General features: G+C 46.3%; 3 protein-coding genes across 4 annotated transcripts; 1 reads left to right on the top strand and 2 right to left on the bottom strand.

Moving 5' to 3' along the window:
- Positions 1–3,174: 3,174 nt before the first annotated feature.
- Positions 3,175–23,888, bottom strand: LOC126530905 (uncharacterized). Of its 2 annotated transcripts, XM_055070844.2 has the most exons (4): positions 23,202–23,888; positions 22,334–22,616; positions 13,308–13,375; positions 3,175–3,421 (listed from the first exon to the last, which is right to left on the bottom strand). In XM_055070844.2, the coding sequence occupies exons 1-4, from the start codon at positions 23,292–23,294 to the stop codon at positions 3,383–3,385; spliced, it is 483 nt and encodes a 160-aa protein (XP_054926819.2). In that variant the 5' UTR covers positions 23,295–23,888; the 3' UTR covers positions 3,175–3,382. The 2 variants fall into 2 exon arrangements, with proteins under 2 accessions (XP_054926819.2, XP_072144194.1); XM_072288093.1 differs by lacking the exon at positions 13,308–13,375 and having other exon boundaries at positions 23,202–23,885.
- Positions 23,889–25,330: 1,442 nt separating this feature from the next.
- On the top strand, positions 25,331–48,962 carry Atu (Another transcription unit). Its single transcript, XM_050178214.3, has 12 exons — positions 25,331–25,523; positions 25,805–26,611; positions 28,379–28,468; positions 29,225–29,448; positions 30,725–30,849; positions 33,483–33,567; positions 33,700–33,794; positions 35,407–35,544; positions 37,751–37,886; positions 39,222–39,399; positions 41,709–41,824; positions 48,818–48,962. The coding sequence occupies exons 1-12, from the start codon at positions 25,475–25,477 to the stop codon at positions 48,887–48,889; spliced, it is 2,115 nt and encodes a 704-aa protein (XP_050034171.1). The 5' UTR covers positions 25,331–25,474; the 3' UTR covers positions 48,890–48,962.
- Positions 48,923–58,146, bottom strand: Spec2 (CDC42 small effector protein Spec2). Its single transcript, XM_050178215.3, has 4 exons — positions 58,048–58,146; positions 53,541–53,713; positions 52,561–52,653; positions 48,923–49,815 (listed from the first exon to the last, which is right to left on the bottom strand). Exons 1-4 carry the CDS (start codon positions 58,091–58,093, stop codon positions 49,720–49,722), a joined length of 408 nt encoding a protein of 135 aa, XP_050034172.1. The 5' UTR covers positions 58,094–58,146; the 3' UTR covers positions 48,923–49,719.
- Positions 58,147–65,770: the final 7,624 nt, after the last annotated feature.

Genomic DNA, 65,770 nt, shown 5'->3' with positions numbered 1-65,770 from the left:
ATTTCAAGTTTGCAAGTTATGGAACGCAAAACAATAAAGCGCACTCCAGAATACCATTTTTCCAGTCTACGTGGGCACTTTGGTTTTCCCAGGGCCATCATAAAGTTAAGGTAGGTCAATCCTCACAATGATATAGTCACAATTAAACCGACTGAACACCGCTGAATGGCTTCACTCAAACCCGACGCACGCAAAGCCAACTCTAAACCCTCTTACGAAAATGTGGGCAACCTTCATACTTAGTACGTGTCTTACGTCGTACGTGTGCACGCACGAGGAATAGCACGAGGCATTCTCTGCCGGCTCAGAAGGGTTTGGGTGCGAGCTAGTTGGTACGGATCATTCATATTTAAAACAGCGCAAAAAAAAAAAACGGACAAGGGAGGACACAGGATGAGCGCTGACTGCCAACAACACCTTTATGCGCAAATATATACAATTTGCAACTGGCGTAAAGAGAGTGAAAGAATACGTTCATTGATACAGCGTCCTGTTTGCCCTACGTAACTTACATAGGGCAAGCAGGACGCTGTATCAATGAACGTTTGCGTGAGCATGCGCACTGTGTCAAGATTAAGACTGGCAGTAATCTGGCCGTTCATTGTGCAAAGTGTGGCTGTTCACCACTCCTTGACGACACGCGTGTGTTGAAAAGGTACAGCAATCAGATGGCCAGAAAAATCTTTGAGGCATTTTCAATGTGTCAGTTAGGTTAGGTTAGGTTAGGTTAGGTTAGGTTAGGTTGTGTTAGTTCCCCTTCCATAGCACTTTGTGATAAAGAACTTAAGTTCCTTAGAACTTAATCAGTTTGGCCTGTGTCCACCAAGTTATGGTTACTCTTATATTGTTTCATGTCATTGACGCATGCGCAGCAGGAGTTGACCGACGATGACTCGCCTTTCGCTTCTTTCACTCTCTTTATGTCCATTGCAAATTGTATATATTTGCGCAGGCTCCAATAAAGGTGTTGTTGGCAGTCAGCGCTCGTCCTGTGTCCTCCCTTGTTCGTGTTTTTTTTTGGCGCTGTTTTAAATATGAATTCTCTGCCGGCTCGCAACCGTTGATAGTCCACAGCGTCACCTATTCAACAAAAAGGAGCGGGTCCATTGTGGCGTCCGTGGTGGTCCTGCCGTGCCCTCTGAAGCTGGCGATGTTGTGGCTGCTTATGTCACTAGAGATTGGCGGTGATGATGCTGCCTCTTGGACAACAATTTCAGTGGTGCTCCTCGAGTGTCCGTATCATAAAAATTGTTTATTGCACACGAATTGCGAGCTCAAACGACACCGGCGATATAAGAGAAGCCGTAGATGAAAACTGTGTGTTAATTCTGATCGCTTGGTAGGCACAGAAATAGGCAGTTTGGGAAATACGTACCGCAACCAAGCATGTTTGCGCACACAAAGCCCCGCGTCTTGCTTGCATTCTTCTGCGTACCTTTCTGCGTTTTTGGGGGCACGAGCACCGAGGGACACTTGTTTCTTGTGCAGCGCTTCCGGTTCACCTCTTGAGGCGACCGCGAGAAAATTCAAAATAAATCAAAAAAATTCAAAAAATACAGTACAGTATAAAATTCATCGGTTTCTTTATAGATATCCAGGCCTCACTCACCGAGCGTCATCGGAGCAACAGCCCCCGCGGGGTACTGCAAACGTCTGAGCTTGGGAGGATCGTATGACCAGGTTCCAAGACATTAGGACACATTTCCCCTTACAAAGACGCGTATACCCATTCCCTCACGCTAGGTTAGACAGGACGCAAGCAGTACACTTCGGACAATTACAAACGGATTCTTACAGAGACCCCCAGGCTCATGCATGCCATGTATCCAGACATGTACACTAGATGCACATCGTATGGCGAGGTTGCCACACTTAATCACATGATATGGGAATGTCAGCACTTAACAAACAAGTCGGGCAGTGCCGACCCCTCCGTCTCTTCCACTGCCAGACTCCACTCGCTCTGGAAGACCGCACTGCTCAGCTCGAACCTGACAGCACAACTCTGGGCCGTCCAGCGAGCCGAGGACGCGGTTCCGAGACAAGGTCTCAGAACCGCGTCCGCGGCGGGTGCCCAGACCTACTAAAAGGACGCCGGACTCAAATCTTATTGATTTGAAAATAAAGTTTACGCTCTCTCTCCTTATAGATATATCAGAGCCTAAGGTTAGCTACAAGTTCAGTTACTGAAGTATCTGCAACAATGATAGTTCATTAGAAATCACACATTACCGCACACCAAAGCACAGAATCGTAAACTTTAGACACTCGCCACGTGAGCCAAATTCTCTGGCGAAATTCCTGGAAATCCCGAAGTAGAAAGCGAAAGATTACGTCACTTGTCACTAATGACACACAAGAAGGTGGAATGATATTTAACCGGCTAATTAATACATTGTAAACAGTTGCCTCTGATTGAGGTTCGTGTGTTGCGTTCGCCTAAAATTGACCTAAAGAACACCTACCCCGATGTGCGAGTGCCACTAAGAGACAGCTAAGTCAAAGATTAGAGAAGCATACATTTTTTTTTTATTTTTGCGCATACCGTGGTTTGCGTCCCCCAATTTTGGGCTCGAAGAACCTGAAACTCCATAATATCATATGCGAGAATTGGACAGCGATACCCATTAATGTTTATTTCACGTGTCCCGTCTGTCGCACTTATATTATCTCGTTTACTTGCCACAAAAAGTCGCTAGAAAAGAAATGTTCATTTGTCGGCATCAACGATTCGTTCTTACCCCTTCAGAATGAGGATGCTATCAATTGAGCAACTCAAGCACACTTCAAAATGAATACTATGAATTAACTTACAGTTGAATTCTTTCTTGAACGGAGTTTGGCGCCTTGTGGTTCATAACCAAAATTTACGGCGAGTCCAGTTCAAAGCTCGCTTGAATATTAATGCGTACGAAGTCTGTTTATGCTGAAACCATGACAGCTTTGGGAGACCAGGGAATCCTGTTAGAGCAAAACAGGCGACTTGAACTAGAAAAGCTAAACCCCCTTAGGTCCGGCCCCTCCCAGCGCACTCCGGTTGCCTTTCCCCTGCGTCAGCCAAGTCCTCCTTCTGGTCCACCGTTGGCGGCTTCTGGACAACCATTCTCTTACACTAATTAACCCACTGTATACCCGTTCTCCGCGTACTGAATGCACTGCTATGGAGCCAACATGTCTGGCACACCACGTGATTTATTTTGAGAACGGGTAACAAACGGCGGGATTTGTTTTGCGTCGACGCAGAAGCTCAATGACACGGAAGCTGGCCGCTGTGTCGCCAAGGGTCGTCAGCGTGCATTAGGGCACGTTGCGCTTCGTGCCAGGAGTTGGATGACCGGAAGTAAGTAGCCTTTATCGTCACACCCGGGTGCAGCACAGCTCGTCACTTTCGGGTTTCCTCCGCCGGGGAGCCAGCTTTGTTCTGCAAAAAAAGTTTCATGCAGCGTTTTAACACGAAAAAAAAATTGTGCGGTTTAACGTTCCCCAACTGCACAGTTGGCAATGAGAAACGCCGTAGAGGAAATCTCAGGGATTCATTTTGACCACCTTTTATCGCAGCTTGAACCCACTGCGCGCAAGACGAGCGGTTTTTTTTTTTTTTTTTTTGCTTTCTGCCCCCATAGGAATGGGACCGCCGCAGTAGGCGTCGAAGCTGCGCGGCTTCGTGTTCAGGAGCGCAACGTCGTAGCCACTGCATTTTACAATGGCTCGCTTTGTTGTGAAGGAAGGAAGAGCGCTTCACATACAGCGGCAATGATCCACTGAGCTCGGTGGTCTCTTCAGCCTCTGGGGCACATCGAGACGCACTAGAATATTGCTCCTTGAAACACTCTTGGTAAACAGCGCAAAGGACAGGACAACGTTGCTTCTCGTCCTCACTTCTGTGCTGTTTAATACTGTTATAATGCATAAAATAGTCCGAGCAACAACCCTATAGTGCTTCTTGATGTGGTATACTAAGCAAGGCACAGAACCAGTACTGAACTCTTCTAAAAAAAATGGCAGTTACTTGAACATGCGCTAATGATGATTGATAAAAGCTAAAGTCTGCAGGCTCAAGGGACATTGATCAAATTACTGTCATTCTCATTCGAATGCGTTGTTACTTCCTATTATTTGTTTTCTCTTTAGGTGTTTTTCTTTTTACTAATTACTTTTTCCTTGTTCTCTTTCCATGTTTCCTAGACATCGCCACTGATTATGCGTGGTTAATGGCACATTAAAACGGCCGCCACAAGTCTATGGACACCACTAAGGCATGTGCTTTAGTGGTGTCCCAGGTTCAGTGAATCAATTTCTTTTTATTTGAATACTGTGCATATCCAGTAGACCTCATATTTCATCATTATACAAATTAACACCAAAGGTCGTGAGTTCGACTTTCAGCCTTCACGATGTCCATTGGAATACAGCTTGGAGATATGACCGGTTCGCCCGTATATGTGCCATAACGCTGGACATCGAAATTTTTGACCCGTGAAACTTCTAAGGCTTTCGCCTTTAGAAAAAAGAAGAAAAAAAGAAAAGCATCATTTTTGCGCGAATCGAAACTCAACCTGAATGATATCTTTCAGTCCGGAACCAAACATATAAAAGAAAAGGTATCGCATTAAATAAAAAGTGACAGTGGGACATCAACCCCAATCCGTCGTGTCACCGTGGCGGTCACCCAACTGTCGGTCAGGGCTGGGTTGAAGCTGAACCTTACTTGGCATTTTTTCTGCCAAGCACGTCTGGCCAGCGACAGCGCACCTGGATCCTGGTCACTTACGAGGCCGAGGACGCACACCGTCATCCCACCGGCTAGCGGATTCAAATTCCGGCAACGGCTTTGTGGGTGCGCTACCATCACGCACCCCCTACACCTAATGTGGCTCCGGAATTCAGACCCACCACCTGGCCAGAGCCGAGCACAGTGCTTCGAATCACACGGTCGCGGCTCTGGTTATTATACGACGAGTCATTAGACTATAAGTTTATGCCGTACACGTGCGATGTGAATGGGAATCGGTTTAAACAAACTTTAATTGGATTCTTCGAGGAACGCTGTTTTTTGTTTAGCGACCATGTGTAAGTATAGAGGGCACAAAGCCAAGTAGGTGGGCACAATTTTATGGAGAAATGTTTCGCTCAACGAAAGCCTGCCGCTCTCGAACATGCGAATTCAACGCATGACGACGACGGACAGACGACGGAACGACGACGACGGCATTGCAGCGAAAAGAGAGAGAAACGAAGAAGGAAAGGTAGGGAAGTTAACCGAGAAGTTGCCCCATTGATTATGCTACAGTCAAAGAAGGGGGAAAAAAAGATGAAGAAGCAGGTACGAAAAATAATAAAGGGCCTGTCAGTGTGAATCCATTCGTGAATTAATGTTCGCTGACAGTTAAAAGCGTTAGTTTTAGGGACACTATAAATACTTTTCCATTTTATAGCTGCAAACTACACAGACTTAAAACTCTCGCATTTATTTACTCAGCGAATAAATGCTTATTACTAGTGGAGAAAATGTCAGCTCGTTGTCCCGTCACTGATTCCGAACTGCCTTCTCGTATTAGGGTGGTTTTGGCGCCTCGAAGCTCGCTTAGTGAAGGCTTTCGGGTATTTTCCATAACGCGCCGTAGTCTTTCCTTATCGAGAAACAATTACCGGGTGTTGACATTGCCGTGAAGTTCCCTCACCGGCCCGCTGCGATGTCACGGATTATGACATGGTCCACTCGAGCCAAGTTAATTTCTTTATCGGTAAGCATGAACTACACCGCATTCCTAAAGAGCCCAAGACTGGGAAGCCTTAGCTCGTGGACTGCTATCTAAATACATGGGAAAATAGAACTCGATTTCGCCGGCGATCATTTTACACCGAAATTTATGAGGTTTGTTGCATTTAAAAGGAAGAGCTAGAATCTAGTGGCTGTTGGAAGCGGAATATTTATTTCGGCAGTCAACATCTTTTTAGAGATATTGTAAAAAATTGTGATATCTCAAACGATGAAATTTTCACCTTCATAACACTGGATTAATCGCCAAATTAGTCAATGAAATGCCAAGTGAAGCGATGTCAGAAATAAAAAAATACCTTGCCTTCAACAGAGATTCGCCGCCAGGGGGCCGAGCCGACAAGGCGGGATTCACATGGGCTCCGAAAGCTTTCCATGATTGTGGCGGAAAAAGGCAGTTCTCGAGTCTAGAACTACCACACCTAACACCGGAAGGCCGACGGACAACGAAGACATCGGGATTATCCCAGGTGGGCGATTTTCTGAGCCACAAAGGCAGTTTTAATACACTGCCACGCCGGCGGCCTGGCTAACCCTAACTAGCTGAGTCTGCGACGTCACTGTTCCCACCACTTCGGCGGGAACGACGCCTGTCTCGGGTGCGATCGGGCCCCCGCTTCGCCACGAGACGCGAGGATGGACGTCGTAGAAGTGGAAGGGGAGACAATTTCCCCGGAAGAATATGACGACCAGGGCTGGATTGCGGCTCACGAACGCCGTAGTAACGCCAAGAGACGCCCAGACCTCGATGAACGATCCAAGAACATCGGAGACGCGCCGGTTTCAACGGCGTGGAAAACCATGAACGCACGAATTCTACAACGACCAATGGCCCCGAGGCAACCGCAGCTACCGGAGGATGACTACAAGGTCGTGATCCGCCCGAGAGGTGGGCTCGACATGGCGCAACAACGCATTGCGTACATAAAGGATGGCGTTCTGCTGGCAGCCGCATTGACACCAGAAAATGCCGGAGAAGATACGCTACGAATCAATCCAAGACAAAACACCATGATCATGAGCACGCCGAAACTTGAGAATGCGAAACGCTACAGCCAGATACGGGAAATCCAACTTGGATCGAACATCTACAGTACGGCCGCTTACATTACTGCGCCGGAGAACACATCCAAGGGAGTCATACACGGTATTCCAGAATACGACACGCCTGAAGACGTTGAAAAAAGCATGGTGAACTGCAGAAACCCGACTATACTACACGCAAGACGCATGGGACGCACCGATTCGGTTGTGATAGTGTTTGAAGGTACATACGTACCACACTACGTGTACTACCGCGGAGCTGAATACCGATGCCTACTATATCGTAAGCAGTACGAAACATGTACCACCTGTGGCCGCCTCGGCCACCGAGCGGATGTCTGCCCGACACCGAACAGCAAGAAATGTCGCGGGTGCGGAACTCTCAATCCACCTGAAGATCATCAGTGCGAGCCAAGATGCTTCATGTGTGGGAAGGGACACCTCACAGGAGACAAAAAGTGCCGTGAACGATTCAAGACCCCATATATTCTCAGAAAGAGGCAGTGGAGACAACAACAACAACGGAATGAACAGCAACCGCAGAAAGCTATGGCGGACAATCGCCCGAGTCGGTCCAGGGAGCGGTCGGGCAGCATCGAATCGCACAAGGGATCGGCATGGACCAACAGCCACGGCAGCAGACGCCGCGACAGGAGCCGCTCTAGCTCCTTCCCAAGACTCCCCGGTGGAGGCGGTGGCGGCCGGTCCAACTCCAAGTCTCGGTCCAGCTCCCGGCCCAGGTCTGAATCGAGATCGAGAGGATCCCCACTACACGGAACCCCGGAGGGCTCTGGCGGGGACAACGGCAACAAAACGCAGGTGAGCTGGGCAGACACGGTCTCCGGCAATGCTTCTCCGTCTAATATAACACCTAAAATAGAAGGGCCCGCCCTGGAGCAAGAAATGATCCAAATTAGAAAATTACTAGCGCAAATTACTCGTGAAAATGCTAAGCAGAGGGAGGAAATCAAACAATTAAAGCAAGAAAACGCTAGGCTTCAGCAGAATAGGACACACGAGCCAAGTTCCACGCCTACCGCCAGTACGGCACAGACGCCTAGCTGCGAGTCAACGCCCGCTCTCGCGCAAATGACAGGGACGCCGCCCCACAAAAGAAAAGCTGGAGACGCGCCAGACGCGCAAAGCAGCGTCTCAACGCAGTTAGGAAAGCAAGTAGAGGGAATGTTTGTGGAGTTAACCAAGACGCTACAACAACAATTCGCCGGGTTACAGGTACAGTTTGCGGAAATGCTACAAAGAATAGAAGGCATTGAAACCCGACTAACAGTTGTTGAAAACGCGCAAAAAGACTTGAGGCCTGCGGGAGTGGGACCGGTAAAAGTGACCACCAAACCATATCATCGACCCGTAGTGACAGAAACCAGTAAAGTCACCGGGGAGAATCAAACAAATAAACATGGCTCCGCGTAATAAATACATAATATGGCAATGGAACTGTCGCGGGTATCGCCGGAAACGGGGACACCTACAGCAGTTCATAAGTAGCAAGGAGGCCCCAGACATCATCGCCCTGCAAGAAACGGGGGGACTGGCTAAATTATCCGGTTACAAAGCATACGGTGCTTCCGACGAGAAGGCGTCCGTTACAACTCTCGTACATAGAAACCTTACTGTCATAGAACACAGCACTGGCGTGACCGGTGTAGACCACGTCCTGATTGAAATCATTCCCACGCGCAAGGGAGAAGGAAGCCTTTTCATCTTAAATGTATACAGTAGCCCTCGACACAAGATAAGATTCGGCCCGCTCTTTCGTAAATCCTTAAATTTAGCAGAAAGACATGCAATGGTAATTGTAGGGGACTTTAATGCACCCCACGCGGCTTGGGGATACCGTTTGGAGAACGTCAAGGGTCGTAATCTATGGTTAGACGCTCAGCAGGAGGGTCTCACTCTCGTAACGGATCCACAGGCGCCCACTAGGATGGGTAACAGTGTGAGCAATGACACCACACCAGACCTAACTTTTACAAAGAACACACCTGATGCAAAATGGATAAACACACAAGAAAATCTGGGTAGTGATCACTTCATTGTAGCAACTGTACACGCAGGCCCATCAAGAAAGAAAGGCAGGAAAATAATGATTGTCGAATGGGACTCCTTCCGCAAAATCCGGGAGGAGGAAGCTGATGAAGTCATACATGACATCGAGATTTGGACTAAAAAACTTCATCAAAGTGTGATACGAGCCACTAAGACTATTCCGGAAAAAGCGGGGATAGAGGAGGCGGACAGCAAACTCCTACATATGTGGGAGGCAAAAAGCAGCATGCAGAAACGCTGGAGACAGCAAAAACTTAATAGAAACCTGAGAAGGAAAATCGCCATGCTCAATAAGGAAATAGAGGACTATGCGAATAGATTAAGCCGTCAAAATTGGGAGGCCACGTGCAACACCATGGAGAGACAGATAGGGCTACCTAAAACCTGGAATCTTCTGCGTTATCTTTTAGACCCGGAAAACAGCAAGTCCACACAACGACACTGCCTGCACAAAATAATTCACAGATACAAAGGCACGGAAGAAGAACTCTTACAGGAACTACAAAGGCTATACGTAGGAAATACAACCAAAGAACAACAACATCCATATACTGGTAAGGAAAACCCGTATCTTGACAGCCCCATAACCGAGGCTGAAGTTCGAGCGGAACTCATCAGGCTCAACACGAAATCCACGCCAGGCCCGGATGGAATCACCAACAAGATCCTGAGAAATCTCGATGATGAATCTATCTCGGCCCTCACCAAGTATATTAACAACTGCTGGGAACAGGGTAATATTCCACGTCAATGGAAAACCGCCCAGGTTATAATGATTCCAAAGCCGGGAAAGAAACTTCAACTTGAGAATCTCAGGCCTATATCGTTAACGTCGTGTGCTGGCAAGCTCATGGAGCACGTCATCCTCACACGTCTAACTAATTACATGGAAGACAACGGCCTTTTCCCGCACACCATGATTGGGTTTAGACCAAAACTGTCTACACAAGACATTATGTTGCAAATCAAACACCAAATAATAGACGCGGGACCTCAAACACTAGATACAAAAGCTATCCTTGGTCTTGATCTTACGAAGGCCTTTGATAATATCACCCACAGGGCTATTTTAGAAAACTTACAAGGCCTAGGAGTGGGGCAACGAACCCATGCGTATGTTAAAGACTTTCTCTCTGACCGTATTGCGCAAATCACAATCGGTGAAGTAAAATCCAAAGAGATAGAACTCGGAAGCCGGGGCACACCACAAGGATCAGTCTTATCTCCCTTTCTTTTCAATGTAGCTATGATTGGCCTGCCAGCAGAACTAGAAAATATAGAAGGATTACAGCATAGCCTGTACGCCGATGATATCACCCTTTGGGTAACAGGTGGAAGTGACGGGCAGATTGAGGAAATCCTCCAAACAGCCATACATAGGGTTGAGAAATATGTCGTGGATAAAGGATTGAGATGCTCGCCGCAAAAATCAGAATTACTTCTATACCGACCGACACGCAGGGGCCGTAAGAGTTCTACGGATAAACCAAACATCACGCTTTTTGTAAATGGCAACCAAATACCTATTGTCGACAGCATTAGAGTCCTCGGCCTCCACGTATCAGCGAATGGTCACAACGGGGAAACAATCAGAATACTAGAAAACAGCGCACAACAAACAATGAGACTAATTAAGAGAATTGCCAATCGCCATTATGGGATGAAAGAGAACAATCTGGTACGACTAGTCCAGGCTTTTGTCATCAGCCGCATAGTATATGTAACCCCTTACCTAAATCTCCAAGTAGCAGAAAAGACAAAAATCGAAGGCATCATTAGACGATCATTCAAACAAGCCATAGGTTTGCCGATAAACACATCGAATGACAGGCTCCTAGCCTTAGGTGTCCACAACACGCTCGAAGAACTCATAGAAGCCCATACGATAGCGCAATATGAAAGGCTCTCGCAAACACCTACTGGCAGACACATACTTAACAAGCTTAGAGTAACATACGCATCACAATATGGCACTAAAGTAGACATTCCCCACGACATAAGGAAGAAGCTCATTATCCCACCGCTACCCAAAAACATGCATCCCGAACACCACAGGGAAAGGCGGGAGGAAAGGGCAAGGGCTATACATAGGAGATTCCAACGCTCTCAGGACGTGGTGTACGTCGACGCGGCAGAGTACACGACTAATCAGAATATGTGTATCGTTGCAGTGAACTCGGAAGGTGAGCCTAAAGTCAGCGGATCTATTAAAACCAACAGAGCCGAGGTGGCTGAGGAATCGGCCATTGCTCTTGCAATGGCTTCCACACTGGCCACGATAATAGACAGTGATTCTAAAACCGCCATCTTAAATTACGCAAAGGGGCGCATTTCGCCGGAATCACAACGTATCCTGGCAAACTTCCGCGGTGAGCGAGTTGTCCATATCATCTGGGCACCGGCGCACTCCTCCCTCCCCGGCAATGAGGCGGCCGACGCCGTGGCTCGAGGACTCACAAGCCGAGCCACCGGGGCGCCGCGGCTGGGGCTGACAGGGGACCGGATGGTTGGCTACAGGGAGATAACTAATCATTACAGATTGGGGAGGGTGCGTTTTCCTCCCGCACACTCATCACTTAATAAGCAGCAGGCGGTGGCATGGCGCCTCCTTCAAACAAATACATATCCAAATCCGGTTACTTATAATCATTATTACCCAGACCAATATTCGGCGAATTGTAAATTTTGTCAAGAAAGGGCGGACCTGGATCACATTATCTGGGCCTGCCCTCGGGCGCCCCGACAGGGCCAAAAAATTCAGGATCGGAAGTAGTGGGAGACCGTGTTGCTCAGCTCGGCCCCCGAAGACCAACTTCTGGCTGTCCAGCAGGCCGAGGATGCCGCTAGAGCTCAAGGGCTTCTGGCCGCCATCTAGGCGGGGTTGGCCCCCACACCAATCTGCCGGCTATATAAATAAAAGTTATTTCTCTCTCTCTCTTGCCTTCAACAGTTCCACGTACTAAAAGATGAACTTGCGCCAAAGTTATTATTAGCATTGTCTCATTGTTTTGGCACGACGCTCCCTGAATTTATCAGAAGTGATCCCTCGAATTACGGGATCATTTGACCAAAATTCGAATTAAAAATAACGTTGTAACCGACTCCACGATTATAATGCAAGGTTTTAAATTGTATTTTCAAAGCGTGTTCCTTAAGGAGTGGGCAACCACAACTAGAATTTCAACTGAAAAATCCTGGTGAAGAATACTGACTATTTCTGTGAACGGTGTTCTGCCTATGCTGCGCAAACTCGAAGAAATCCGCTGGTCCCGATGGGCTTTCAAGTGCTTCTCTGAAACGTTCTGCAGCGTAGGCATCTCAGTTCTTAACCAGGATCTTTGGAATTTTCTTGCTTTTGAGTGACCAGCCGGGCTGCCAGTGTTATGGACTTACGGAACATAAACACTTGATTGGAGTACGGTCGTGCGGGGGCCCAGGGGCCTGCGTGCCCCGAACACCTTTGTTTGAATAAAGTTTTTAACAAGAACATACTGTACTTACTACACTGTTGCTTGCTCTGTAGCTTTAGGGCATATTTATCTATTTCCTAGATGTAGCAAAAGAATGTTGAGTTATTACTTTTAGTGTAATTTGCTATTGAAGATAGCCAAATATGGGAACTTCTCCTGCAAATAGCCCGACAACTGTACACTACAAGAAGCAAAATTTTTTAGAAATATAGTTTAAACGATTTTCATCTAGGACGGAAAATTTTGTTCATGTGCCTTTTGTTAGTTGTCCCATTGATGCGGCCGAAATCGAGCAATATTCAGAATACTGCTCCTACCTGTGCCCATTTTTGCATGGAAGGCACTAAAGCTACGAAACTGTCGAAGGAGAGGAGTACAGAACAATCAATGCTTCTCATTTCGTTTGCGCCAAACTCATCAAGGACATCATCATCATCATCATCATCATCATCAAATTCGTTTTCTTCATCCGCATCTTGCCCAATGCCCTATAGAGGGTACGAGCCAATAACTGAGGGCAAACAAACGAACACCCTCGAGCCAGCTTTGACACGAGCACTGCGGCTTCGCAGAATTCTGAGTATATCCGGTACAGCTTTTCCACCTATATTCGAATGTGGATTGGTCTGACGTCGCGAGCTCTCCCAACGGCTTCCTTGCTCTGCGTTGCTCTCCAATCCTATAGTTCACAATCCACAAATGGCACACAAGGATTGTGCAGCTTTTTGTTCACCTGTGCTCTTTATCCGACGTTCACTATACAATAGATCAAAATTGTGGTGTTCAGCGGGCCGATGTCGCACGGTGGCCTATGAAGGATGCCGTGGCGGAGGTCTCCGCAGACCACAACAAACGATATAAAGATAGCAGATGCGCCATCTGACAACCGTTGTTAAATTAGGCCCACGAGCAACCATGCCACGTACAACATGCCAGCAGGTGCTCACCTTGACGCCTTCTTGTATCACAGACGTAACGTTTCTTCTCACGCCATCCAGGAATTCGTTGATCCGGTCTGCAAGAAGCGAGTGGCGGAAACTTATATAGGAAAGCGTGACAATCTGACGGAATAAACTGCGTCCTTTCTTCGACAAAACATTATTCGCGCTGACGGCACGTATATATATATATACATATACATATATATATATATATATATATACATATATATATATATATACATATATATATATACACATATATATATAAACACATATATATATATACACATATATATATAAACACATATATATATATAAACACATATATATATATATATATATATATATATATATATATATATACGGGATGCTTTTTTGTTTCTTTGGGATCATAAAGAGTTTCTGTTTTTTTTTACATCGCCTGTGGCACAAAGTGTAAATGTTGTCCCTGAGCTGGATTACTCATTACTCGAAGCGGTGGACTTTGCTCGCAGGCGAAATGAAACTGCATAATTCACTAATTAACAAAATAATGCTAATCAAAGTTAAAAGCCATTACTTTACGACAGACATTGAAATTAATTACGAGTTGCAAGCCAAGGAGTTTGCAAGGGATATCCACTTGGAACGAACTTTAAGCATCGTACGCGTTTCGAGATATGCGCCGTAATACTTGCGATAAAAATGCACTGTTGTTCCGCTCACTTTTTAAACAAACCGTGGTTTTATGCATTGAAGAAAAAAAGTAACGAACGCCCATGTGTATTTCGTCGCACACTTTGGGAATCAATATTTCGAAACCACTGTCATCCTGAAAATTCGTTCCAAGTGAATACGCCTTGCGAACTCACAACCTGCACTTCGTAAATTGCAATATGTTCCGTAAGTTAACTAATATTAAGTAATGTCCGCCTCTTTGAGTTATCGAGCTCAACGAATAGAATTATGATATCTGCCACAAGCCCTTTTTTTTAATTCTGTTTGATCTTGAAAAAAGAAAGAGAAAACTAACCGGTATATGTGTTTTATGTCAGTGGGGAAAGCGGTTGTGCTTCGAAACGTACTCGACAGTCGGTTCGGGGGGAGCTTCCAGCATGCACTCTTCAATTCGTGTTCCGTTTGGCTTTAAAAATTAATTTTTGCACACACGTAGACTAATGAAGTACTCTTTCAAAACTCTAGTATTGTAAATTTCTAGTAGCTTTATAACCAAAATAGAAAATTAAAGTCAAAGTTTCATTTGTGAATTTCACGCCGTAACATCCGCGCCCAGACGTCAGTGTTAAGTCACGGAGTCCAAAGCGCTTCTACAAATTCAACACATTGTGACTCAGTAAATGCTCCTGAACCTTTTAATGGAAAGCTTTAGCTCGGGCCCAACTTTGATGCCGCCTATTCGAATACATGTAAAACGCAGGAACGCTTTTATGAAACAGCCCCTGGACCAATTTGAATCAAATTTGTTGTATTTCGAAAAGCAAGTTAAATTCGAGTGAATTTCGGAGGCAGATTCTTTACTAGGGGCCCGAAATTTATACATAAAAGCTGTGTACCTCTGCCCCCGAATGCATCTGTCGTGTCCGTGGGCAAAAATGTGGGCCGATTCCGGAGGCAGTGCCATACCGTGCAGATCGATCGACGGCAGAGGGGAAGCAGGCTTCAAGCACTCCACCCGTAATAATAACTATGTTAAGAAATGATAATAAATGAAATAGATAAATAAAGATGCAGTGTTTCAAGTCGATGGATATACTGGAATCGTTTAAAGGACGTGGACTCACGAGTAGGAGGCATTGCCATATACGCAAAGGCCAAGGTGTATGCATCCATACACCCTTGACTCGCAAGCGGACAATACCACCTACCGTACATGTACCCTTGCCTAACCCTGTGCGACGTGCTAGAGCTTCGCTAGTCATCCGCTTTCACAGAGAGGAATGGCTCCTCAATTCTTTTAGAAAGATTGCCGCAAACAGTCATGTTTTTAAAAAGAATATATGTAGAAGCACGATCTTTACAAATTTTGTAATTCTGCTTCAAAATCAGATACCACAGCTCTGTAAACTGCATCTCTTAGAGCGTCTAAAGTGGGTACATTAGACATGACAAATTAGTTTACGTGAATTGGTTACAATGTTTACGGGCGTTTTGCAAAAGTCCCACTCAAATAATATTGGTAAATTTCATAGCAGTGTATAATAAATCAATGTGGTCCGCTTTAGATTTATTATTAGCTGTATTTTACAGAACTGTGAAATCCTTTTTTCGTTGCTGAGTTAGAGTTATAAAGGTTACAGTTTCATTTTTCTAAAATAGTGATTTTAACAATATTTATAGAACAAGTTGATAGCCTAAATCAAAATTCTGCTTCCAGAAGTCACTAGATTTTAACATTAGCTTTCAAATGCAACAAACCTCATAACTTTCGGTGTAATGATTGCCGGAAAAAAACGATTTCCGTTTTCCCATGTATTTAGATAGGAGAGCACGAGCTAAAGCTTCCCACTCTTTGGCTCTTTAGGAATGCATTATAGTTCACGTTTACCGATAAAGAAATTAAGTACGCTCGAGTATACTCTGTCATAATCCGTGACGTAAAAGCGCGCCGGTGAGGGAATGTCAAGGCAGTGTCGCCACCCGGTAATTGTTTCTCGGTAAAGAAGGACTACGGCGCATTACGAAAAATACCCAAAGACTTCACTTAGCGAGCTGCGAGGCGCCAAAACTACCCTAATACGAGAAGACAGTTCGGAATTTGTGACGGGAGAATGAGGTGACATTTCCTACACTAATAATAAGCATTTTCCCGCTAAGGGGATAAATGCAAGAGTTTTAGAAGTCTGTATATTTTGCCGCTAAGGAACCGATGAAGTATTTCTAGTGTCCCTAAAACGAACGCTTTTTACTGTCAGCAAACATTATTTACGAATGTGTTCACACTGGCTGGCCCTTTAATATTTCTCTTATCTTTTTCATGGTGCAGCTTTAATAGCCTGTTCCTGCGGCGAGTGTCGACGGCGTCGGCGTAATCCAGTGAACGAGCACCGCGAAGAACGAAAGAGAACGCGGAAGAAAAACTATCGCGAAGACAGGAGGAGGAAAGCGCAGGAGGAGGGTGCAGCGGAACCATGACACTGCAAAGAGAAGTGGAGCCGAGGGGAGACGGCCCGCGCATGCGCTGAGTTGCCGGCGGCCACGGCTTGAGCAGCCGCGTGGGCCATCTCATCTGCGTTTCCGATGGGGAGCCAGAGTGCAGTGAGGTTGGGAGGGCTACGCTCGTCTGCAGCGTCTGCTTCTGAGGTCAGTTCGCGGTAGCTCATCTGCGCTTCCGATGGGGAGCCAGAGTGCCGTGAGGTTGAGAAGGCTACGCTCGTCCACGGCGTCTGCTGCTGAGATCAGTCCATGGTAGCTCATCTGCGCTTCCGATGGAGAGCCAGAGTGCCGTGAGGTTGGGAGGGCTACGCTCGTCCACGGCGTCTGCTGCTGAGATCAGTCCACGGTAGCTCATCTGCGCTTCCGATGGGGAGCCAGAGTGCCGTGAGGTTGGGAGGGCTACGCTCGTCCACGGCGTCTGATCTGAGATCAGTCCGCGGTAGCTCATCTGCTATTCCGAGGGGGAGCCACAGTGCCGTGAGGTTGGGAAGGCTACGCTCGTCCACGGCGTCTGCTGCTGAGATCAGTCCGCGGTAGTTCATCTGCGCTTCCGATAAGGAGCCAGAGTGCCGGGAGGTTGGGAGGGCTACGCTCGTCTGCAGCGTCTGCTTCTGAGGTCAGTTCGCGGTAGCTCATCTGCGCTTCCGATGGGGAGCCAGAGTGCCGTGAGGTTGAGAAGGCTACGCTCGTCCACGGCGTCTGCTGCTGAGATCAGTCCATGGTAGCTCATCTGCGCTTCCGATGGAGAGCCAGAGTGCCGTGAGGTTGGGAGGGCTACGCTCGTCCACGGCGTCTGCTGCTGAGATCAGTCCATGGTAGCTCATCTGCGCTTCCGATGGAGAGCCAGAGTGCCGTGAGGTTGGGAGGGCTACGCTCGTCCACGGCGTCTGCTGCTGAGATCAGTCCACGGTAGCTCATCTGCGCTTCCGATGGGGAGCCAGAGTGCCGTGAGGTTGGGAGGGCTACGCTCGTCCACGGCGTCTGATCTGAGATCAGTCCGCGGTAGCTCATCTGCTATTCCAAGGGGGAGCCACAGTGCCGTGAGGTTGGGAAGGCTACGCTCGTCCACGGCGTCTGCTGCTGAGATCAGTCCGCGGTAGTTCGTCTGCGCTTCCGATAAGGAGCCAGAGTGCCGTGAGGTTGGGAGGGCTACGCTCGTCCACTGCGTCTGCTGCTGAGATCAGTCCGCGGTAGCTCATCTGCGCTTCCAATGGGGAGACAGAGTGCCGTGAGGTTGGGAGGGCTACGCTCGTCCACGGCTTCTGCTGCTGAGATCAGTCCGCGGTAGCTCATCTGCGCTTCCGATGGGGAGCAAGAGTGCCGTGAGGTTGGGAGGGCTACGCTCGTCCACGGCGACTGCTGCTGAGGTCAGTCCGCGGTAACTCATCTGTGCTTCCGATGGGGAGCCAGAGTGCCGTGAGGTTGGGAGGGCTACGCTCGTCCACGGCGTCTGCTGCTGAGGTCAGTCCGCGGTACCAGCGTGTGTGGTCGGTATCACAGCGCCTGCAAGCGGCGATGGCGAGCGGCTACGAGTTGGGCTCAGTGTGACGCTCCTTTGAGTGTTGTCGCAGCTAGCATAGGTGGTACGACTAATCCGCATCGAAAGGCCGCTCTTGTCTTTGGTGGAACGAAAGCGCCAGAAGAAAAGCGTAGGACCGCGCAAGACGGGCTGTGCGGTGACGATGGCTATGACATGGCGCCAGAGTAGCGCGCGCCGTTTGTACGAAACAAAGCGCTGCATGAACGGTAGCCTATCTGCGGCGGCACCTGTGAATTGCACCCACGCGTCACCCACGCGCAGCCTCTCGCGATCTCCCGATTAGCGAGGGAGACGTGACCCACTTCGCTCCGTTTGGATCGTGCCGCGCGAGACAGACTGTCCGCACCAGCCAGCATATCGCGAAATGAAAACACGTATAGAGCTGCGTTCAAATTTCGCATCAGGGGGTATCGTAATCGTCGGGGAATTTTTTTTTTTGTCTTCCTTTTCCCCCTTCTCCGAGTGTAGGAAAATCAATCGGGCACCGCCTTGTTTTCCTTTCTTCGTTTCTCTCTTTTCGCTGCCATGCCGTCGTCATCGTTCCGTCGTCGGTCCGTCTTGGTCATGCCTTCTTTCGTAGCCATGCGTGGTATTCGCGTGTTCGAGAGCGACAACTTTTCGCTGAGCGACGCGTTAAACTTGGCTGGATTTAAAATAAGGTTGTTTCCATCCATCCATTGCCATGTATAGCGCACGGGTACCGAATAAACTTATAGCCTAATCACTCCCCATAGAATAACCAGAGCCGCGGCCGTGTGACTTCAAGCACTCTGCTCGGCACTGGCCAGGTGGTGGGTCTGAATTCTAGAGCTAGATTAGGTGTAGGGGGTGTGTGATGGTAGCGCACCCACAAAGCCGTTGCCGGAATTTGAATCCGCTAGCCGGTGGGATGACGGTGTGCGTCCTCGGCCTCCTAAGTGACCGGGATCCAGGTGCGCTGTCGCTGGCCAGACGTGCTTGGCAGAATACCGAGTGCGGCTGAGCTTCAACCCAGCCCAGACGAACAGTTGGGTGACCGCCACAGTGACGTGACGGATTGGGGTTGCTGTCCCACTGTCAACCAAACCGATACCTCTTATGTTGTAGGCTCGGTTCCGGAGTGAAAAAAAAATTGTCACGTTGAGGTTCACTTTGCATTCGCGCAAAAATAACGCCTTTCTTTTTTTTTCTCTTTTTTTATATTTTAGTAGATGTTCAGTTCTGGCTCAATGTCATCAGTTATTCGCTCCTGTAACCAACTCAGTGAACATATCATAAGAAGCCAACAAACACTGACGCGTTTGTTGGCTTCATATGATATGACTAATAAAATTCGGGCCCCTTGGTTAACCCCCTTTGTTTTCGTTTAACTCACTGAACAGAATTATGCTATCTGTCACAGGCAGATTTTTGAAAAGTTCTGTTAGATCTTGAAATAAAAAAAAAAGAAACCCACCACGGTTGGTTCCGCAACTATATTTGCGGAAATACCATTGCTGCGATAGCTCGAAAGCCTTCCGGTGTTACTTTTTACATGAAGGCGTCTACTAATCACTATCTTGGAACTCGTCGAGGATGTTCGAGGCTGTTCAGTGTCGTTCCGCTGCACTAGCACTTGGTCGCGGGTTTGACACCCAGTCATACCTGGCGCGGCCACATTTCGATGGGGACGAAATGCAAATGTGCTTAAAGTAGGTGTGCTAAAAAACAAAACAATATCAAGCGGCCAAATTTAATCCGCAGGCCTCCACTGCGGCATCCATTCCTCATAATTAGAATACAGCACTGCAGCGTCAAGGCAGAAACAAAACGTGAACACGAGCGCAGACGATGAAGCGCTTCAATCGACTGATTTATAAGGAAAGAACACAGCGGCAGTGAAATCCAACTAGCCCCATCGCAATCTTTAGTCATACCTTATAACCCTTAGTATACATGTTTAACATTGGGAGCTTTAATACCATGAATAAATAAATCATTAACCAACTTCGACATTGTTTTTCTTTTTTTATCAGAATGAGTACAGGGAACCCGTGCTCAGACTGTATACACTGACTGTGCAGGATGTGAAACACTCGCAATGGCGCACAAGCAGCAACTTAGATTAGTTAGTGCCGGAATCGAGCCAAAATTGATCCATCGAATGTGCCGCGGAACTCGCAAAATTGTAGCCCAAACAGGAACGCATAGATACATTGGTCAAAACCGCTCGAACACCACTCGTACCTTGCTTATTGCACTACAAGCCCTTGGAACAGCTAGCATTTTATGCGGAATGTCCAGACGGGTGCAAGACCAGTGGTGTGTGATATTTATTGTTGACACGTTTTACTGAAGAGGCCGCTGGTACGTGATTTCATTCTGCGGCCGTAGTACGGGGCCACTGCAGGTGTCTTCACTCAAGTCGAAGCATCGGAGCACCATGAATGCGATACTGTTTCGTGAAGTTCGTAATCTTTTAGTGTGTCAAGTATGCGATGAATACATGACTAGAGATGCATGTGTATCATTTACATCGTAATTTATGTCATTATATTAACACAAAAAATTTTATGACAATCCACATGACAAGGCTTGTGGATAAACGCAGAAAGCGACTGGAATGTAAGAAACAAAACAAAGGGTGAACACGGAAGCGAAAGAAAAAAGTGAGGAGTGTGTGAAAATACGATCTCTGGACTTTGCAGGAAAGAAGAAACCTTGGTTTTGGTAATGCATCCGTCACTACAGTCGACAAAGGGTGAGTTGTACAGTCTGGATATATGCTACGCGGTCATGTCACGTCTGCGGCAATAACGAGCTCCTGGCCAACCATGCAGTGGCATTCTCTGCTCCCTATGTCTCAAATCGTTGTCGTTTCATCAAGCGCTCGTGCAGATCGTTAGTCATGGACGACCGACGGGACACACTGATCTTTGAAGGTATTCTGTTTTTGGCATTCTGTAAGCATCCACCTACATTGGACATGTCCATTTATTCCGCTGTTGAAGTGCTGATTGGCTGAGTGCGCCTGTCTCTTTCTGACGCGTACCCCAGCCCAGTCAATCAGAACATCAGCAGCAAATGAAAGAGACATGTCCACAAGGTGGGCACACACAGGATACCCCCGCCTCCCCTTAGGACGCGCTTCGCGCTTTTAATGTTCCCTATCAACGGTGCTTAACCACGCCGGACAGACGAAAGCTTTGACGACGCACTGTGCACAGCACATTTGGTCAGTCATAGCGCTGGGTCTTGTCAGCGCTGGGGTTTATCACGGAGGAACCATTCAACGCAATGCGCACAGGTTTGGATCACTGCTTTGGGAAAACGAGTTTATATACAGGGTGTCCCACATAACTTGAGCCAAGTATTTAAGTATGAAAGGTGCGTCAGAAGCGAACTGAACCGAACGCATACTATTCGCAATAGCGTATAGTAACTCAGACAATTTTGTTTTCCCCATAACTCACTAAATGATTAAGTTTAATTACCCAACTTTTTAATTATTGGCTGAGGACCCCAAGTATGATATATTGTAGATGGCAGATTTGTAGAGCACTTTCAAAAACCACCGATCGATTTGTTTCCTTTGCGATACGTCTAACGTGGTAAGAAAGACCGCGAAATATGAAAAAAGCCACGTGATGGGGAGCGTTTGCGCAGTGGTATTGTGCTGCTCTCAAGCGTCCGTTCAGTGAACCTCGCGAATATATCAGCATGTTAAGCGGGTATATGATCGCGGTGGAGTTTCTATAAATCTATGTCAGTGACATCTACAGCACTTTCTCAAAGCAAAACTAGGGCGTGATAGTATGTAACACTTCTATTCAGATGCTACTTTTTCACGCACTTTTTAAGTGGACCAAGTGGCGGCCGGTATCGGCTAGCCGTGAACGGTAGTTGATAAGAAAGGAATAGATTCGAGCAAAAGGAATTCATACGTGTACGAGCCTGCTATTTGTTATCCGGCAATAACCTTCTGGTTCGTGGCTGGTACGAAATACGGCGCCGATTCCGTTACGACAGATTGCCTGTTCGATCTCAAGCTTGACCATAAATTGTGCATTGGAACCGCGACTTCAGACGAGACGTAAGACGAGGAAGTGGACAGGCCTAGTGGTACCGCTCGTCTTGTCCACTTCCTCCTTTTACGTCCCCTAGTGTACTTTTTGCATTGCTTTACTACCCGACAGACCGCTGTTCGTGCAAGCCTGTGCGAGAGCCGAGAGTTTCACCGAGAACTCGGGCCCAACATCGTCGATGCTGCCAGGATATAGTCAATCCGTGGTCGCAAAGAGACATCCAGCGACCGTCGACAAGCGTTCCCGTATATATTTGCGCTCCTAGTGGCAACAAAGGCCTCTCGCAGTGTGCTCACCCATGGCGCCTGCGAGGTCGTCGGAGACTTTGCCGAGGACCATGGTGAAGGCCTGCTCCATGCTACCCTCCGCGGTCTTGTTGAGCACTCCCTGCCAGAAGTGCGCGTCCACCTGGCGGCCCTCGAGTAGACTGGCGGCACGCACCTCGTTGGACAGAAGTACCACCGCCGACAGCAGCAGCAGCAACAGCAGCGACGAAGTCGCGCCGCAGATGCGCACACCGCGCTCAGTATCGTCGCCCATCTTGGTCACGTGCCGGAAGCTGAACACTTGCGCGTTCTCCTACAGCCGAAAAAGTTAGCAAAAGAAAATGGCGTGCACCTCAAAACGAACAATTTCGTTATATATATATATATATATATATATATATATATATATATATATATATATATATATATATACATAGAAAGAGAGAGAGAGAGAGGTCCCCATGTGAAGTCGCAAAGCCGTATATAAGTAAGTTTTGCATAGATTTGTCAGATAAGGACCTATCATTTCGGGGGGGGGGGGGGGGGGGGATGCGCGGGAAGTGATGCGCCCATAAATTTAGAAACTTGAGGACGTCTTGAATTCTTGCGATTGTGTTGTCATTTCAACAGATCTAGGTCATCCTAATATCACGCATGTGCTGACATACATGCATACGTGTGTTCTTTTAAAAAAAGTACAAGCTAATTGAAAGTCAGAGCTCGTCTTCGTTTTGCCCTTTCGCCGTGCTTTGTCTCGTTTCGCGCTGTTTAAAAAGATGCAAGTTACAGCCTCCTTCGATGTACTTTTTCAAGACCTGTACCGCTTTGGTGTCGAAATTTTTAACCGCTTAGTGGTTCTCCAGTTCACAGCTGTGAACTGGAGAACTAGTTGACCCACCTGCAAGACGTTGAAGCCGGTCCTCTCTGGTGGCGAGCTGACGTGTGTGTCGGCAAGGACGTGTGCGGCGAGTTTACGTGCGCATTGCACCATGCGTGAGAAAAGAGCCCGCTACATGCTTCACTGAATATACGATCGTGACATGAGTTAAGGATGTTTCCCTGAAGGATTCGCTTTTTTTTTATTTATTAAATGTTGGGACGTATTAGCGTGACATGGTTCGCCGTCGCGCGATCTCGACTACGATTTTCATCGAATGCCGTCTAGTATACTTCATGCAACCTCGTGATGTACAAAGAACTCGTCTCCTCCACGCAGCATAGCGTCCCGTGTTCTTAGCGTACACATGCCGAGGGCTTCACCTACATGCAATGTCATGTCATGTCATACATTCATGTGGCGCCCTGACTTGTCTCGTTACCTCGCCGTTTAATTAAATCACCTTGCGATGCTTTGTATAGGAAGCCAGCGTCAACACTTTGATTACGTCCAGGCCTCCTCTTGCTCCGTTTGCACAGAGGCAATGCAAAGAATTTACTGTTGTTGCTGACACGTTCGAAATTTGTGTGGACGAACCTGTCTTTCAGTGTCTTGGAAGTTGTATTGTATGCACTCTAGTTGCTCAGTGTCAGAATGTGTATTTCGAGTTTTCAAGTTATGGAACGCAATAAAATAAAGTGTACTTCGAAGCACCGTTTTATTAGGCTACGTGGGCACTTTCGTTTTTACCGGGCCATCATAAAGTTAAACTAAGTCAATCCTCACAGTGATATAGTCACAATAAAACCGACTGACCACCACTGCATGTGCTCGACTCAAGCCCGACGTACGCAAATCCAACACTAAATCTTTGTACGAAAGTGTGGGCAGCGTTCATAAGTCGTACGTGCCCTTTTTATCCGAGTCCCCCCCCCCCCCCCCCCCTTTATTTTTTTTTATTCGTTTCAGTGCCTGGCTGCCCAAGCGTGCATGCTCGCCCCCTCGTGTTTGCTCTCCGCCGAAGTCAAGCGTGACGGTTGGTGGGGCATGGACAGATGCCAGCAGGACACAATTATACAAACGTTTTGTTGCCGAAGAACCGATGGGGAGCGCGCGCGCGGTAGCACGCATGCAGTGCTGCATGCTGCACGAGTTAGTTAGACGAGCATCGTATAAGGCTTCATTGGAGGAATTCTGGTACAAGACGTAAAATGAGCTTGCGAGCCTTTGCACAGGAAAAACAGCGCATTAGTTCAACAGTGACTTCGTCATAACTTCGATTCTCTCGCATGACTACTCGGCAGGCAGGCACTCTCCGGATCCGCCATTGTAGCAGGTACTCATTCTTTCGAACTCTCCATGCAAAATGTATACACTGCGCGTACAAAAATCATTGGTGACCACGGGAGAGGAAAGGAAGGAGACTCCCCACGGCCTTAGAAGGGTGCATAAAGACAAACTCCGAAGCGCCGAAAGCGTAGGCCGGAGATGCATTGCAGAGCACGATTTATAGTTTTCAAACATGCCGCCTTTCAAACATGACACGTTGCAATCTCGGAGGCTGTATTTCTTGAAGCGGGGCACGCTACGCACCATAACGCACGAGTCAATTTACACAAAAAAAGGGAAGCAAATTTTGTTCTACAATAGCTGCAATGTACAGGATTAGCCACATCTATGGCGGTTGTTTTCGGCGTCTGCAATCACGTCTGCAGTAAACAAAAGCACGGCCTTTGAGATTTAGACCGGAATTGTCAGTGGCGCGAGCCATAGAGATTGAGAAACTCCATGGCACGAGCTGCGTTCCTGCTACACATGAAGGAAGGAAAACCATGCTAACCATGCTCCATGCTCCTACGTTATCATGAGAAGTATTAGCCGACCCTGTGTGGTAGGTAACACTTAAAGAAATAAAATCGACCAAAAGAAATTAATACATTATATCGACTACGTTACTTTCAGCAACGCGATCGTTCTACCACTGGTTCTACCATAAAGTTTTCTATAATAATTATTGTATGAAACTTTGTGGCTTCTACCACTTTCAGCCATTGCCGTTGGCGGCTTTTGGCGATTGACGGAAATAATTAGTGACGACATGTCCGGTTCAGAACAGAAACTGGCTTGAGAGACTAGCCAACACATTCCGGTAGAGGGTCGCTACCGCGGCCGATAGAGGATTGATCGTGCCGACGCGCAACGAGCTTCCTGCCGGAACGTTGTTAACGCACATTGTTTCTACTGCAGCAAGGTAACACTTTCAAGTTTGTGTGCGCCATTGGATCTAAGGTGTCATGGATGGGATATTTGGAAGCGATGATTCAAGAGAAGCATCGAGCGCAGGTAGGTCGACCGTTTGTCACGAGGCGCGTTTGCTGCACGGCAGTTGTGCCACTTTCAGTATAAACATTGGCGCACTCTCTTCTTTAACGTGACCGTTTGCATTAGGACCTAAATTTCCCCCTGTATGTTGAGTGCTACATTCATGGTTAAATAGCCGGACACTTCACTTTGGACTCACTTTCGTGATGTTTTGTTTCGTGTTCATTCAGCACCTTGTGCTCCTTTGACAACCACAATCAAACCTGGGGGCAGGCTGAATATGCTCATGCCAATTTTCGCAGGCTCCAGGAGCGCCTCACCGGCCTCCAGTGAGGGATCACAGACTCCTGGGCAACATTCCGAGGACGGTGAACAAAGCCAGCATTCCGACGCCGAAGAGCGCTCGGAGAAAAGCTACCACTCATCACCGCCGAGGAGTCCCGCGTCCGGTGACGAGTCAGGCTACGAGGACAAGGGTGAAGAAGCTTCGGGCGACGAGCGTCAGGAGTCCGGGGACGAGCGTCAGGAGTCGGGGGACGAACGTCAGGAGTCGGGGGACGAGCGCCGGGAGTCTGGCGACGAAGGCTCGGACGAATCCCGTCATGTGGACGACCACTCCGGTGACGAAGAGGCACCGGCCAGGACTCCTGCGCGATCAGAGCGCCGGAGCGATGCCTCCGACAACGAGGGCTCCGGCAGCGAGGTACACCGCTCTGACGAAGAGGACCGCCGCTCCGATGAGGAGGAACACCACTCTGACGAAGAAAATCGCCGCTCTGACGACGAGGACCGTCGGTCCGACGACGAAGAGCGCCGCTCAGAGGTGGCTGCAGAGCGGTCGGAAGCCTCCGGGGACGAAGGCAGCGCGAACGAAGCGAGCGCTAACGAAGGAGAAGCCAGCGCTAACGAGCGAGAAGCCAGCGCAAACGAGGCGAGTGGAGATGAAGCCAGCCGGGGCGAGGCAAGCGGAGATGAGGCCAGCCGAGGCGAGGCAAGCGGGGATGAGGCCAGCCGGGGTGAGGCAAGCGGGGATGAGGCCAGCCGGGCCGAGGCCAGCGGGGATGAGGGTTCGGTTCATTCCAACGAAGGCGAAGCTCGGGCAGCGTCAGGTAAGTAATGCAGCTCCTCAAATCAAAGCTGTGTCGCTATCAAAGCTCTGTTCACCCAACGAGCCGGCAACAGGTATAATTAAGCTGAATGAATAAGACAATATAGATTTGTCCAGAATGCAATTCATGTCATAAAACTTGGCCATTATTAACCACTGCAGGCACAGTATAGGTTATCAATCATGACTAATGACCACACACTTCCAACTTATTTTAACATTACGTGTGATAGCTACTAGCTGGGGACGATAATGACGATGAGGCTGTTGGGTAGCTTGTGCTAATTTAAACGATGTTTGTTGATTCATTACATCACTTTATACATAATGAAGTGATCAACAGCGGTTGAACAGTCAACATATTAGGCTGGAGCCTTGTGTTTCAATGAGGGAACTTTCCTCTAGTGAAGACAACTTCCCTTGTTGAACCATTGTTGATCACATCATGTTCCCATCTTCCTCTGAACATCTGCCTTGTTTGCACAATGTTGGGATGTAATCTGTAAATTTTGTCTGCACACCATTTGCTTTGTGCTGCAGCCTTGTTCAAAGTGTAATGTATGACCCAAGAGGGCAATACTTTGAAGTTTGTGGCCTTTTAGCTCATGTTGTCCAAAAATATTCTAACAGCACGACCACTGGATAAAAAGAAAGGTGCGGCCTGCCACCTCAGGTGGGCTGCAATGGGAACGAACGGGACAGTGCTAGTTGTCCCGAATGAACAGTGCTAGCTGTCCGAGATGGGACGCGTCGGTTGATGGCGTTCTTGGCACATTTTCTGTGCCAATCTCAGACAATAGTCCTCGACTGGTGACGCCGTGGTGGATGACACCGTTTTCGATGCACGCGACAGACTGCACTTCTCTTTTCTTTTAATTCAGCGGCCGTTGTAACAACAAGGGAAAACAAAACCAAAAAAAGTATGGACTAGGTTCAACTGCAACTGATGATTGCCAGTGTTATTGCTCTGCTGTCTCTGTATTGTGACTGACTGCATACAAGTAAGGGATTAACAAAATGTTAACTGGACAATTTCAGTCAAAACATGAAAAATGCAAAATCTTTTTTTAATACAGATTTTGTGTGTGTTTAAAGTTCAATTTATTTTTATCTAATAACAGTGTATTGCATGTTGGAAATTCCAGTTGACCAATGGTGCCTAGCGTTGAACTCATTCTGGCAAGATTATGTTCTGTTAATCTGAGGTTTTCTTCTCAGGTTTCGTTTGTGAATGATAGTGCACACGTGTGTGCTTCAGCGAAAGACAGGACTGTTAACCACTTACTGCACATGTGTGCTGGTTAGCAAAATTTTAAATTAATATTAATTTAATTAAATTATGGGATTTTACGTGCCAAAACCACGATCTGATTATGAGCACGCCGTAGTGTGGGACTCTGGAAATTTGGACCACCTGGGTTTCCTTAACATGCACCTAAATCTGAATACACAGGTGTCTTCATATTTCGCCCCTATCCAAATGCGGCCGCTGCGGCCGGGATTCGATCCCGCGACCACATGCTTAGCAGCCCAACACCATAGCCTCTAAAGCAACCACAGTGGGCTGGCAAAATTTTCCACTCACCACTGTAGAGTTTTCTTTCCTCCAGTGTTTAAACGTGAGCAATTGCTTCGCTCTGTTTCCTTGAGCCAGATTCATCAAATGCAAGCACTCAGAGCATGGTTAGGTTATGCGCCACTTGTGTGCTGTGTTTTCACATTTGTGAAATGCTGCAGTCTGATGCTCGGCGCCATTACTTGCGAACAGGTTCCGACTCGGATGCTGAAAGCACCATAGGACGCAAGCGCCAGCGTTCAGGTGGCAGTGAAGCTGCGTCTGGTGCCTCTGCTGCAGAAGGTGAGAATGAAGCCCGAAGCCCCATGGTGCTTTTGCTCTTTCTAAGTATTGCTAAATAGTTAGATTAAGTGCAGCAATACTGCAAGTTAATGAAAATGCTTTAAGCATTTAGTAATACTCTCAATCAGTGAGTTTGTCAATGTTTTCAATAACCTAATAAAAACTAAAGGCACCTCATATAGGGCATGCTCCAATTCTGGCCAGCATTGGAGACAGTCTACGTTGACACAAGGAGACAGCCACCATCTTGTTTGGACAGCAACATAGCCTACATCGTTTTTGACCTCGATGCTGTCTTTGAGAGTCTATCTTGTTTGCCGGTGCCGTCATTACGGAATATCACATAAGATGGCTGCGGTCTGCTTAGCTGTCTACAACAAATATTGGAACAGAGCCATGCATTGATACATTCTATTGGTACTGTAATTCACTGCAGTGTAAATATACAGAGGGCACGCTAACACATGAATCACCATGTTGGTATCCATATGTCGCCGTGAAAAAGACAAGTCCACTTGTCGAAATGTTGGCTCCTGCTTTTACCTTGTTCTCGTTTTGCTAATCATGTTGGTATACGTGTGGCAGCCTGCGGACAGCAGTGGCTTGTGATGAAATTGTGATGATGATGCCTGCCCTGTGGTGAACGTACGAAAACTTCGCACGAGCTCCATCATACTGCACAAAGACATGTTTTTTCTAGAAGTGCTCTTAACAGCTGACGCTGTAATCTTTCAATCTTGCGTTTGATGTGGGCAGGTTCAGACGATGAAGCAGTACCAGGCCGAAAGAGGGCACGGATCTCAAGCACTGAAGACAAGGCCGAAGAGGCTGAGGTGGAGGCCCTCTTTGGTGAAGACCTGGATGATTTGAGCTCAGATGAGGAGGGTGCTGCCAAGAAGAAAGGTGGCGAGACACCAGTCAAGCGCATGGGCAGTGATGAGGAACAGGAGCCTGAGGAGAAGCGAGCTGAACAACCTGAGGTGCGTTGATAATGGGGTGCATTAGTGAACAGTGGTTCCCCATAATCCATTGTTGCTTTAAAGAAGGGCCTAGCATAAGAATCGCTGCTGCGAAAGTTGGTTATGTCACGATGGGTCCATACTAGTTCTCAAGTGTGACAGAGCATGCAGAAGTAGACAGAGCAGGACATACAATGAAACAGCTGAAATTTAATGCCTGTACTCTAAGTGCTCCGACTTGCAATAACACTAATGTGTGCTTTTATACTTCATGTTTGCTTGAAATGTTTCCCAATACTTTCATGAAAGCAAAGTCAAGTTTCTGTCCACGCTGCAAGACAATGCTGTTAACTTCTTAAAGGAATGCAAAAAGGCAAGCAACTGAACCAAGCTAGATGGACAGGGCACTGTGTTGAAAAATTTTTTTTCTTTTCTTTGGTCATAAATATGTGGCTTATTAGGGGATAAAACAAGGTTCAGACTTCCTCTTTTCTGCTGGAATCTGGTGCCAGGGATGTCACCATGACATCGGTGGTTTTAGTGTGATACTGTCATATGTCCAACTCCTTTATGTCCAGTGGATGCAAGGTTTAGTTTTGAAATGCAGTGATATATGATCTCTCTTTTAATGAGCAATTAACTAGCCGTGGCACTACCATAGCAAGTGACGTCACCACCTGTCTTTCACTTATATCTAGCTTTATTGCATGCCTGGCCTCATGAGTATAATTACCAACCCATGGGCGGTATACAGAGGCTTGGTGTGCATATTGGTTTTTACCAAAAAGTTTGGAAATGTTCACTTGTCTTTTGCCTCCTCTCGATTCCACAAATCCTTAATCTAGAGGAAACTTAAAACCTCTTGGTGAAGCCCAAATGTCGTGTTTGCATCCCTGAAATGGCACCTTTGCATTGCTCAAAGTATTGTTCTGAATTACCCATATTTCGTGTTCGCCACCCAAGTCCAGGTGCTATGACGCATGTCTGCACCCCCTCAGCAAGTTTGGTGGGGCCATTGACCCCATTTGGAGCATGCCTATGATCTACAGTCACTTTTAAGTTTGGAACTGAAGGTAGTGCAAAAAGAGACCCATTCAGAAGGAGGGTACCTAGACTGCCCTTGGTCCTTCGTACCCTTCTTTGAGAATGCGTCTTCTTTCTTTCCCACTACCTTCTGTTCCAAGTATGTCTAACACACTAGGCCATGAAAAAGTTCTCTTAAGCTGTTTTCAGTTTCGCTAACAATGCACCATTGCATGCCTCTGGCCCATTTGTGTTGACGACGATCTTCTCGCAGGGTGAGGAAGAGGAGGTGCCAGTGCCAGAGACGCGTATAGATGTGGAAATCCCGCGCATTTTGACCAACCTCGGAAGTGAGGTCCACTTTGTCAAGCTGCCAAATTTCCTCAGTGTTGACACCAGGTTAGTTTGCCATGTGCACCGATGGTCACATTCATTGAGCGACTTCCTTAACTAGCATGGCCAATCTAGAATAGGGCATCTGCTGTTAAGTCTCATTTCTCGTTTCTTTGTGGCATCACATCCCATTATAATAGTAATTTTTTCTTAATTTCCTGAGAGATAGAAAGTCCCCCCTCGCGTTATATTCGTGTTCGCGTTGTTTGCTTACAAATGCACCTGCGATGAGGAGGTGGTTACCTAAAGAGGGGGAGGGAATTTCACGTTCGTAATATACCAGTAGGTAATAAAAACAGACTTCAAGATTAATTACCCATGTCCCCGAGCTGTGTTCAGGGACCGGGTAATTGTAATTAAATTGTGTCAGTTTGTGATTAAAGGTAGAGTTGAAATTTGGCGCTTGTATGCGGGGCATCTTAACTTTTCATTTTTTCTGTGCTAGCAAAGAAACGAACCCACACCAACTTGCCCAGGTTTCAGTAACACCTTCATAGATCTTCACATATATTTGAGCAAAGTACTTAATTAGTGTGAGGAGGGTATTCGCATTTCATTTTCTTCATCTGTACATATCATCACAGCCGCGACTTCTTTGTCATCGTAGCACGGTATCTTTGAGAATAAGGAAGTTTTTCAGAAGTGGTAGAAGTGCTGGGTAAATGATGCGAGAGCGGAAGCAGGTAACAGGAGAGAGCGTCGGCGTCTTGGTGCTTCTTTCCAGACCTGTACTCCTGTAAGCGAATCACCCAGTGCCCAAGACGACCTCTCCTCGCTGTGTAAATACAGGCAAAATACAGGCAACGACTGGCATAGGCAATGACTCGCTTACGAGAAGTATGGTCACGCTGTAATAAAACAATGCCTATGTCATGACCGCTAGTGTCGGTGTGGACGATGGTAGGTGCGGCCGTGTTAAAATGGCATAATACCGGCTCGGACGTGAGTGCTCGCTTTAGAGTCTGAAAAGCTGCTTCGCAGGGCTCTGTTGGTGGAGGAGATGCAAGCATTGCGATGTTGCGTATAAAACAGCGGAAAAAGGAGGCGAGGCCAAGAAAACTGTGCAAGTCTTTTTGACGTTTTCGCCCAGGAAAGTTGAGGACTGCGACAATCTTCTCTGGGTCCGGTCGAATCCCTTCTTTTCTAACTAAGTGTCCCAGAACCTTGATGGTCTTGCTTGCGAAGTGGCATTTTTTGTGTGTTTTCAGCTGCAGTCCAGCCTTGGCAAGACAGGTTAAAACTTCATCAAGGCACTCGAGATGTTGTGAAAATATTGAAGAAAATACAACTATATCGTCAAGTTAGCATAGGCAGGTCTTCCATTTGAGACCGCATAAGACACTGTCTATAATGCACTCGAATGTGGCAGGCGCCTTGCAGAGTCCGAATGGCATCACATTGAATTCGTAGAGCCCATCCGGGGTGGCCTGTTTTCTTCCTTGTCTATGGCCACTCACCAACTTTCGCCCTTGATGCATCTTTCTTCTCGGCCCCTGTCTCATTGGCAATGCCTTTTTCTGAACAATTTGTTTCCCGACTCGCTTACTGCCGCTACCTCGCCTGCATTAACACCGACATCTCCCAAGATGCTCGCAAGCGCCGCTACAGCTCCACTCGCCACAGTGTGATTTCCTGCCCTGGCAACAAAGTACTACTCCGGACACCTGCGTGTGTGCCCGGTTTATGTGACAAATCTCACAGTCGTTTTCTTAGGCCCTACCAGATTCTTGAACGAACTTCGCCTGTTAATTACCGCATTTCGCCTCTTTGTGCTCTCTCTGACCGTCGTCATCGTGGGACCGAGATTGTGTACGTGTCTCGTTTGAAACCTTATGTACGGTGCGTTTTGTAGCACACTTCTGCGGCCAGGCTGGCCGCTTGTGCTAGAGGGATAAATTAGTGTGAGCAAAGTATTCGCATCTCATCTTCCTCATCTCTACATATCATCATTGTACTGTACATATCATCATCACAGCAGCGACTTCTTTGTCGCCATAGCGTGGAACCTTCAAGATAAAAAATTTCTCAGAACATATATATATGTTGTAGATGAGCTAGCAACCAACAACGTTATTGGCTTGTAAGTTTATTACCTTCCTCCGAATGGCTACTTTCACTGTCAGGTTATTGGTACAGCTGGTGCAAATGCATTGTGCTCTCTAGCTTCGCTTTGTACGGTGACTGTGACAGTACAAATATATAGTGTAAAATGATACTTTGTCATTCCTGCACTGGATAGTCGAACAGTTTCCACTTATCTAAAATCTATCTAGAAACCGTGTAGCGTGCACAATGTGTGCGGTAAACTTAGTATGTCATTCATTGAGTGTGCCCGCACACTCTTTGCAGCCACGAAAGCTATACTAAGATCTGCTTTAAATTCATGTTTCAAGCTGCAACGTGTTATTGGACCTTGGGGCAGTTATACTAGCACTTTGCACTCATCAGAGGCACTAATATTATTTCTCCGGCACACTGACCTAAACTCAACGCTCTAGTTGCCTGTTGCCATGTATATGTGCACCACGTGTGCCATGTATGTGTGGGTCCTTTCGTGCCACCTGCAGTAGCATGCTGTGCATATGGCTAGGCAAACATCTCCAGTGCCTGTTATACAACATCTCTCTCTCTCTGTGCAGGCCTTATGATCCTCAGTGGTACGAGGATGAAGTGGATGAAGATGAAGTGCTTGACGAAGAAGGTAGAGCACGACTCAAACTAAAGGTGTGTGGACTATGCATCTGTAGACTTGGCGGTGGTTAGCTCAGTTTATCTTTGCGTTCTCCTGAGAAGCAAACTAGCAGCCCTGTTCATGTTGCTCGATGCTTTGCTTCGGCCATGTGGCATTGTGCGCAGGTTGAAAACACAGTCCGATGGCGCTACGTCTATGACAAGATGGGTAATCCAGTGCGGCAGAGCAATGCCCGGGTAATCAAGTGGTCAGATGGGAGGTGAGAACTCGTATAGCATGTTTTTTTATGTCTGTGCACTATTGAAGGACGTCATTTTCATTGAGGTATTGGTATGTGCAAGTTAATCTTCAGATTTATTTATTTATTTCTACATGTATTAACTGGAGAAGCAATAAATTACTGGCATGCTTAAAAGGACGCTTTAGCTTGATAGCTCCTATCTAAATACATGTGAATGGCAAAATCTATTTTCTTGGCAGCCACTGTACCGATTTTGATGAGGTTTACAACGTTAACATCTAGTGACCATAGGAAGCAGATATTTATGTGGGTCGTGATGTTTTAAACAAAAATTGTTGAATATTGCTAAATCGAAATAAAAAAGCTCAAGTACCAATCATAAATGATGATACCGCAGTTCTGTGAATTGTGCCTATCTAATTGTGCCATCTAAAGCAGAAAAAAACTGATGCATTAGACACCTCTCTGAAATATGCCAGTAATGCGTGAGTACAGTGGAATCATGTTGATACGATCTTCACGGGAACCACGAAATAATATGCATCATCCGAAAATCGTATTATCCAAAGCAAGCTCAAAAAAGCATGGAAATAGGCGTACTCGTTGATAAACTCAACAGCAAAGGTTCACTTGGCGTCGAGTGATACTTCCCCACATAACACATTATGTGGAGCAGCATCACTCAGCCACGCAAACCACAGCCAATGCACTTTTATTCAGCATCGTTGAAATAGCCCGTCAGTCTGCGCTGAACTTTCTTCTTTTCAATGTCTGCACAAAAGTTATACTGGAAGCCATAAAAAGAAGCCGCATTTTCCTCACTGAACTCATCGGTGGTGTGCCACCAGTCAGTTAGGTCACACTGCCGCAGCGGCGCTTTATTGCCAGTGGTGCACCACTGGCGGTAAATTTTGACCAGGTGGGGTTCTCTAACATGCACCCAATGCAGGGTACGCAGGCGTTTCTGCATTTCGCCCCCATCGAAATGCAGCTGCTCCGGCCAGGATTCGATTCCGTGACCTCGTGCTTAGCAGTGCAGTTGCCACTAAGCAACCACTCTGGGCATTGTTTTGTTCACTCGTCTTGAATTGGTTACACAGTACTAAATAAAGGTCCCTGAACACTCTTGCGGGCTGGAAATTGCTTTGAAATGACACAGGATTCAATAATGAGGGGGGGGGGGGGGAGAGAATGTCAATGACATAAATGTGTAACCAATTCAAGAGGAGCGAACAAAACAATCATTGTGCATTAGGGTTTGCATGGACTGTTCCAGCTTTCAGTTCATTTAGTTGGCGGCACTTCCAATGGTGGCGCAGTGGCTGTGTTGAATTCAACTGCAGAGTACAGCATCACAGGTTCAATACCGAGGCCGATTCCCATGGGGGCTGAATGCAACAGCACTTGAGGACTGTACCTAAGTGTTCAAGCAATTACAAGACAGTGAAAATTAGTAAACTGGAGTCCTCTACCTTATTAACTCTAATGCAGCTTTGGTTCATTAAGCTCTGGCCCTAATCCTCTATATTAGCATGCACGGAGTGTAATTCTATTGATTTTTCTTTTTGCGTGCCTCTATGTCGTGCTGTTCTCCGACAGCTTTTCAGAACAGTGCCCTTCTTCTATGCAGCATGTCGCTACACCTGGGTTCGGAGATCTTTGACGTGCACAAGCAGTCGCTGATGCAAGGTGACCACAACCACTTGTTCATCCGGCAAGGCACCGGTCTACAGGGACAGGCTGTCTTCCGCACAAAGCTCAGTTTCAGGCAAGTGACTGGTGGTTGTATGTTCTCTCCATCTAAAATGTCCTCAAAAAGGAACAGTTTGTCAAACACAGGTGACCTCATCGTTACTAGCAATGCGCCACTTTGTCAGTTTGCCTCACGAGCCCCTAGCTTCCCTCTCCCGCACTGTAATGACCGCACAAGTTCTTCAGGTGGGGCAGCTTTCGCACTGCAAGGGACTTAAAATAGGCTACAGGCAGTGCTAGTAAACTAAACAGCCTCAGCTATAGCGAAACTACGATTTCTTCAGGACTGTCCACTCCTAGCGGGAACAACTCATTAATATCAAGCTGCCATAAGCAAAAAATTTGGTGTAAAGGCCTGCAGATTATTAATTCATAAATAGGTACAGTTAAACCTCGATATAATGAAGTAGGTAAAATTGCCACTTTGCTTTGTTATATCGAAATTTCATTGTATAGAAATTTAACCTTTTATGCAAGTCGATTTTTCTTACACAAAAAGGGGCCATAGAACTTTCCGAATTATCGAGTAGTAAAAAAAAGCACATTTAATGAGAAAACTATTAATTCTGATGAATTTTGGCGTCGGCAACGAATGATATGGTTTTGTGCCACGCCAATGATATCTTCACATCGGCAGTACGAATTAAGCGAAGGCAGCCACACTTTCTGGTGCACTCCGGCCCCATGGCTGATACCGTCGCCCACATTGGGGTGACGCTATCGGGAAAAGAGCTGGCAGTGGGGAGCGAATGCTTCGTCTGCCTCTCGTTCCAATGGGTCACCGAAACTCGAGATTATGCAACCTCCAATAATAAATGCGTGGGAAGACAGCTTACATGATGCCACGCTGTCTTGGCATGCACGGCAGATTACCTCTCAAGCAGGGTGCACAGCTGGGTATGCACTCAGCCGCGCTTACAGTCATGCGCATCCACGACCAAGACACATGCCAGAAATCTCAATGCACGCCAACTTAACCGTTCCTCGTGCTCGCTCCCCTCCCCATCTTTCCCTTTGCTCGCACAGGAAGGTGGCACTCGTGAAGCCACCATCTTTCTTGTCTCACCATCGCACACAAAGTGCACGGGGGCGCGATAGGATCTTATTGCACTTGGACTTTATAGAGAACATAATGCGGCTCCACTTTGGCAGTCACTCTTGCCGCACCGCACACTATTTTAGAGGTGTATTTACAAGCAGCCATTTGTAATTCAATCATTTCACCATGTGCGTCCGTGGAAGTTTCCATTTATTGTCTTGGCATTCCATTGCGGCAGAAGCGAAATTTCGTTATATTGAAATTGCATACAAGCATACTTTCTTATATTGAGGTTCTAGATGCATGTTCTATGGACAAGAGGTTATGAAATGTTGAATACTTCAGTATATAGAGAATCTTATACTGAAGGTCGTTATATCGAGGTTTAACTCTATTTGCATCAGGAGCTTTATTGGCTACCTTTTTACTTCAGAATAAAAGAAATTCAACATATATTCAATGTAACGTAACTAACATTTCCTTCAATCTGAGATAAAAAGCAGAACAATGTGTTGTCCGAAAGGTGAGATTGCCCTGTACATTGCTCAGTCTCATTGGTATGATCAAGTTGTAGCAGAGCTTGACGGCAGGTTAGCACATTATTTACTGGAAAGTGGGTTATGCAAGAACAAAGAAATTCGCCGTGGTAGTGCCTGATTTGAGCTTTTTGCTCCTGATGATTTTTCTTCCCCCATTACTTCAGCCATGTGGAACGAACCATTCAGAGTACCTAAGCAGCAATGATTTGTGCTCATAAATGTTGCGGATCTCTCTTCTCCATTTCAGTGTTGTTGTTTGTTTTTGAGGACATAATGTCAGTGTCATCAGAAACTTTGCAGTGTGGGTTGGTCTGGCCAGCACATGAATTTAATGTCACGTGGTGTGTTGGCGTAGGAATGTGCTTTTTTAATTATGCCGGTTAATATGAAAAACTGGTCTATTCAGACTTTGCGCCTAGCCCTGTAAACACTCGCAACATAGTGATATAAGCCATTTGCTTGTACACTGTTTAAATTGAACAGGTGTCATGATTACCACTGATTGCAATGGTGATTAAATATGTGGCACTGTGTAGCATATGAAAAAAAAAGAAATACAGAAGTATGCAAGCATACATCACTGTGTGTAGCCTTACACAAAAGCCATGCAGCAAGATGTGCTAAAACAAGCTCTCCATTTGCAGGCCCCACTCAACAGACAGCTTCACCCATCGCAAGATGACCTTGTCGCTCGCTGGCCGCAGCCAAAAGACACAGAAGATTCGAGTGCTGCCCCAGGTTGGGCAGGACCCAGAGGCACACCGCAGCGAAATGATAAAGGTTTGTCTTGCATTTCTTTTTGGCACAGAAATCATGACTCTTCCCAGGCTGTGGACAAGCTTCTTTTGTCCAACCATGCTGTCTGGAGAATTTCTCAGTGAAGAGGGTTCAGAAGTTCTAAACAAAACTGTTGTAACCGCGACTTCCTCAACCCTTTTCCACCCCTCTTTTCTCATCCCTCTTCAATAGTTCAGTTTCCAAAACATAAAAATAATTGTTATAAACGGAACTATGCATTGGTTCTAAAGCCCAGCTTGCTGCCCCTACATGACAGTTGTCATGAATTCTTGACAGCACCTTCAGAGTGAGAGAGTGCGTGCATGCAGCAATACAGTAGAAGCACATTTTTCAAGGGACTGCAGAAAAAACACTACAGTGAGGAAGGCTGCACATCGCCACGGCAACATCAGAAACAGCTGTGAATGGATGCCGGTACAGTTAAAGACATCTCAGCACTTGTGCTGCGACTAGAGATGATGCATGCGTGTATAATTAAGGTTCCGTGACAGTGGCCCTGTCCACTTGGAACACGCTTCATCGCAACATTTTGCATGTGCTTGACCACATAACATGGCTCTATTGCAGCGAAGCCGAGCCGACTAAAGAGAACCAGTGATTGTGCACGCTCGCCGGTCCCAAAATAAAAGTTGCTGTGCGCTCAGTTCCCAGTAGGTTTTAAGCATTGCACACTTCTTCGGATGCTTTGCCAACTTCGCTGTGCACGTTTCTTCCACGCTTTCTCCCCATATGCATGTGCAACCTCGGTCGCTTGTTGCAACATGCAAGAGAAAATTTGCCCCTGCACCGCTAAGTTTACGTGATGCAGGGGAGTGTTACAGAATGGCAATGTAACGAAGGGGAACATAATATACAGGAGTCAGTGGGATTCAGGTCAGGATCGCGAAAACGCACTGTAGCTGCCGAGGAAACAACAGCAAGGAATGTATCAACGAGGTTCCACTGTACTATAAAGAAAAGTGCACGTGATGCCAAGCTCATACCACATTCATGATGAGTATTATTTGTGCCTATTGCACACGTTGCCATGGTCTGCCAACATGAATTCCATACTGAAAACAGTGCCTAAACATCCGTCCATGTGGAAGCTAACTAACTAGCGCCGGTCAACATGTTACTGAATTCCAGGCTTCATGGGAGCCAGCTCTCCAGCAGACCGCAGTCAGTTCAAACAAACATCAGTAACTACGCAACCTATTCCACCATGTAGCTTGTGGCAACTTCCACACTTATGCGAGCCTGCCATATGATGCACACAAGCTGGTATACCTTATTGCTGGCTCCAAACACGTACTGATGCAATTCACGTTTGCGCAGAAAGAGGAAGATAAGCTGCGAGCATCCATCCGACGAGAAAGCAAGCAGCGGCGGCTACGCGAGAAGTCCCATTCACGTGGCCTCAGCTCGGCGTATCTGGAGGCCGACGAGGATGATGCAGCCATTTCCCTGTCGGCCATCAAGAACAAATACCGGCGGGGAGGGGCTGCCCTTAAGGGTAAGTGTGACACTATTCTGCTGCTTACCACAAGATTGTGGGTTAGAGTCCCATGCATGAAGACCGCATTCTAATAGAGGCAGGATGCAAGAACCGTGACAGTACAGTACAGTGACATTTGAGCTTGTGTCAACAGTCGAGGCTGTCAAAGTTAACGCGGAGCCGTCGTCTAATATACGGCAGTTTGATAGCTTAGACATCAGTTTGAGGCCATAAAACCAATCAGTAATTTTCAGCACAACCATTTTAAGATGGCCATGAAGTAGACACGACTGTCTCCAATTCTGCATTTATAGCATAAACTGTACCACAAATTGCTCGATCCAGTTAATACGGATGCTATCAGGAACCCCACAGGTTCCTTAATGGCACCCTAAAGAGAAAAATTATTTTAGCTGTATTTGTAAATTACCCATCTATGATACCATACTCTTGCCGTGAGAAGTCGCTTGGTAAACCAGAAAAAAATGCATAAACGGAAGAATGGTGGTGTTGTGCACCAGCTCACCGCGACATTGTGAATTTTGACTGCATCTGCTCAGGCATAGTTAAATTTTTATTGCTTATCATGTACTACATAGTATTCTAAAAGAGCCAAAGAGTTAATGCGAAATATTTTCATAACTTTTACTCTGCCACAATGCACCTAAGCTAAAAAAAAAAAAAAAAGACTTTGAGATCTGTGACTTCACACTGGTGTACCAACACTTGGGTTTAGGTGCAAAGTTAAAGAAATGTATGTGGACCTGGTTGTTTTCTTTGTTTTATGTTGTTGTTTATTATGTAGAATTGCCGTATTTACTCGCGTAATGATCGCACCCCTGAATTTTGTCATCAAAATTCAATTTTTTAATTTTCCATGTAATGATCACACCCCGAACTTGCCGCAGCGATATGTCGTGTGCCAAGTCTAGCTAATGATGATCGCGCTTACCATGCTACGCGAATGACTCTTCAAGACAAACCAAACGGTCTGCACGCACCAAACATTCTTGAGCAGATGCTCCATTTCATTCCTTTCATCACTTTCTGCACTTCCATGACAAAAAAAAAAAGAAACTACAACCACACTTGCCTTTATTATGTGTAGGCTTTATAATGGTTGTGGTCAACAACAACAACAACAAAAAAAGGCGCCTTTCGATTCTTCTCGTCTGCACTTGTGGGCACGGAACAAATTGTGAGCGGAAACTCTAGTAGCCACGTTTACACCGATACATTAGAAGTGTACCCTATTCATTCGCCGACACTTGTAACACAGCTATTTGCCGACCCTTAGCGGAAACATGCCGTATTAGGATAGTAGTGAAGACAAATTCCGCAGTTTCCGCAGCATGCCCGCCATGTGTTTCTGTCACTGGCAGCTAAGCGCACCCATCTGTTTCTGTCCCCTCAAAGTGGACATGGCTACGTTATTGCCGCAACCTTGCCAATATTAACGATAATATTCATTACAGATACGGAAGAAACTGTTTCAATGCACGTAATGTACTCACGAGAAGAAGAAAAAATCGCGTTCGGCGCGTTTCGTTGCCATTTTCGTTTTGGTGTCCCGCACTACATACAGCGGCAGCCGCCAATTTGTTGACCTGTTGTCATCCCCCAGCAAACGCAAAATGAAAATATTTATTTTTTTTTTCTTTGCGGGAAATTTAATCCGCGTAATGATCGCACCCCTGAATTAGCGTCAATTTTTTTTTTGACAGAATAGTGCGATCATTATGCGAGTAAATACGGTAACCGTGTGAGGCCCAGTGTACTATACACCGAGGTTGATGCCTCAAAATGTCTACTTAAGCGCGGGAAATTTAACACATAGCCCCTAGTATAAACTTCCCAGTTGTGGATAGTTCAGCAAGTCAATTACTCATAAATCAGTTACTGTACAAATTGAGTTTCAACTCAAATAACAGTTCATTGGTTTCTTTTTGTAGAAACGGAATCTGCATTGCTAGAAATAAAGGAAAAGAAGTTATCGCAAGTGTTGATGTTTAGCTTTGTTGGTATGGCATAACAAGAGGTAAAAAGTGATCGGGTAGACTGGTATGAAAAAGGTGGACAGAGCAAGGAATGCTTGTGTTGTGTCCTTTCTTTTCGCCCCAGTCTTTTCAATTGCTGTTTACTTCTTACTAAATCGTGATAACTTTTCTTATTGTGAAACTGTGTTTTGGTATTACAGAGCTAATAAAGATAACTTTCAAAGAATACTTTATCAGCTTAAGATGAATTATTGTTTCTCATTAATGTGCCACTATTGTTCTGCCCTCACCAGCAGAACAATGTATTCACCTTGCAATCCTCCTTTCCAGAGCGCCCTTCCATTTACTCTTCTGATGAAGATGCATCCGATCTGGAAGAACAGCGTGCTCGACGATTAGAGAAGGCAAAAGCGGGACCAGATAATGACGACGACGACAGCGATCTGGTGAGCCGATACACTACACATGCATGCAACCACCACACCATGCATTGCTCACGTTCCTGCGAGTCTTTTAGTGAACAGATTTCAGGATTATTCAGTTTCATTAACCATATGGTCTGGCAAATCCTCTCTTAGCAAGGGCTAGATTTCCAGGTCCAACTGCAAGAAACTTGAGATAGTACCTATAGTTTAAGTACGCCTTAATTCTGGATTCATACTTTGTTGTTGAGCTATCTTAGGGTCTTGTGACCAGTAGCACAACTGGTGGTCTCTACACATGGATGAAATCCTTGGCTTCTAGCAGAAGTAGACTGCAACGCAAGTTTTCTGTGTACAGTTGACCTATTCTTTAATAATACCGCGAGAGCGTCGACTATCCACCCGGTCAGCACCTTCTAACAGCGCAAGGTGACGCTATCAGCAAGGACTTGTTGATCTCTTGCTCCTGCTGACCTTGTCACTTTGCACCATTGGAAGGTGTTCATCGGCTGGCCAGTTGATGCTTGCACAGTACTGTTCAAGAATTGGTTTACTGTACATGTTATGGCGGGTAACTGCAGCTAACAAATCGCATTGCAAAGCTATAAATCTACATACAGCAAGTCCTCGTTATAACTGTGAATGAGACGGCGAAAAAAATTTTATAGTGCAAGCGGTAATCCAATAAAAGTTACTATACACCACAAAAGCCAAGCAAGTGGAGCCGAAATTGCACAACTCTGTGGAAGTCCAATATGGGTGTTACATGGCACATTCTCGATCACAATCGAGCGCAATCATGATCAAAATTGATTGTACACAAGCACAGAGGAAGCGGTGCATTTTTATTCGTGCGACCTTGGGCATGTCAGGCACACGGAAGGCTGCACGAAGTAATTTTTGCCTGTTTCGTTGCCCACTGTTTCCATAGCACCACAGTGTTGCTTGCCACTGATAACACGCAGCCACAGCTTGGGGGAAAAGGGTGCACAGGCACCATGATGGCAATTGCTGGTGATGGAGAGTCGCTCACTTGCTTGGCAGTGAAGACACTGAGCGTCACCGTGCATATATGCACGTCCCTTGCTAGTTCGCTCAAAGCGGAGTAGCTTATCAGTATGTTTTGAGTAATCCGGTTTAAAATGCATGCATCTGGGTTGGGATGAGAAGAAATTTCAAATAAAGTGATACCAATTCACGTAAACCAGTTTCATTACAACTAGGGTTCACTGTACTTCATCTTATGAACCAACCCAAGTGGTATATTGTCAAACATCACGGAATAATGCGTCCTTGTTCAAACCTCTTTTCGAACGAAAACTTTCATCTTGAACATTTCATTTGTGATGACAATTGCACAATTGCTATTTCTTTTTTTTCTTTTTTTCATTCATTAATTTATTTCATTCTTGATATTACCTTCTGGAAGCTTGCCACATGGTCTAGGCGATGCATGTTTGTAAATATCCGTTGTTGATGTGTCCACGCAAAGCTCTAAAGAGCTTTTTCAGATCCGGTTATAAAGACCAGGCAAGGAGATACCACTTCGACAACCTCTTATTTGCCATTACAGTGCTATCCCGGCAATTCAAAATCTCTTAATTTACGCTGATGGATAATTAAAACTGATCGGTTCTTGGCAGAGCCAGGTGTAGTATAGTAGACTGCCAGTAATTTGACCACGACAGGAGGTCCCGGCCAGCAACCATACATTTCTACGGGCCCAAACGTTTATTTCAATCCTAAAATTGGCATGCGCCGGATAGTTCCAACTTGATTAGTCCACACACACACACCCGACCTATATGGTGACTCCAATAATGACCCTTTTGGTGGCAGCATCTGTCCCGGCGAAGTTTAGGGGACAGTAAATTGTCAAAAACGCCTACTTTTGTCCCCCCCCCCCCCCTCGTAAAATTTTCAAGCAGCAACTGTAGCTCACAATGTCCGATAACGGTATTTACCTGATTTTAATGGGTGCCTTTTGTTTTCCAAGAAAATTGGGCCAGAAATAGCCTTTTCGGACTCTGTACGCTTTACCGCAAACTGTAGCTGTACTGCAACTAAGCAAACTTTAGGAAACCGGCAACCATCCTAAAACATTGGGTGTGCGTTAATATTATTAAGTAGCAGGCCTGAAGTGGCTCATACCCATGATGGCCTTGAAAAAGAAACGCGTCGTGCGGTCCAATGGTACAAAAACTTATCAGCAATGGCTCATCCCTCTCATAATGCAGAGGCTGCAAGCACTCAGGAAAGTGAAGCGTACAGTGATTTCATTCATTGGGATCATGCATACGACGTACAGAAACGTGGCGTCTAGGGGAGTTGTACAAAAAAAAAAAAAAAAGTGACCTTCTCAATGGCTCATACCCCCGTAAGCGAGCAAAAAATGCAATGGCTACAAATGTTCTGCAAAGGGAAGCCGCACAGTTCATACATTCATTGAAAATAACCATACAACACACAGAATAGCATACGTTTCAATCCCCTGCTGAAAGCATGCAACGTAAAGTAGAAAAGAAATGTTGTTGGCGAGAGCCCTACCCCACTAAACGAGCACGCAAAGCCGATGTGCGAAAGTAGCAATGCGACCATGCGAGACGGCGCGTTACCAAGTGTGCAGCAGGCTTTTGCCTTCACGTGTTACAGGAATGTAACGTGCTGCCAAACTTTTTTTATACTCTGGTTGGGAGCTTTAACCCTTTCAGGGTCGATTTTTTTTCGCCATATGTGACTGCCCAGAGTCGATTTCTATTATTACAGATTTAAATTCTTCAGAGGGACCTATTTCGAAAAACATTTACTGTAATATTTCTAGGATGACCGTAAGGTGAGAAAAAGATGTTTTGCGTTGGTATATATGCACTGTTTATTCATCAATAGCAACAACAAAAAAGGAAATGAACTTATAATTAAATATCTGATGCATTGTTATACACATAGTTCAAGGCTAAGAAAATGCGCACACGAAAATATTTCGCAAGTTTCAAATGGTCCTGCTCTTACACTAAATTTACGTCCATAGCCTGAGTGCACTCAAGAAAACTGCGTGGTTGTGTGCCCGTCAAAAACGCCTAACGCGAGGCAAACTTCCACTAATTTTGAAAGGCAATTAGTTTTCACAATTCTCAAGAAAGAAAATTAACAAAAAAATAAACACGTGCACGGCAGCATCCTTCGCACATGCGCACCCCTGAGAGCAATTAGTAATGAGACAGCCATAAGTTTTGCGAGCGCAAGCTAAAACAGCTCGCAGTAGTATATAGTACGTATGCTGGAGCAAACAAACCATGCAACGAAAACAGAGAGATGGAGGTGCGAGAAAAAAAAATTCCCTGTATTCCCACATATGGCAGCACATGCCAGGAAAGAAGAAGATAGGAAATTGGCACGCTTTTTAAACGCACAGACGGCACCATAAATTACAGCATTGACCATTTTGGACTTGTTCGCGGTGCCGTATATTTACGTCATTGACCCTGAAAGCGTTAAGTCATTTCTTTATAAGTTTCCTACTTTGGACACATAGATAGTTGGTGCGCATTAGATACGGAGGTGTGTGGAACTCCAGCAAATACTGCCATATGAATCAGCGGTGTGCTTATGGCATTTTTTTTTTCCCCTGCATCTTGTTTAATTCTACCCACCAGATAACTTGATCAGTTTCATTGGTCCTGTCAGGGTCAAATTAACACAACGAGCACAGTCATTATTTCGACCAAAATTTCTCATTCCCACAGAATGCCTTTTGGACAAACTTGAGCCAAAGGCCAATGTGTCACTAGCAATCATAAGAATGCATAATGTTGAAATTAAGCCTTTTGGTTTTGTGCGATAGATTGTGGGCGCATGCACCGCCTCTCCGCGAAACTAAGTAAATTCCTGCACAATCAAATTTTTAGCACACTGTCATCTTCAGTGGACAAGCAAATTAATGATGCAGTGAAGAATGGGGCACATTTTGCAGTGCTAAATGCTGTGGTGCCATCTGATAGGTATGCAGTCCATGGGACACACCAGTGTGGTTATCTTTCCCTCTGCATTCCCAGCTTGAATTAGCCACACTCTGATTCCCAACTTCCTAGACAGGGCTTCAGAAAATTGTTGATTGTGCCGCATCATAAATTGCCGACTGTTGCATGAAAATTTTGGAGACCTTACACAGCGCCACTCGAGAATTTGGACTCCATCTCGCCTGCACGATCACATACCAACTCGGCAACTGAGTTGACATAGTTGAGCAGAAAAGCTGATACTTTGACACATTGCCGGTGCCTCCTCGTAAGTGAAAGTAACAAACCCTAGTCGCCCAGTTGATCCAGTCGTAGCCGACTCTGCCCAAGCTAAGCTGTAAAAGGACTACACTTGTGGTGTGTCGTGAAAGTTCCAGGCGTCCATATTTGTCCCTCTACATGCGAAATCGTGACAATGTCTTGGGCAACTTATTTGACTGCTATGATGCAAATTATTGTCAGTCATTCAAGCAGCTTCAAACGATGCAAACTCTACCCTCGATGTCTGTTGAAGAGGAGAGCGATCATGCGAGGCAAGTGCCGACAAGTGACTGTTGCAGTGAAACCTGTGATCAGATGGCTATCAGAGGGTGGTCGACCTCTGCAAGTTGCAAGGGATGTCGTTTGGTGCACTTGGAGACCATACTTTGTCCATCTTTGGCAACAGCCACGACAGTGGTCGAAATACAGACTGACCAGGTCGCATGCAAGCATGCACATGCAGCAATGAACTTATTGTCCGACAAATTCAATATTTCAAAATCTGTTTATTGAGAATTTTAGGCGATCCCCGCAGTGTCCGAATCATGTGTCCCAGACTAATGTGCATTGTGCCGTGCATATTATCGAGCGCACTATTCAAAGGGGGAAACCAACTTTCTATATACCGTATTTACACGCGTAATGATTGCACCCCTGAATTTTGTCGTCAAAATGTCATTTTTTTTTTCTTTTCCGTGTAATGATTGCACCCCGAACTTGCCGCAGCGATATGTCGTGTGCCAAGTCTAGATAATGATGATCGCACTTGCCATCTGTCGAATGCTGTTCAATACTACGCGAATGACTCTTCCAAGACATACCAAGCAGTCTGCACGTGCCAAACATTCTAAAGCCAATGCCCCATTTTATTCCTTTCATCACTTTCTACACTTCTATAAAAAAAGAAAGCTTCAACCAAACTTACCTTGGCTTTATAATGGTTGTGGTCAACAACAACAAAAAAAAGGCGCCTTTCGATTCTTCTTGTAGGCACGGAACAAATCGTGAGCGGAAACTCTAGTAGCCACATTTACACCGATACATTAGAAGTGTACCCAATTCATTCGCCGACACTTGTAACACAGCTATTTACCCACCCTTAGCGAAAACGTGCTGTATTAGGATAGTAGTGAAGACAAATGCCGCAGTTTCCACAACATACCCGCCATGTTTTTATATCACTGGCAGCTAAGCACGCCCATCTCTGTTTTCGTCCCCTCAAGGCGGACATGGCTACATTATTGCCGCAGACTTGCTGATATTAATGATATTATTCATTACTGATACGGAAGAAACTGTTGAAATGCGCGTAATGTACTCGCAGAGAGAAAAAAAATGGCATTGGGCTTGCTCCGCCGGCTGCCATTTTTGTTTTGGTGTCCCACACTGTTACCATCTGTTACAGCGGCAGCTGCCTGGTTGTTGACCTGTTGTCATCCCACAGCAAATGCGGGATGAAAAAAATTTTTTTCCTTTCATGGGAAATTTAACCCGCGTAATGATCGCACCCCTGAATTTGCAGCAATTTTTTTGACAAAAAAGTGTGATCATTATGTGAGTAGGTACGGTAAATACCGTTAGTCTTCAGGAAGTACATAACAGCCCTCTTTTTGTATGATACGGATCAGTCACTGTATCGAGCCCCACTACTATAATATCATTGATCTTTTCTGTCCTGTTGTCTTCTGCTCCTAACTTCTCTGCGCTTTTGATGCCTGCCTACAAGATATTCAGATGTTTGTTTCATGGTTCCAGTTTGCACACATTGCAACGCAAGTACTATAAAAACCCTGATGCGAAATGTAATTTTAGGACCGCAAAAAGGAAAAGTTTTTTTACGCATCATAAACATTTACCATGCTTTAATAATATCACTGTATCAAAGCCATGCTGCCTGCTCATATTCACCCTCACTTTCCTCAGACACATTGTCGGAGAGGTGCTCATCTGTGTCATCTAGAGCATTCAAAATTTTGCACTTAAAGGTGCATGCGACAAGTGTGCCCCTGTAATGAGTAGCCAGTGTGGCTAATGAAACAGTTCTTAGGGACACATTGCTGTGATGTTCTGAATGAATGAGCACGAAAGAAGGTAGATGACATGTACCATACCGTAAGTGCGATAGAAAAACACTCAAAGTAGCTCGCGTGCAGTAAACGAAAGGAAGGCACGAGCAGCTGCTGTGAGAGATTGACACGAGTGACATTGTGTCACCATGTATATGTATTGTTATGTTATGAAATGCGGCCAGTGTCCTCACCCACATATTATGATAATTATTTTTTCTGAATAGCGATACCAATTGCATTTTGCTGCAGTAGCTCGGTGTTGACTGCAAGATAGAGAGAGCTTTGCCACTATATGTAGGCATGAGCTACCAAGTCTTCCTCAATTTTTTGAAAAAGCTCCTTTTTTTGGGACCTCGCAAATTTCTCCTCTTCAAATGCACTTTGTCATCACCAGCTCTGGCTGCTCTTTTCAGTCACTTCAAGCTGTCCCACTGTGGTAATTCCATCTCCTGCTTCGCACATTGCAAAACCAAAACCATGTCTAGGTTCATGGAATGTGGAAAGTCTTCGTACCCAAATATAATGAGTGATTATTGAATGTGTGGAAAATAAACTATTATATGCAGGTTTTTACAGTAGCCCCACTAAACAGTAGTCCCACTTTAGGTTATGGTAAAGTGACAACAGCCATCTATTCACTATATAACCACCCCTACTGTTTCTTTTTACAGGACTACTTTGACAAGAAGGCAGAGAGCAAGAAAGCAAAGAAGGCCATTGAAGAGAGTGATGAGGATGACTAGGCATCCTCACTTGTTTCATACTGTACATACTCGTTTTCATAGATAAACACATTTTTTTTATTCACTTCTTGCACATTGGCAGTGCTTGTCCATTCTTCCACTCAGATAAAATTCTTTATCTATCTTTGCACATAAACAGTGCTTGCCTGCAGTCATCGTTAAATACTAGCTGTTACAAACGCTTCTGATCCTGCGTAGATCATTTCCTTTAAAAAAAGAAAACACACACACATACTGCAGCCACACCTGGCTCTGGCTACATCCATGACACGCACACACTACAAAGGGAGGTGGGAGGGGGGGAAAAGGACTCCTGCAACATGACCTGCTTCTATATACACAATGTGCTCATCTAAACAACCTGTGTGTGACAAAAGTGTCCTAAAAGGTGCTGCAGTAAAAAGACAGTAAAAAAAAAAAAAAGAAAGGCTAGGAAAACGGCTTCTGTGCATGGGCTTGTTGTTGAGTCTCCTTGTGGTAAACAATTTTGCTTCTGTCATCGCTTAAGGAAGGAGGGTGCACTTTCTGCTCGAGCTTGGTGTGGCTGGGATGTCATCTGCAGGCATCAAACCAAACAGTCCCAACACCAGTGCTCCTGATAAATAACATGCACAGCCCAATCAGCGATTGCTCAGTGCCACCCACACTGGTACAGGTTGCGAGAGGTAAAAAAAAGATTGAGGGGCAGGGGGTGGATCAAGGAGAGGAGCAAAGCCTTTGGTCCATCTGGCATCATCACAAGTGGCCGCCATCTGGTGAGTCCGCCATCACCACACCACCAGGGCAACACGCACGTACGTCCGGGGCTGAGGTATGGCCCCCACACGTGGTCACTGCTGAACGTCCACCACAGGGATAGACACATTCACTGGAAGCGCATATTCGTAGCCACCCTTGGAGGCCATCTGGTTCTGGAGTGCATTGAGCTGCAAGCACAAGTGCGCGTACTTTGTATCTGCACATTTCATGAAAAGGATCTTGGTACTTATTCAGCAGGAATGTGCTTACTTACATTAGCACACAACTCACACTGAACTTTATCAAATGTAGTTACAGGGGCACTGCAACACTTTCAGTTACGAGTGCAGAACAGCACAACCATGCAGTTTGATAAGCATGTTACGTCGTCATGCCACTCAACCTTGGCACCATTGCAGTCTGGCAGTCATCGTCCACAGTAATGCAATTGCAACCATGAAAAGGGGCAACAGGCTACAAAATACAAGGTGTATTCAAAAAGAAGCTGAACTTTTGCTATAACATCTATATTGCATATTGTACCAACATTTTAAAACGCTGCCCCCCTCAAAATAGTCCCCTCTACTGGCAATACACCGTTCCCATCGTTTCTTCCATATATGGAAAGCCTCCTGGAACGCACTTTCTGGGATGGCACGCAGGTCTCATGCCGCATTGTCCTGAATCTCCTCTATGGTTTGGAAACGACATCCTTTCAACATAGTTTTTAAGTTTGAGAAACAGGAAAAAGTCTGCTAGGGTGCTAGGGCTAAGTCCAGAAAATACGGTGGATGAGGCACAACGGAGCGCGATGTTTTGCTAGATAGCTGTGGACAAGAAGCGAACCCTAAGCTGGCGCATTGCCATGATGCAACATCAAAGTCTGGTTTTCCCAAAATTCAGGCCTCTTGCTGCTCGCAGTATCCCTCAAATGTGCTAGAGTTCCATGGTAGACTTCCTTGTTTACCATCTGACCACGTAGTACAAATTCCTGATAGTGCCTTTGCAGTCAAAGAACACAACTAACATCACCTTAATCTTTGACCGACTCATGCATGCATTTTTTCGGACGAGGAGACCCGTTGCCCACCCAGTGCGACGATTGCACTTTCGTCTCAATATCACAGCCACAAACTCGTGTCTCATCGCCTGTCACGATGTTCTTAAAGAAGTTTTAATTCTTATTGGCAGTAACAAGCAGTTACTGGCTGATTTTAAAATGGGCCTGTTTCTGATTGTCAGTCAGCAAACATGGCACGAGTTTTGCACTGACATGATGCAGCTCAAGTTAGTCGTTCAAAATTTGATGGCATAATCCTACGCTTGTGCCCACATTATCAACAACTTTCGGAACAGTCAAACGACTATTTCCAAAAATCAGCACAAACTCTTTCGTCATGTCATCACCTGTTGATGTGGAAAGTCGTCCAGGCTTGGGATCGTCGCCAATCGACATTCTGCCATGTTCCAAAAGCTTAAACCACTATAGCACTGTGTGTGACTCATACAGTACTCTCCATATGCTTGGCTAAGCAATTGAAATGTCTCTGTGAAAGCTTTGCAAAGTTTGTAGCAAAATTTCACACGCACAAACATTCCAGCTCTTTCATTGTCACTTTGGCTCAAATGCAATGAACAGCTTGTGCACAAGCTCACTTTGGTGGCTGTAGCTCGCCAACTAACAGCCAGATCGAAATGGGGCAAATGGAAGTTTGTTGTCTAAACCTGTTGCTATGTGCGCTCCCTCTGCTGGTTGGCATGCTATTCCCTAAGTTTGGTTTCTTTTTCAACACACTTCATATGTTTAGAGTTTGATCACCAATGTCTCTACCAAATATGTTCCACACCTTTTTTAAAAAATTTTCTGGGAATCCTTTGACAATTCCTACCCTCAACCCCTCACCCCAGTAGAGATTACTAGCTGCAAAAGGAAAAGCTGCACAGCTGTTAGCACTGCCATGCTAGTGCATCAGCCGGAATATTCCCAAATCCATTTATTGTCAATGTAACTGCAGTAAATGTTACAGGGGTTACATGTGTACCATTTAAGATTACAACTCTTAGCCTTCTACTTTTGTGCATGCATAGTACTCCATAAAAGCAAGCTGAAACACTGTCGAGCACGTATTGCACGCAACATTAACTTCCTGCCCCCGCCCCACTTTTTGTTTCATCTCCCAACCTTTTAAGAAACTCTGGCTATTGGTGAGCTTGCCAGATAGCTTCGGCAGACGAGGCAGGAACAGCACCCATCCACCAGCAGGAACAGCACCCATCACTTGCTTTCCGAATCCATCATCTCTCTGTTTTTACAGCAGTTTTGTTGGGATGCGGCAGTTACACACAAGCTGCCATTTTTATCTTTAAATGCTGCACATGCACGCTTCATTCTTGACCGCATACTGCAGTTTCACTGATGTAGCGTGAACATGCATCAGTACCCTAGTAGCACGTAGTGCAACCTTCGCTTTAATATACCTTGCTGTGGTGCAGCAGTAACACAGCTTCCAACCATTCTACCCAGATGTCAGCTTTTTTTTTATGCAAGCACATCAGCCTCAATGGGTCACTGAACAATACTGTGCTGTTGCCATTTTCCCCTTCATGCATTCTCACTTCTACAAGTGTGTCTTTATCCACACTTCGAGCCGCTGACTTTCCCACAAATGCAAACTGCCAGGATTTAAGCATGCGACTCGAGCTGAACAACATTATATTCAGGCTATGGTTGCATATAATGTGTAAGGTTCTGTCTCAGGCTGATGATTACACAGACACAACACACAAAAATGCAGGAGCTGCCGTCGCAGTTGAGCACAAGTGCAATGTTAAGGATGTTGAGTCAACATGGCCTGCAGTATTAAGCTGCCTACTCTGTGGACAGAATGATCTGTACGCAGTTTTTCTTAGAGGCAGCTTCAGCACCAACTTACATGAACATTCATGTCCCCAGAGCCAACATGAGCTGTGTGCTGGAAGTTTGTCGGGTTGCCGATCATGGAGCGGTCGATTCGCCGCCGCCGCTTCTGCAAGGGCACCGAAAGACAATGCAAAAACAGTCATTACTCCGGCAGTGCACCAGCAACAGTTCTCCCACTTCATTCTGAAGAACATTTTGTGTGCACACAGATTTCTTGTCTCGATGTTCAGAACTATCCTTGTAGGTAGAACAGGACACAACCTTTATTGCACCCAACGTGACAATCATAAAGCTTTATAGATGACTATGGCTCATTGACCCAGAGGGTTCAGGGAACGGTAATGTGCAAGTAAAACTGAAGCTAAGCACTTATGTCGTGCACTGATGGTTAATACACATGATTCTTCTATAAGCATTTAAAGCAGTAGTGAAATTTTTTAAGCTGTAGAAAATGTCACATGCTTCTTGAATGTAGAAGCATTGCACTTAGCTAGTATGAAGTTTGGGAAACATAGGAGACATAATCTTGATGCTAAAGTTGCTCTCGAAAATTACACCTGGTGTTATCGACATTATGATGTCATGACGTGGAGCAAAATCCCTTGACATGTGTAGAATTAACGCCAGGTACGACATTAGCACTCGCCCTCCTTGCGAGTGACATGCATGTTTCATCTGGCTGTGCTAGCATGTGGTATCCTACTGAATGCAGAAACAGAGTGAACTAAGCAACCATCAAGTGTCAAATTTTTTGTAGCCAAAACCAAAACTGGTTCATAGAAAAAAGTCTAGTAAATTATACAAGGCTTTCTAATGCCTGCAGGTATTTTTTCTACAATTTAGAGGGCTCGGATCTTCATTTCTAATGGAAAAATTAAGTCAAAAATTCCATGTCAGTACACCTTTAAAACAACAATGTACACACAGTTGGTGAAACTTCAGTAGCTGCAATATCGCAGAGACACCAGTACGGATTTCACGGGCCAATCTCACCGGGGCGGGCTGCTCAGTCACGCAGCATGCGAAGCACTGGACCCAGATGTCTCCCATTCTGCTGCAGGGCAGCTCCTCGCAGGCCCCACGTTTGCTGCCGCTTCTTCTGCGCTGCGGCGCTGCCTCTGCCGACTCCACTGCCAGCTCCACTGCTGGCTCCACTGCTGCTGCCACTGCAATATTGTAAAGCACGCTGCTGCTTAATTTCATTTATGTTTATATGTTTAGGGCCAGAGCCAAATCTCTGAATATAAATGGCTCTTCAGTTATCGCTGGAAAAAATAGAATGACTAAAACGCACCCATGTGCAAACATACGAGGCCTTCCCCTTGCATTTCAAACTCCATATTTAGGGTGTTTATTTAGCATCAAATTACTGCACAACAGAAACAGCACCAGTAGCACCTGTGCAGTCAGAAGTTTCGCAATACAAAACACGCGTTGACTGACTTCTTTAGATTGGCGTCCACCTAAGCATCGTACGAGACAATAAGTGTGTATTTTTTGGATGGCACATAATAAGCAACTTATAAGCTATTACATTAAATGCATGTTCCTGGTTCATCAAAACTGTCCAAATCTGACGCAGCACGCTGCCATCTGGAGAACTTTGTACTGCATCGGAGAACTCTGGTACCACCCTACATTCAGGCATTAAATCAGCAATCATTAGGTCGAGAACCACCACTTGAGCAGGTGGTGGCTCGGCTGCCTGCTCCATTATCACAAATCCCCAGCAAGCAGTTGCTAGACTGAGGGCTGCACATCACACTGTAGATACACAACCACACATTAACTTTGCTTGAGCAGCTAGGTTCAAGTGCGCCTAAATCAAGTTCACAAGTGCTTTAACATATCGCCCCCACTGCCAACTTTGACGGACTACTTGCAGCGAAATCAGCGTGGCGAGTACTTCACATTCCTTATTTTCCTTATGGACAGGGTTAACATCCGACAGTCAAGCCTGGAGTCATTGGAGGGCTCTGGATTTATTGCGACCACCTAGGGCAACTTGACGTGCAAACGAAATCTCGGTACACGGTCATTTTCGCAAGCCCCGACATACGCTCGGCCGCAGGACGCTATATACTACGCTGAACCACCAAGCATACAAAAAACGGGTCATTATGGCAGCGCGAACGCAGCTCGCCTAAAAAGGGGTGTAAAATGTTTCAAAAGAACTCGCACATTTTAACTGCATGCTCGCCAGCGCGCCACAGGTAGGGAGGGAAAAAAAAATAAAAAACTTGCTCCGCCGTGCGAGCACGGCCCTGTGAATTACGCTGAAAAAAAAAATAATAAACGAGCACAGCTGGGGAGCGAGGAGGAAGACCCCCCGCGCCGCCCGCAGCTCGTTTTCATGACAGCGGGGAACGCGCGCGACAAAATCGGGACGTCCCATTAACCGCACCACGCTAGAAGAACATGCGGTGCAGCGATCGAGGTGCAGTAGATCGCGCAGGATTGTGCCTGCACAGCGAAAACCAGACATGAAGTCAAACGCGAAGAATTACGAAAGTATACTCCGATGCGTTGCCCTGTTTTCTGGTTCACCTGCGTTAGCGACAGAGGCCCAATTCTAAAGAGTTCTCAACACTCCGAAACGTATGCACTAGCGAATACTCCACGTTTAGAAACCAGCTGCGGCGCGATGACATGCCGCAGCTCCACGTAATTACACGTAACAAGCGTACTGATTGGTTATTTATTGTTTGCGTTTTAATTCACGCAGATATGGTAAGTAAACACGTGAGCAAAAGTACACTCTTAAAAAGAAGTTTGCATTCTCTGGGGCTTATTGTGTTCCACGCCAATAATCGCCGTCAAGCCTTGCTTGCGTTTCCTTTCTTGGAAAACTCTGCTCTCGCTACTTTCCTGTCGAGAATGCACGTCACGTCGCTAAGGGGCATGCCGTTCATGACCTATGAAGATAGATGACGATTATCGTTGTGGGACAAGATATGGGCTCCAAAGGGTTGCAAACTTTTCTTCTGAGTGTACAAAAAGATAATTTTTCACCCTATGGAGCTTATCTATATTCCCCGGACAATAAATAACCGTTTTCTATCTTGCGTTTATTTCCTTTCTTATAACGCACGCTCACCCAGCACTATTTCAGGTCACGAATGGCGTACGCGTATCAGCGTGACACTTAGCGTTTGTGAGTGTTAAAGTAGTGTTTGCGCAAGATTGATGAGGATTATCGTTGAGGGACAAGACAAGCCTCAAAGGGTGTATATAAATCACGCCATGGTCAACACCTCGATAACGCAAGGCCTGCACATGCGGGAACGACTGCACCCCATGCAAAGCTTAGAGCGATTTCTTTTTTTTTTTTTTTTTTTGCAACGAACGTCCAAGCGCGAAGTACGTGCTAGCCACTTAAACTGAAAAAGAAAAAAAAAAAAGATTATGGGATTTAAAGAGCCAAAACCGCGATTTTATTACGAGGCACACCGTAGTGGGGGGCCCCGAAATAATTTGGACCACCTGGTGTTCTCTAAACGTGTACCTAAATGTAAGTACACGGGTGTTTCCGCACTTCGCCCCCAAACCCCCGCCCCATAGAAGTGCGGCCGCCGTTGCCGGCATTCGATCCCGCGACCTCGTTGCTTAGCAGCCCAACACCATAGCCACCAAGCAACAACGGCGGGTACACTTAGACTGCATGAATTTTTATCGCGCTGCGAAAAAAATTAGACAAGCCTTTGTTTAGGCCAGATATGCCTAAACCAACCACATGCTTCTCACGAAACGTCTGGTCGCAAATTTACGAGCAAGAATTCTCGCGTATCATACATGATACACTATGCAGTCACGGGTATATTTCTTGCCCATGCAAAAAAGACAAGTGAATTGCAGAAATCTCGCAAAATAATATCAGAACCATTGAAAGAACATGACACTGCTTTAGGAGATGGAGCGTATTTCTCAAAACTCCACCTAGTACAGGTTTCATTGAAACTTGATGACGTCAGCCTTGATTAATTCACACCTTCCATTTCTACGTCGAATCATTTATAGACATAATTCTTGATTTGCATAGTCTTTATGAGCTTGGCGCAAGCCAAAAAAAAAAAAACCCCACTTCCTGTTTTTCCGATAATTATTTGTCGCTTCTATTGTTATTAGCTCCTGGGACATGGCAGACCCAACACTGTCTTCATCGTAAACTCTGCTTGCACTTCATTTCCTTGCCTATTATGCATCGCAAATATTTCTAAGAAAATGTGTAGCTCGTGAAAAACAACTTTGTCGCCAAATTTATTATTCCGGGTGGAAACATATCTATGATCCTCCACAAAACAACTCATAACTGCTTGCTTTATCTACTTTGCTGTATTTATATGATAGAGCAAGTAATGCTTGTCTCGGAGAGCCACACGAATGTAATTATTGATCGAAACGTCACCGTGGGTTCATAAAAAGTAAACAAACACCCTGATAGTTTTGGTGCGCTGATTTCAACTGTATGAACTGTGGAAATAACCTGTTTATTTACGAACTTATTGCATGTTGTGAGACAAGCTGTCGCCCATACATTCTTCTGAAGAAAAAATAACGAAAACATTATTACCAGTGCGAAAGTCGCTACGTATTTCATTGCTAGGGTAGACATACATTTCGGATGAACATGAAGTATTTCTTTTAAATTTTGTTATGCTAGGGTGGCTGCTTGGGCTAGTTCGTAATTCATGATAAAAAACGACGTACTGCGCGGAAGGACTACGAGAGACGACACACACTGTTATGCTAGTAGTAGTTCTGTGCGTATCAAATGTGACACACCACGAGGTAAAAAGGTTAAATATAGCTCCCGCTGATGGTTTATTCATGGGATTTAACGTGTCACAGCAACACTAGGCTCGAGTTTTGCTTTGACACGTTGCCGCTAGTAGCAACACTTGCAAGGCTACGAGAGACTCCGTAGAAGGGACTCTAGTAGAACGCTACGAAATAATTTTAACGACCCGGGGTTCTTTAACGCGCGCATAAATCTACTCAAACGAGCGCACGCTCTTGCGTTTCGCTCCCACCAAAACGCCGCCGTCGCAACCCCAAATCGACGGTCCTACTAGGAGCAGTAGTTACAACCAGGGAGCCAACGTTACTAGGGAGCAGCAGGCAACTAGCGGTGGTGGACGCCGCAGCGCCACGTTGCTTGCTTTGCGCCAATCAGAAGCCGCGTAGCCGCCCTCTGGACCAATCAGAGCTGACAAGATGGCGAATTTGACAATACTTCCTACAGAGAAAAAAAAAACGAGGTACACACCATGCTGTGAAGAAGCTGTCGCAATGGAGCTGCACGTGCTTATTAAAGGCGCAGGACCTGATGCTCTGCCGTGGAAGCTATAGCGTGTACAAGTGGAAGTGAATAGGTAGGTGCGCGGTTCGACACCGTCGCTACTAAACTGATAAGCGTGCGCGTGCGAAGGAAACCAACTCCGCGGGCGCAAGAAAACACGTGGAAGACCCCCACGGAGCGTGTGTGTATATATATACGCACCGTCCGGCGAGGAGCGCAGTTCCTTGCCGTCCTCCTCCAGCGACATGGTGCCAGCAGCTGCTCTGCACAACACGGGGCCAGTGCGCGCGAAGTGAACGTTTCACTTTGTTTTCCTTGACCGATGGCTCGAGCGTACTCAATGCGGGTGAGCGGCCAAGATGCGAACGGCATTTGAAGAAAAGGAGGCACGGTATTCACTAAAAAAGCAACAGGATTTTTTTTTTCTTTTTGAGCGGTAATGAACGAAAAATAACGTGCGAAGGACTTATGAAAATCGCCCTGAACGAACCAACTAAAAATTCTTCCACGGCTGAGCAAGCATCCCTATGAGAGTGACCAAGAGACGAGGCTCCCAGAGAAAGAATGCCCGGAATTAAAAAAGAAAATTATACCAAGTTGTCTGAACCGTGATTATGAAATTTTTTTTTCCCTTAAAAATGAAAAACGCCGACAGAAATAAAAAAAAAAGAAAAGCGATCGATCATCTCATCTTCTCACATTGTAAGGAAATTGAATCAATAAACAGAACACTACTTTTTATCGTGCCGAGGATATTCAAACCAGAGAAAGATATTACTCGAAGCTCCACTCTGCAAAATTGGATTACGATTAAGTATACCGGTAATATCATTTGGGGCCTCGCCCTAGGCTACAGCCACAGAGACGTCTGTCGCGCAGTTTCTTTTATTTTTTAACTGAAACAAAACGATTGTCCCCCTAATTAATGCAGATTTATTCTGCCTATCAGTGCAGCATTCATTCAGGCCATCGTCTTCGGCACCTTGCTAAACTATTCACGGGGACCTGCTTAACCCGCCGTCACGCACCTATCTCCACGGAAGATGCCTCTGTGCCACTTATTTGTTACTGTATTTGCCAACTGTTGTAAGGTAACGCAGCGTGACCTACTCAGCTCCAAGGAAAATGCCTGTTTGGTATCTATTCATTTATTTATTTGCGAATAAACTGATATGAAATGCCTCTCGGTATTGTTCTGTTATTGTTTGCATGCGAGACTTCTGCGTCCTGCGTTGATGATGACTGGGAACAACTGCTATCAAAAAATACCACTGGCAAAAGGTTCGCGGTAATAATGGCCGCGTACCCTTATGCCAGCGTATTAACTGCAATCGTCATACAGCGGGCATTGGCTCAAAGCTGGCACAGATCATGGCAACAATATGGCCCAGGGCAGGCCTTATACTGTGGTATATATCAACACATTGGCGGTTGCAATGGCGCGATGTTCGCCCGATCTTGGCTCTATCTCTGGGCCAGCAATCAATTGGGCAGCACTTTGCCCATACGCCAGCGTTGGGGCAGTGCTGGCAACAGCATTTGGGCCATGTTTAGTCCAACGATGGTGTGCTGCCTAGGAAAATTGCAGATTGCAGATTTTATTTGCAAGAGAAAGAAAACAAATTATCGCTTTATTTCATCAACACCCCCCCCCCCCCACCAAAAAAAACTTCCAGTATATTTTTCATTATTGTTATTAGCAGTGCGTCAGTTGTGGGTACTAGGTTCTTATAGCCCAGTCTAAGAAAATCAGCTTCGCTTGGTTGCGTATGCCTTTTTTTTTTCAAACGTCAAGAGAACGCCCTCGAAATTTAAACAAAACGCGACGTGTCCTCCCATTTTCACACCACAGTACGGCTGCAAAAAAAAAAAAAAAGTTATATTTTCAGCCTCTTACTCGCGCCGTGAGGACGGAGACGTTGCATTTTAAGCCTCGCTTTACACTCCACATCGGGCTTGAGTGTGTCACTGAGAAACCCAATTGACGCGGGCTCCAAGGCTGAACCGCAGCCAATATTTCTCCTTCCTTGCAGGCGAACGACGCACCCGTCATTATTATTTTTTTTTTAATACGAGGGCGAATCAGAAAGTCTTCGCCCCTATTTTTTTGTATTAGCCAAAACAATGTACGCACAAGTAATTTACAAAAATACGTACTCGTATACGTACCTTACACTATGTTTCCCGCATAGCTTGCGCTCCGGTACAGATATTTTGTCCCATCGCAGCACTAAAGTTGAGATGCCCCTGGTTTAGAATTCGCGCGCCCGTGGCCTCCCCCGAACGCTCATTGTGATGCAAGTCTTCACGGCCTTTCGTGAACTCGCAACACCACCACCTCAGACTTGTCGATGCGAGACGCCTTTCCCCACACATGCGTTGAAATCCCCTGTGGATTTCCATAGGCGTTCGTTCCCTTGCTCCACAGAAAACGAATCGCACTTCGTTGCTCGTACGCCGCAGACGCATGAAGCACAACCGCCATCTTCGACAACTGACAGCAGCGCCGTGCCGCGGAGCTGCAGGCAGATAAGGCCGCGCCGGTCCAAGAAAGGTCCACCGCTGAGAATGGACGTGTTGACTTCACATTTACGGCCGTAATTTGGCTAAAGAAAAAATCGGGGCAGAGGCTTCCTGACCCGCACTCGCGCATTCGTCCAATCGCGCAAAGTGTTGTTAGAACGTCATCAAAACCAACGCCGATAACGTCACATTAGCGCGAGCTGAGAAGGTTGTGTGTGTGTGTAATCAGTGAAGCGTTGAATCACAGGATGCGGCAACAGAACAGGTTAAGGAATAGAAGCACGTAGGAAAAACACCAGGATGTAACTGACATTTCGGCCGGTCCCCGGCTTCCATCGTTTAATTGCCGATTCAATCAAGCAGTTAGAAAAAAATTGGCACTTAACGTTTCTTCAAAAATAACCCGGGAGATAAAGCGTTACACTCAAAGCAAATAAGTCTAGCTACAACCCTGAATATTATTTACCTTGTTTCATTGTCAACGTACCTCAGGCACTACAACATTATCTTTTATGGTTTCACACCTACTTAGCTACAAAAGTTAAATTAAAATTATGGGGCTTTACGTGCCAAAACCGCTTTCTGATTATGAGGCACGCCGTTGTGGAGGACTCCGGAAATTTTGACCACCTGAGTTTCTTTAACGTGCACCTAGATTAAGTACACGGGTGTTTTCGCATCCATCGATTAGCTACAAAAGTGAGCAAAATGCATGCGTCTTTGGTGTAACACAGCACACCATAATGCAAAACTAAACGAATAAAAATTAACTGGTAACGTAATAAACAAACCAAGTTGAACCTACACTAATTCAGGAGCAGGTAGTTCCACACTCAGGTGGCTCACGATAAAGTGTGTTGTACCAAGAACCTTATTCGAACAAGGGTGGTGACCGTCATGTGCAATGCTTCAGGGAAATGCATGCAGCAGTACAATACCTGCTTTCCTGTTTCTGCTCGTGCCACATCAACCGATTGATCGCGATTACATCGATCGAAAAACTGGAGAGTTAGAATTGCCCCGCGCGAGGCACTACACTGGTAATAAAATCACCTCGCGCTTGTCGAATGAGTGCCGCCGTGCTAAAGTTGACCTGCCGAGTCGGTGCCGAGCCCCTCCTCAAAAAAAATGGTGGGGCCGGCAGCCTCCTCCTCCCCTGACTTTAAGCACTGGTAAAATGGTGATTGCAGAGTGACAATCGTATATTCCTCTATACCTGCGCTCGCTTATCTCACGATTGTGAAACATCCATCGAACAAGGCAAAGCATACATGGGTTCGTCAACTCGGGGCAATTTCGGCGCCAGTTACGTGTAGCACTGACGCATTTACAGGATTTCAACAAACTCTAAAACCGTGCCCTCAGAGATCGCCCCTGCGCACCATTGCCGTCGCAATATCGGAGGACACGCTCTACCACATGCTCCTCGCACCAAGAAGGATTACACATAGCAAGTATGCAGGTTGGGAGCTAAATTAATATAGTCGCAACGCCTTTGCACAAGCAGTAAGTACAAGTACGCGACATGCTCACTGCAATCATATTTTCGATGGCGTTCACGGCGCACACGTATACTAAGGAGAAAAGGACAGACAGTTTTCTTTGGTATGTTTGCGCTCTGAACACCATTCAAATGAATCATTACCAATTTGTCCAAGCTTCAACTCTTGCTGCAATTACAGCTTGTGTGCTCTATAGCTGACGCCGACGTCACAAGACCGCGGCGCCAGCGCTGCTGTGCAAGCCAGTGTATCCGGTGTTCAGGTGTTCCGCAGACACGTAATAAGTTTACAAACAAGCTACAACACTCCGATCTTACCGACGCAACGTATAGCTCCGTTTGAACGCGTTTTCTATTAGGTCGTGCAATATGACTTTCTAAAGCACCATGCAGCGGCCCATGACCTCGAGATAACGCCGGTATCGAAGCTCATATCGAAACAGCTCACTGCCGCACAACTTCCGGAAGAGAGTCGAAAACAGCGATCGCTGAGCGAGCTGTGTGCACAGTACGTGAAACATATGCGACCTGTAATTTCACTTCGTTATCTGCCAGATAATCCACAGCTCCCCCGCGCACACAACTATCACTCTCGCGCTACGCATGTAATACACATCCGGGCTCTTCCCAACTTCGAGCACTTCCGAGTGCGTCAGCGCGCGACGTTCTCGAGAAGGAAGCCAAGCCAAGCTCGGGACGCGGCGTTGAAATCGCGGAAGTGGCTGCGGCAAGAGGTCTCGCAAGCGTGACGCAGCTGTCGACGAAAGGATTTTGCTCGGCACGGCCGCTTTCTTGACGGACACGGCCGCTTTAATTCTCGGCACCGCCTCCCGCGCTTTTCTTCCAAGGCGAGGCTTGCCTTACTTCCTCCACGTGCGCTTTAAGGCCTGCGCGCAAAAATATTGACGTCACATCCGGCAGGCGTACGGTGCTCCGGTCAGCCGGTGACATAAAAGGTTTGTTTAGCAGTGACCATGAAAGAAGGTGTATACTGAACCACTGTGCTCTCTATAAGCACTGCCACATTCAGCCATGTTGACATTTTGACCAAAGATTCCTGGAGTGCGACAGACACCGACAAACAAGAATGGACACACACAGCTAGCGCTGTTTGTTCTTCCTGTTCTTTGTTTGTCCGCGGTGTCTGTTGCGCTGAGAAACATTGGTAATGCAGTACCAGCAAGCCCAACGCTGAACTTTCGCATTTTGGGGTCGATTCCAGAGAGGGCGTAGCCGCCTTGCGAGCGCCCGTCTTCACAACTCGAGATATATTTGAGGCATTTCACTTTTCTTTTTTTAATGGCTCCACGTATAATTCGCCATTCTTCGTTAACGAAAGTGGCGTTCCTTGATAATTTGTTTCATTTATCGCTTTGATGCCTTTCGTTGCGTGTGCAGGCGCTGTGACTTGTATGCATTGATGTTTGGGTTGTTCGGTTTTCCGACAGCGGTTTAAGGGTGCCTTTCATGTGCAATAAACGCGACTGCAGAAAAAAAGAAAAACAACAGCCTTCTTTCGGTGTACTTTTTGTCTCGTGTTTTTATCTGCTTTGCTTTCTTGCGCTATTTAGGCATTGCCAAAAAGTCATACAAACTCTCCCAACTTCCAGTTGTACGCGAAGCGCCACGCAAATGTACACTCAGATTTTTCAATTCGACCGGCACAGCGTTTCACAACGCACACTTGCGAGCACATATGTTCAAAGGATCCAGGATAAGTTATCTATAGGAGGCTATGGCTGCGTTCAACCATGCCGTGTATTGCGACAATTCCACGTTGCGCCGGCTGCGCAAGCTAGAAAATTTATTTTTCTGATGTCACGGTCTCTAGACTTTCGCTCCCCACGTTACGTTTATGATGTACATATTGTCACGTGGTCGTGACGTCAAAGAACACAGTAGCAAAACTGTGAAAGGCAAAAACTAGCTTTTATTGGGCGAACCTGTGCCCACAAAACAGGCTACACTTAAAGCACAACGATAGCGGCGAACACGCTCGGCGATCGTCGAAAATCTGCTCAGCGGGTCAAGTGCGTCGGTTTTTATACAGCAGCCATCGAATGTTCCAGACTAATCGCTGGGACCCGCATGCCTTCCACAAAGTTCTACAACATTCGAGTCACGCGATGAAATCAGATAACACAAGGTTCGGCGACAACAAACAGCGGATAGAAGCATCGATAACTTTCCAGAGACTTCGGATACATACAGACGCGTCCAGCGCTGTGCGATAACATTTGTTAGCCGGCGAATGTGGTCGCCCGTTAAATATAAGTACACGTGTCAATACCCCCCTCTTAAAAAGCATCGACCCGATGCCGCAAACAAACGAAAGTAATAAAAGAAAAGCACTCCTAGCAAAGAAAACAACAAAATAAGGAAGTTCGTCAGCGTCCGTAAAAGGGTTTCAGACGCACCACGTGGACCACTTCAGATCGTGCGCGGCGTCGCTGTGAATGCGAAATGCCGTCTGGCACGACCTCATAGTCCAGCGCGCCAATACGTCGGATGACCTTGTAGGGTCCGAAATATCGTCGCAGTAGTTTTTCACTGAGTCCTCGTCGGCGTATCGGGGTCCACACCCAAACACGGTCGCCGGGCTGGTACTCGACGAAGCGTCGTCGGAGGTTGTAGTGTCGGCTGTCGGTCCTCTGCTGGTTCTTGATCCGTAGGCGGGCGAGCTGTCGGGCTTCTTCGGCGCGCTGGAGATAGGTAGCGACGTCAAGATTCTCCTCGTCAGTGACGTGCGGCAGCATGGCGTCAAGCGTCGTCGTCGGGTTCCTGCCGTAAACCAGCTTAAACGGCGTGATCTGCGTTGTTTCTTGCACTGCCGTGTTGTACGCAAATGTTACGTACGGCAGGACCGCGTCCCACGTCTTGTGTTCGACGTCGACGTACATTGCTAGCATGTCGACGAGGGTCTTGTTCAGGCGCTCCGTGAGACCATTCGTCTGCGGATGGTAGGCAGTTGTCCTCCTGTGGCTTGTCTGGCTGTACTGCAGAATGGCTTGGGTGAGCTCTGCTGTAAAAGCCGTTCCTCTGTCGGTGATGAGGACTTCTGGGGCACCATGTCGCAGCAGGATGTTCTCGACGAAAAATTTCGCCACTTCGGCTGCGCTGCCTTTTGGTAGAGCTTTAGTTTCAGCAAAGCGGGTGAGATAGTCCGTCGCCACGACGATCCACTTATTCCCGGATGTTGATATCGGAAACGGCCCCAACAAATCCATCCCAATCTGCTGGAATGGTCGGCGAGGAGGTTCGATCGGCTGTAGTAATCCTGCTGGCCTTGTCGGTGGTGTCTTGCGTCGTTGACAGTCTCGGCATGTCTTGACGTAACGGGCGACGTCGGCGGTCAGACGCGGCCAGTAATACCTTTCCTGTATTCTCGACAGCGTCCGGGAGAATCCGAGGTGCCCAGCGGTTGGATCGTCGTGTAGGGCGTGCAGTATTTCTGGACGCAGCGCTGACGGTACAACAAGAAGGTAGCTGGCGCGGACTGGTGAGAAGTTCTTCTTCACGAGCAGGTTGTTTTGTAGCGTGAACGACGACAACCCGCGCTTAAATGCCCTAGGGACAACGTCGGTGTTTCCTTCCAAATACTCGACGAGGCCTTTTAGCTCTGGGTCTGCTCGTTGCTGTTTAGTGAAGTCTTCCGCGCTTATTATCCCAAGGAAGGCGTCGTCGTCCTCGTCGTCCTGCGGCGGGGGATCGATGGGGGCGCGCGATAAGCAGTCGGCGTCGGAGTGTTTTCTTCCGGACTTGTATATTACCGTGACGTCATATTCTTGTAGTCTGAGGCTCCACCGCGCCAGCCGTCCTGAAGGGTCCTTTAAGTTAGCTAGCCAACACAGTGCGTGATGGTCACTGACGACTTTGAATGGCCTGCCATAGAGGTAAGGA

The sequence above is a fragment of the Dermacentor andersoni genome, chromosome 5, assembly GCF_023375885.2.
Source record: "Dermacentor andersoni chromosome 5, qqDerAnde1_hic_scaffold, whole genome shotgun sequence".
Lineage (NCBI taxonomy): Eukaryota > Metazoa > Arthropoda > Arachnida > Ixodida > Ixodidae > Dermacentor > Dermacentor andersoni.
Note: the sequence above shows the minus strand (reverse complement) of the source record. Positions and strands in the feature narration are given on the sequence as shown.

Coding starts and splice junctions, on each gene's coding strand:
- LOC126530905 (XM_072288093.1), bottom strand. CDS start 23,294: ATGGTGCAATGCGCACGTAAACTCGCCGCACACGTCCTTGCCGACACA. Junction 22,617..23,201: donor CCGGCTTCAACGTCTTGCAG/GTGGGTCAACTA, acceptor TTTCGGCTGTAG/GAGAACGCGCAAGTGTTCAG. Junction 3,422..22,333: donor CGACCTCGCAGGCGCCATGG/GTGAGCACACTG, acceptor CTTTTTTTGCAG/AACAAAGCTGGCTCCCCGGC.
- Atu (XM_050178214.3), top strand. CDS start 25,475: ATGGATGGGATATTTGGAAGCGATGATTCAAGAGAAGCATCGAGCGCA. Junction 35,545..37,750: donor CGCACAAAGCTCAGTTTCAG/GCAAGTGACTGG, acceptor CTCCATTTGCAG/GCCCCACTCAACAGACAGCT. Junction 37,887..39,221: donor ACCGCAGCGAAATGATAAAG/GTTTGTCTTGCA, acceptor ACGTTTGCGCAG/AAAGAGGAAGATAAGCTGCG.
- Spec2 (XM_050178215.3), bottom strand. CDS start 58,093: ATGTCGCTGGAGGAGGACGGCAAGGAACTGCGCTCCTCGCCGGACG. Junction 53,714..58,047: donor ACTGCGCTCCTCGCCGGACG/GTGCGTATATAT, acceptor ACAATATTGCAG/TGGCAGCAGCAGTGGAGCCA. Junction 52,654..53,540: donor TGACTGAGCAGCCCGCCCCG/GTGAGATTGGCC, acceptor GTGCCCTTGCAG/AAGCGGCGGCGGCGAATCGA.